This window comes from Ursus americanus, chromosome 24 (assembly GCF_024610735.1).
Source record: "Ursus americanus isolate L20-20 chromosome 24, mUrsAme1.1.p, whole genome shotgun sequence".
Taxonomy (NCBI): Eukaryota; Metazoa; Chordata; class Mammalia; order Carnivora; family Ursidae; genus Ursus; species Ursus americanus.
This window is the reverse complement of record NC_142150.1, coordinates 34,376,799-34,448,887: the sequence shown is the minus strand read 5'-3', so window position 1 is coordinate 34,448,887 and position 72,089 is coordinate 34,376,799. Positions and strand designations below refer to the sequence as shown.

General features: G+C 39.7%; 1 protein-coding gene across 1 annotated transcript; it reads right to left on the bottom strand.

Moving 5' to 3' along the window:
* Nucleotides 1–24,070: 24,070 nt before the first annotated feature.
* LOC123784971 (fatty acid desaturase 2-like protein FADS2B) lies at nt 24,071–59,159 on the bottom strand. Its single transcript, XM_087855242.1, has 12 exons — nt 58,839–59,159; nt 52,150–52,260; nt 48,664–48,861; nt 47,151–47,252; nt 42,524–42,649; nt 39,326–39,386; nt 34,629–34,705; nt 34,353–34,450; nt 33,273–33,372; nt 27,539–27,618; nt 25,919–26,044; nt 24,071–24,494 (listed from the first exon to the last, which is right to left on the bottom strand). Exons 1-12 carry the CDS (start codon nt 59,157–59,159, stop codon nt 24,443–24,445), a joined length of 1,452 nt encoding a protein of 483 aa, XP_087711368.1. The 3' UTR covers nt 24,071–24,442.
* Nucleotides 59,160–72,089: the final 12,930 nt, after the last annotated feature.

The window sequence follows — 72,089 nt, the reverse complement described above, 5'->3', positions numbered from 1 at the left end:
ATATTATAACACCTGCCATAGGGGAGGCTCTGCTCTAGGTACTGGGGTCACATAGGAAATAGGAACATATGGATATTACTCTCATGAAAGTTGCATCCTTGTGTGTGTGGAGAGCAGTGAAACACAGAGAAACCCATTAACAGGCAACACGATTTCCAACAAGGATACATGGTTTAAGGAAAATAAAATGCTGTGGAGTGATGGTGCCTGATAAGAGGTCCCACCTCAGTCTGGAGAGGCCTCCTTATAGAGATGGCACAGTGGGAAAAGCAAAGCCACCTGTGGGAAAAGATAGTGCACAATCTTTACGGTGGGAAGTGGAATGAGCTTGGTCTGTTGGTGTGTTCCAAGGACAAGAAAGTGGGCTGGAGGAACTGAAGGGGGACATGTTACACGTGGGGACAGAGACCTGGACAAATGCCTTATCACACAGAGCCTTCAGGAGTTTGAATGTGATTCTAGTGTGATAAGGAGTCATCGTAGTAGAGTCTCATTGTGGGAGAAGTGACATTAGGCATATCCTTGCATTGGGCAGATTATTAGACTTAGATGATAAGAGCAAGAACAGAAGTTGGAAGACCTTTAATGAGGCCCATGCTGTCTTTCTTTTGAAAGATAACAGGGGCTTGAATTAGAGTAGTATAAGGGATATGGAGACAATGATACTTAGTTGCACTGTTTTGAGAAGGTAGAGATTACGGGAAAATTGATTTTGGTTTGAATGTAGGAAGTGAAAAAGAGAGAGAAATCCCAGTTAAATAGCTACCTTCCTATCTCCCTCTCTAGCTTAATTTAGCACATGAGAAATCCAAGGCAGAGAGGTCAAAGCTCAGTAGGCATTTTTGCCAGTGCAGTGGGAAAGTCTTCTTGGTCCAATGCCTAAGCAGTACTTGACTCTGGAGATAGACATCCTGGGTTCAAGTTCTGCGTCCATTACCTACCTCCCATGTGACCTGGGGCAAGTGATCTTGGGCAAGTTACTTAACTTCTCTTTGCTTCTGTTTCCTCTCCTATAAAATGAGGATAATAGTATTAATTTTTTGGTGAGGATATGTGTAAGTGACTGACACAGCATAAGTACTAAATACATGTTAGCTGGTATTATAATAATTAATATTGCCTGAGCTTCCCAATAATTTGCAGCACAGTGCATGTGGGGGAGGACAGTGGGGACCGCTTTCCTTCCAGCTCAGCCATGGGCACAACAGCTTCTGGGCCCGGTAGCTGGGGCTGGTGGGGATGCCATTCTCCAGCAGGAAGTCATCCAAGTCCAGGTATGACCTTCCCTCAAATGGGAAGGTCATGTTCCTAGATGCGGGGGTGGGGGGGGCAGGGGGAGGGAGGCCGATTCTATTGCCTAGGCTTCATTTGCCTCCAGGTTTTCCAGCCCCTTTTCCCTGTGGAGGCCCTCCCGCGAGGGCTTCTGGAGTCTGGCAGCCCCTTCCCACACTGCTCACCGCCCAACACCCCTTTCCCCACCACTTCCTCCCTTCCTCCAGGGACCTTTTTTTCCCACATCGCCCCCTCCCCTGCTGTTGTCATTCATACCCCCTTCTCCTCGCTCCACCCACCTTACCCCCCTTGACTCCTCCCCCTGCATCCTGACAAAGGCAGCTCCTGCCTAGGTGCCCAGTGGCACCCCTGTACCCCACTTGCTCCTGTTATTTTTGACAGCCCTGGACTGTCTTAATTTCATGCCTCTTTTTAATTTATATCAATCTTGGCTTCTTTATAAAGTTGGCACAAAATCTGCCCTCCTTGAGGGCGGAACAATGGCATGCCCACATTGCACGTGACTGCAGTAAGCATTAACCACGGTACAGGGTCTCCACAGTTACTTGGCTTCTCTGAAGCGGACATCAGAGGTCCTCCTGCAAATATTACTGCCCTGGATGGTGCTGATGGCTTTGCCCTAGGAGATTCCAGCCAGACCCAGACCTCACACCTTCTTCAGGACCACTGGGAGATGTGGTTGATAGCTTGAGGAAGAAAAAAGCGGTCCCTCCAGAAGGAGTATCCATTGACCACCAGTTCTGGGCCTTGCACTGGTGCTAGAGATAGAACAGTAGACAAGTCTGCCAAAAATTACTGCTCTCAAGGAACTGATGTCATTTTCCCATTCTCCTTCCACTTTATAAATGACAAAGACACACAAATTCATTCATTCATTTAGGACACCTCTTCCAGGTTTCTGTATTAAAACCTATATGCCAGTGAGAGGAGGTGACCAACAAAGAAAATAATTTCAGGTGGCATAAATGTTATAAAGGAAAGAAAACAGGTTAGTGGTCAGGGAACGATAGGCAAAGGTGGTGGGGGAGGGCACATGGATTCTGTGCATGAATTGGAGTGGATAGAAGGTGACCGGAATGATAAATAGGTACCACTAGTGCAAATACCTGGGAAACTCTAGGTAGGTAGGACACCAAGCTCAAAGGTGCTGCTGAGAGAGAAGGAGGGGAAGCAAGGACAACAGTCAGGAAGCTAGTACCATGGCTCCTGAAAGGTGACCAGTGACAGGCCTGGTTCTGATACTTTAACATACTTTGTATTTTTAAAACCCAAAGACAATTATCATATGGTTTCTCTCATCTACGGAACATAAGAGCTAGGATGATCGGTAGGAGAAGAAAGGGATAAAGAAAGGGGGGTAATCAGAAGGGGGAATGAAGCATGTGAGACTATGGACTATGAGAAACAAACTGAGGGCTTCAGAGGGGAGGGGGGTGGGGGAATGGGATAGACTGGTGATGGGTAGTAAGGAGGGCACGTATTGCATGGTGCACTGGGTGTTATACGCAACTAATGAATCATTGAACTTTACATCAAAAAAATAAATAAAAATAAAAAATTAAAAAAAACCCAAATACATTGGTCATTTATGAATAAAGGTAATCTCTAGGAAGGGGCAAGCTCATGATCACATGGTTAATTAGTAGATGTGTAATTTTATTTTATTTTTTTAAAGATTTCACTTACTTATTTGAGAGAGAGTGAGAGATCAAGAGAACATGAGCACGGGAGCAGGGGACAGAGGGAGAAGGAGAAGCAGACTCCCCACTGAGCAGGACACCTGACTCATGGCTCAATCCTGTCCCATGACCCTGGGATCATGACCTGAGCTGAAGGCAGACACTCAATCAATGAGCCACCCAGGCGCCCTCTAGATGCGTAACGGTTAAGAGAACCTTCGGCTGGGGCTCTGGTCATTGAACCACTCTGGCTAGGAACTCCCCATTGTGGCTTAGAGAAGCCTCACTCCTTCTCTCTTCAGCTCTGCCTAGTCCTGCCCCCAATAAATCATGTGTCAGAACAAGAATTCTTTTAGCGTAAGTCAATGTTTGCATTTGTCCCAGTGAGCAAGGGAGCCAAATTGTTCTTGTGCAACCTTTTCCAGTTGTTTGAACAGAGTTCCAAGTTATAGGCTTTAATAATTCCAGCCACTTAGGCATTTTTTAGGTCATACTGAACAGGGAGCACTGGTATGGTATGACAGTTGGATTCTGGGCAGCAATGATCAGGAATGTTTGGAATGCTTGTCCTAAGCATAAAGATTATTGACTGTTCTCTTCACTAGGTAGTGACATTTTGTGGCTTCGATGGTTGTTCTCAATGGGTAGATTTTGTTGGTCATATTGAAATGGTCAAGTTCAACTCATCCGAAGCCTAGAGTTTAAATTTTATTTTGGATAGGATATTGTCTTTGGCAAATAAACTACTTCCTCAGTACACTGGAGAGGGCTTAAAAGGTATGGAAAATTACTACCCACTCACTCACTTACTCACTCACTCACCAGTTTCCGTTCTGGGACAAATGAGGGGGTGTGTCCTGGTAGAAGGGATGGGGCATCAAGGAAAGGGAATTGGTAGGATTTTGGGTAGAGAGTAGTGGCTATATACCAACTGACATGGGAGTGTCTCAATCTTTTAATGATACACTTGCAGAGGCTGTTTCCTATTTCTGTCTGCAGGACTAGTAGTGAAATCCAGACACGTCCCTTGAGGTGGTGTAGGACAGAACTTTCCAAGCCATGTGCAGATATGGGTTGGAAAGGTCCTGGTATGCTGGGACCTTGACCCCCCTCATCTCTCAGTTCGGCTGCACGGGGCCCGGGGCACAGAGCTTCCTGGTGGGTCCTCCTGCGCAATGAGCATTCTAGTCCATTTACCCTTGTGTTTCAGATGAACATTCTAATTTCGTGTCTGTGCCATTACAGAAAAATTTTTGGGTGGTACGCAAATATAAAATCCTTATCCATGTTTTTTATGAACGACAGCGAACTTGCAAACATTAGCTAAATCTTCCTTTTAGAATATAGCGCAACGTGTTTAGGGCACATCCTTCAGCCTGAATGTTTCATTTTTTCTTGAGATGAACTGAACTCAACTTTGCAAACTGAACAAACTTCAATGAAATGCAATGGGCTTTCCTTCCTGATGTCTTCTCTTGGTATTGGACTTGTTTCCCAGCTGCTCCTCTAGCCTTTCTTCTCTTCCACCTCCTGCCTCCGACATTCCCTTATATTTCTGGCCAGGACTCAGCTCTTGCCGTTTTTTTTTTTTTTTTTTTTGGCTGGTCCATTTTTCTCCCCCCAACTCAACTGAAAATATCTGTAAGAAGCTCTGTCAAAGCAAGTTTCCCCCTCTACTCTCTTTTTCAGTGACCCGTCTAGAGAGTGTGTCCAAGCTGGTATTTTTTGTCCTTACTTCCCTTCCAAGTTCTGCAAGGGCATTTTCTCCAGTTACCTGCTAGCCATCCCCACTTAGATTTTCTTTCAGTACCATAAGCTCACGATGTTTAGGAGCAATGCTTCACGTTTGCTCCATCTTCTACTTTTTACCCCTTGGTTAATGTCACCACCTACGACGCGAACTTTGGGTTGTCTAGGCTTCCCTAATGTTTAATTATGTGCCATGTTCCATGGCTCCAGCCTCTACAGCGTGTCTTATTTATTTTCCATTCCTTTCCATTTCATTACTTATCCCACCAGCCGAATTTGGGTTCTCATTATCTCTCACCCAGGTTGTTGAATTAGTCACCTCGCTGGTCTCTCCTCCTCTATGCCAGTCATCTTCCAATCTTCTCTTTATGTGGTTCCAGAACGGTCCTCCAGGAGCCCAGTTCCAATTACACTGCTCTCCAGCTCAAAGATTCCCTGTGGACCCATGTAGTCTACTAAACCAAACATAGATTTTCCAGCCTGGCATTTTAGATTTTTTTTTTCAATGTGAACTCTGTGTAACTTTCCAGGCTTATGTACCATAGCTCTAACTAACTAATTCATTAAAACTCTTACGGAGCACCCACTCAATGCCAAACGATGGGCTGGGTTGGTAATAAAATGATGAGTGACAACTCTTATGGCATTTTCAGTGTAGTGGGTATACAGGCCGGGATAAGTTGTATCAGTGAGTATACAGGGCACTGGAACTTATCAAGGGAGACTTAACCTGGTTAATTAAGTCTGAGATGTCCAAGAGAAAACCATGTTTGTACAAATAATAGAAAATTATGTTTGAATGCTGCTGAAAAGCCAAGGCAAAATAGACTCCTGAAGAAATGAAGTTGAAGTGAAAGTGAAGAGAGAACCGGACACACTATTCCACAGTCTCACAGGCTTCCTACTCTGTTCTTTGAACAGTAGCTTGTTCCTACCTCAGGGCCTTTGCACTTGCTTTTGCTGATCCTGCTCATCAGGATCTCATGGCAGGCTCCTTCACTTTCTTCTCACATTCACCTTCCTCTGACATCCTGTTTATCACTCTCTCATACAACACCCAGTTTATATTCATTGTTCATAATCATCTTGCTTTTTCTTCCATTTACTTGTTTATTGACTGTTTCCTCCAGTAGAATGTAAACTCCAAGAGACCAGGCTCCATCCATTCTTGTTTGCATCACCTGCCCAACACCTGACGAATGGTAGGTGCTTAATAACTTGCCAAATGAAAGAACATGATGAAGATAAATGTATGAGTAAGTGAAAAACAATGAAAGATAAATGTATGCCCAATGTTTATTCTGTTTTGACTTAATTTTGCAGAAAGTTAACAATGTTATTTTCTTTTATAGAAAAATTCCCTTAAAATTCCTTGTAAGAGGAAGCTGCTTCATAATTTTCACCAATTCTTTACTGAAGAAGAGAAATATACTTTGGTGGGTTGACTAATCTGAGGCTTATTTTTAAAAGTAAGCCTCTGGAGATTTACTTTGAAGCACATACAAATATCAAATGGAGTAATGGACAGATAGGTAGATGGAGAGGTGTGAAATGAATGAGTTTTCTAAAATGTTAAGTTTGAATTTAGGTGATGGCTACTCAGATGTTCACTGTAAAATTCTCTCATTATGGCTGTTTGCAAATTTCCGCAAATGATGCTGGGAAAGAAAAGGTCCCTGAGTATATTCCTGCCACCAAGAGGGTTTAATTTCAGTGTCCCATACCTTCTGCAACTTTCAGGTTGATGATTAGCATGGGAATAGTCAAGGGAGTCCTTTATAATATACTGATTAAGTAACAAATGGTACACTTACATTGGGTATGATTTCCAACAATGGGAGTTGTGCCTTCACATGGTTAACCAAGAGTTTCGATAAAGAACTTCTGGCTCTCTTCTATCCCACCAGTCTGAGATCTATGCTGGTCCCAGGGGATTTAATAGAGCTAGATGTGGAAGGTGACTCATGGGTGTTACTTGTTGCCACAGGAGAAATCATTTTCTCACTTGTGATTCATAAGCTTCTCATTGGGGAAAGGTGCCCCTGTCATTATTAAAATAATTAAGTGTCTTTCCATCCTGTGGGTCTCTGTGACTCTATGGTCTCTTGCTTTTGGTGGGTCTTGGATGGGAGGAATCTCATTATAACAAAACAACAATAATGAGCATCTGAATGGGTGTTTTTAGCTTATGAAACCATTGCCTTAGTCATTTGCCTTACTCATTTGTCCCAACCATGTTATGATGCACATAGACCAGGTAATAGTAGGCACCATGCCTATTTCACAGATTGAGGTATGAAAGGTATAAATGACCTGGCCAGTTTCATCGTAGGGTGTTAAGGAGCTGTAATTCGAATCTAGCTTCTGACTTCTATTCCAGTCACCCTTGCTTAATGCCCCACTGAAGGTGCATGCAAGTTCTTACTGCCTCATTTTACCAAGAGGAATGAAGCTTTAGAGGAAATAGGGTTTCAGGGAAGGCTACGTGAAAATAGCCACAGGGAGGATGAATTTTCGTTTGGCTGAATTCATGTTAAATCAGCACAAAACCTCAAACCCATTTCTTCATCCTGTCCCTATAAGTTAATGCAGTGCCTGTCATTTCTGAAAGCTTACTTCTTCAGCTTGACTACTCCCAAGTGAGATTTCTCTGAGCAGGCTTTCTCTGATCTGGGATGGTGCTGTCGCTGTCATATGCTCCTCTGGCCTTCCCTTCCCCGGGGTGCCTGTTCCTGCTGAGGTCAAAAGCTAACTACCTTAATGCTTACTCCATCTGCTCCTGCCAAGCTATTGGGGACATTCCAGAAATGCCAGCGTTCCATGCCTACTAATGTCACATAATTCTTTGCTTTGAATTTCTTAGCATGGAAATTAATGAGCATTGACTATGGAGTCAGATATCCCTCAGTTTGAAACTACTCCACCATTTCCAACCTGTGACATCAGGCAAGTTAGTTTGGCTTACCTAAGCCCCAAGTCTTTCATCTATAAAATGGGATTAATTATAGGACTTGCCCCATGGTGCTGTTATGAGGATTAAATGGGATAATGCCATGAAGGGTGTAGCTTAGTACTTATTGCTTGGTAGATGTTCTTAAATTTTGATAAGAATTTTAATAATTCAGAGTTAGAATATAGAAGTGCTTTTCATATGTTTGACAAAATTTACCTTTTGATCTAATTAGAAAGAATTACATCCATTTACTTCTCTTCTTTCCCCCCCCCTCCCTGCCTCCCTTTCTTCCACACATCTTTGTTGCCTAACACGTCAGGCAGTTCCTACTCTCATAAATATTGCAAGCGTCGGTAGAAGACAAACAAATTAAGGAATCACATGAAAGAATGTAAAATTTTACCTGTAGTAATGGCTACAGAGCATATCACAATAGGCCTTGACTTAGTGGGGAGGCTGCCCCGAGATCAGCAGGTGAGGGGCACATAACCAGATGAGAAGTGAGGGCAGGAGGGCGACAGAGATGTTCGGACACTGGGTTCAGGAGCAAAACCCCTGTGGCAGAAGGGAGTGTGATAACTAGAAGAAGTCATGGTGTCTGAAGTCTGAAGCAGAGGGAGCAAGGGCCGGAGTGGCATAAGTTGGGGCAGGGTGCTTGGGGAAGATCAATGTAGGCAAAGTCTTTTGGCCATCTTATTTCAAGAACAATGAGAATCCACTGAAGAGTTTTAGGTAGGGCTGTGACTTAATTCTCAGGATTGATTGATTGATTTATATTTCTTTCTTTCTTTTTCTTTTTTAAAATTTAAATTCAATTAACCAACAATAATACATCATTAGTTTCAGATGTAGAGTTCAATAATTCATCAGTTGCATATAGTACCCAGTGCTAATCACATCACGTGCCCTTCTTAATGTCCATCACTCAATTACCCCTTCCCCCCACCCCCCCTCCAGTGACCCTCAGTTTATTTCCTATAGTTAAGATTCTCTCATGGTTTTTCTCCCTCTCCGATGACTTCCCATTCAGTTTTCCTACCCTTGCCCTATGATCCTCTGTGCTGTTTCTTATATTTCACATATGAGTGAACCCATATGGTAATTGTCTTTCTCTGATTGACTTATTTCGCTCAGCATAATACTCTCCAGTTCCATCCACATAGATGTAAATGGTAAATATTCACCCTTTCTGATAGCTGAGTAATATTCCATTTTATATATGAACCACATCTTTTTTATCATTTGTCTGTTGATGGGCCTTTTCCACAGTTTGGGCTCTTTCCATATTTTGGCTATTGTGGGCATTGGTGCTATAAACATTGGGGTGCAGGTGCCCCTTTGGATCACTACATTTGTATCTTTGGGGTAAATACCCAGTAGTGCAATTGCTGGTCACGGGGAAGATCTATTTTTAACTTCTTGGGGAACCTCCATACTGTTTTCCAGAGTGGGGGGTACCAGCTTGCATTCCCATCAACAGTGTAAGAGGGTTCCTCTTTCTCTGCATCCTTGCCAACATTTGTTGTTTCCTGAGTTGTTAATTTTAGCCATTCTGACTGGTGTGATGTGGTATCTCATTGTGGTTTTGATTTGTATTTCTCTGATGCCAGGTGACGTGGAACATTTTTTCATGTGTCTGTTGGCCATTTGGATGTCTTCTTTGGAGAAGTGTCTGTTCATGTCTTCTGCCCATTTCTTGACTGGATTGTTTTTTAGGTATTGAGTTTGATAAGTTCTTTATAGATCTTTAATAGTAGGCCTTTATCTGGTATGTCATTTGCAAATATCTTCTCCCATTCTGTAGGTTGCCTTTTAGTTTTACTATTTCCTTTGCTGTAAAAAGTGTTTTATCTTGATGAAGTCCCAATAGTTCATTTTTGCCTGGTTTCCCTTGCCTTTGGAGACATGTCTAGCAAGAAATTGTTATGGCCGAGGTCGAAAAAGTTGCTGCCTGTGTTCTCCCCTAGGATTTTGATGGATTCCTGTCTCATATTTAGGTCTTTCATCCATTTTGAGTTTATCTCTGTGTGTGGTGTAAGAAAATGATCCAGTTTCATTCTTCTACATGTGGCTGTCCAATTTTCCCAGCACCATTTATTGAAGAGACTGTCCTTTTTCCATTGGATATTCTACCCTGCTTTGTCGAAGATTAGTTGACCATAGAGTCGAGGGTCCATTTCTGGATTCTCTATTCTGTTCTGTGATCTATGTGTCTGTTTTTGTGCCAGTACCATACTGTCTTGATGATTATAGCTTTGTCATAGAGCTTGAAGTCTGGCATTGTGATGCCACCAGCTTTGGTTTTCTTTTTCAACATTCCTCTGGCTATTTGGAGTCCTTCTGGCTCCATACAAATTTTAGGATTATTTGTTCCTGCTCTGTGAAAAATGTCGATGGCATTTTGATATGGATTGCATTGAATGTGCAGAATGCTCTGGGAAGCAAAGACATTTTAACAATTTTTGTTCTTCCAATCCATGAGTATGGAATGTTTTTCCATCTCTTTCTGACTTTCAGAAGTCTTCTGTATTTTCTAGAGTACAGATCCTTTGCCTCTTTGGTAGGTTTATTCCTAGGTATCTTATGGGTTTTGGTGCAATTGTAAATGGGATCGATTCCTTAATTTCTCTTTCTTCTGTCTACTTGTTAGGGTATAGAAATGTAGCTGATTTCTGTGCATTGATTTTGTATCCTGCTATGTTGCTGAATTCCTGTATGAGTTTTAGCAATTTTGGGGTGGAGTCCTTTGGGTTTTCCACATAAAGTGTCATGTCATCTGAGAAAAGAGAGAGTTTGACTTCTTCTTTGCCAATTTGAATGCCTTTTATTTCTTTTTGTTGTCTGATGGCTGAGGCTAGGACTTCTAGTACTATGTTGAACAGCAGCGGTAAGAATGGGCATCCCTGTCATGTTCCTGACGTTAGGGGGAAAGCTCTCACTTTTTCCCAGTTGCGAATATTTGCTGTGGGCTTTTTGTATATGGCTTTTATGATGTTGAGGTATGTTCCCTCTATCCCTACGCTGTGGAGAGTTTTCACCAAGAAAGGATGTTGTATCTGGCAGATGCTTTTTCTGCATCAATTGAGAAGATCATATGGTTTTTGTCCTTTATTTTATTAATGTAATGAATCATGTTGACTAATATGTGAATGCTGAACTACCCTTGCATCCCAGGAATACATCCCACTTGGTCATGGTTAATAATCCCTTCAATGTACAGTTGGATCCTACTTGCTAGCATCTTGGTGAGAATTTTTGCATCCATGTTTATCAGGCATATTGGTCTGTAATTCTCCTTTTCAGTGGTGTCTTTGGTTTTGGGATTAAGGTAATGTGGGCACATAGAACGAGTTTGGAAGTCTTCCTTCCATTTCTGTTTTTTGAAACAGCTTCTGAAGGAAAGGTATTAGTTACTTAAATGTTTGGAAGAATTCCCCTGGGAAGCCATCTAGCCCTGAACTCTTGTTTGTTGGGAGATTTTTGATTACTGCTTCAATTTCCTTTCTGGTTATGGGTTTGTTCAGATTTTCAATTTCTTCCTGTTTCATTTTGGTAGTTTATAATTTTCTAGGAATGTATCCATTTCTTCCAGATTGCCTAATTTGTTGGCATATAGTTGCTCATAATGTGATCTTATAATTGTATTTCCTTGGTGTTGGTGGTAATCTCTTTTCTTCCATTCATGCTTTTATTAATTTGGGTCCTTTCTCTTTTCTTTTTGATAAGTCTGGCTAGGGGTTTATCGATCTTACTAATTCTTTCAAAGAACCACCTACTAGTTTCATTGATATGTTCTACTGTTCTTTTGGTTTCTATTTAATTGATTTCTGCTCTAATCTTTATTATTTCTCTTCTCCTGCTTGGCTTAGGCTTTATTTGTTGTTCTTTCTCTAGCTCCTTTAGGTGTAAGGTTAGCTGGTGTATTTGAGACTTTTCTAATTTCTTGAGAAACGCTTGTATTGCTATGTACTTCCCTCTTAAGACCGCCTTTGCGGCATCCCAAGGGTTATGAATAGTTGGGTCTTCATTTTCATTTGTTTCCATGAATTTTTAAAATTCTTCTTTAATTTCCTGGTTGACCTATTCATTCTTTAGTAGGATGCTCTTTAACCTCCAAATATTTGAGTTCCTTCCTTATGATCGAGTTCAAGTTTCAATGTATTGTGGTCTGAAAATGTGCAGGGAATGATCTCAATCTTTTGGTACAAATTGAGACCTGATTTGTGACCCAGTATGTGATCTATACTGGAGAAATTTCCATGTGCACCTGACAAGAATGTGTATTCTGTTGCTTTAGGATGGAATGCTCTGTATATCTCTGTGAAGTCCATCTGGTCCAGTGCATCATTCAAAGCCCTTGTTTTCTTGTTGATCTTCTGCTATGATCTGTCTATTGCTGTGAGTGGGGTGTTAAAGTCCCCTACTATTATTGTATTATCATTGATGTGTTTCTTTAACTTTGTTATTAATTAGTTTATATAATTGGCTGCTCCCAAGTTTGGAGCATAAATATTTATAGTTGTTAGATCTTCTTGTTGGATAGCTCTTAAGTATATGTATTGTCCCTCTTCATCTCTTACTACAGTCTTTGGTTTAAAATCCAATTTGTCTGTTATAAAGATTGCTACACCAGCTTTCTTTTGATGTCCAATAGCATGATACATAATTCTCCACCCCCTCACTTTCAATCTGGAGGTGTCTTTGAGTCTAAAATGGGTCTCTTGTAGATAGCATATGAGTGGATCTTGCTTTTTTATCCAATATATTACCCTGTGTCTTTTGATTTGGGCATTTAGCCCATTTACAATTCAGAGTAACTATTGAAAGATATGAATTTGGTGTCATTGTATTACCTTTAATGTCCCTTGTGTTTCTCTTTGCTTACAGGATCCACTTTAATATTTCTTGCAGGGCTAGTTTAGTGATCATAAATTCTTTCAGTTTCTCTTTGTCCTGGAAGCTCTTTATCTTTCCTTCTATTCTGAATGGCAGCCTTGCTGGGTAACGTATTCTTGGCTGCAGTTTTTCTCATTTAATACCCTGAATATGTGATGCCAGCCCTTTCTGGCCTGCCTGGTCTCTGTGGATAGGTCTGTTGCCAGTCTAATATTCCTACCATTGTACGTTAAGGACCTCTTGTCTTGAGCTGCTTTCAGGATTTTCTCTTCATCTCTGAAATTTGCAAGCTTCACTATTTTATGAATATGTATAATATTGGGGTGTTGATCTATTTTTATTGATTTTGAGGGGGGTTCTCTGTGTCTCCTGGACTTCAATGACTGTTTCCTTCCTCAGATTAGGGAATTTCTCAGCTATGATTTGCTCAAATATACCTTCTGTCCCTCTCTCTCTTTTTTCTTCCTCTGGGACCCCAATAATTCGAATATGTTTTGCTTTATGGTATTGCTGATTTCTCAAAGCCTCCCCTCAGTGTATTAGTTGCTTTTCTCCCTTTTCCTCAGCTTCCGTCCGTTCCACCCTTGTGTCTTGTACATCACTGGCTCTCTTCTGCCTCATTTACCCTAGTTGTTATAGCATCCATTTTACACTGCAGCTCAGGTAAAGCATTTTAAATTTTGGCCTGATTAGAATTTATTTCTGCTACTATGAGATTCTCCAGTGTCTTTTGTGCTTTTTTTCAAGCCCAGCTAGTAACATTATAATCATTATTCTGCATTCTAGGTCTTATATTTTACTTATATCCATATTGATTAGTTCTATGGCACAGAGTATTACCTCTGGTTGTTTCTTTTGTTGTGAATTTCTCCTTCTAGTCATTTTGTTCAGAGAAGAATAGATGAATGAGAGAACAAAATAAAAATTATCAACTATGACCCTAGCAAAATACACAGTAGACAAATCTGAAGAGGTCAGAGACCAAAAAAAGAAAAGAGGAGGGAGGAGTTAAGATGGCGGAGGAGTAGGAGAAACCTTTTTCAGCCGGTCCCCCGAGTCTAGCTGGAAAGGTACCAGACCAGCCTAAACAACCACAGAACCAGCCTGAGACGCAGGAAGACGCATCTGGATCTCTACAAATGAACATCTCCAGCACTGAGTATTGAGGTACGAAGCGGGGAGCCATGAAACTGTGCACAGATATCGGAAGATAAACGGAAGGGGGAGGGAGCCGCCGTATTCGGGCGCCGGGAAGCGGTAGCCACTTGCACGGGGGAGCGGGCGGGGCTCGCGGTCGGCACCCGCAAAACAGCAGACTGAGACCGTGAGCCGGGTGCGCGCGCCACCAGGCATCTCGCAGATCACCGGAATCCCGGTGCGCTCACTGGATCCAGACTGAGACCGGGAGATCCGGAGCGCGCGCAGGGAGACTGGCGGCATTAGAAACACAAAGGACAGAGACTCGCCGGCCCTGGAGGTGAGGGCTGGGACGCCGGGTGTGGGGCGCACATCCCGGGACGCTGCAGGGTTGAGCAGCACCAACAGTAACAGAGTTAAAGTGGCCAGAACATTCGTAGAGAACGGGCCGCAATCCCTCTGTTCTGTGACAGAGGCTGAGATAAGGCCACTGCTGCTCTGACTCTCAGAAGAGGCACAGCAAACCGCCAGGGAAAGCTGCCAGGGAACAAAAGCCTGGAAATACCGGCTCAGAGAGTGCCCATCCCCATCCTCCCTCGCAGGGGACGCCGAGACTCTACCCAAACATGGCTGCCTGAGTATCGGCGCGGCAGGCCCCTCCCCCAGAACACAGAAGGCAGGCTGAAAAATCAGGAAGCCCACAACCCGGGCGCCTGGGTGGTGCAGTCATTGAGCGCCTGTCTTCAGCTCAGGGCGTGATCCCGGCGTTCCGGAAAGGAGTCCCTCTTCGGGCTCCTCCGCTGGGAGCCTGCTTCTTCCTCTCCCACTCCCCTGCTTCTGTTCCCTCTCTCGCTGGTTGGCTGCCACATAAATAAATAAATAAAATCTTTAAAGAAGAAGCCCACATCCCTAAGATCCCTATAAAACAAGGGGCACGGCCTGGGACCCAGTCAATAATTTGGGCTCTGGACAACCCTGCAACCTCTCCTCATCAGAATGACAAGAAGGAGAAGCCCCCCCCAGCAAAGAAAAGACAGTGAGTCTGTGGCCTCTGCCACAGAAATAATGGATATGGATGTAACCAAAGTATCAGAAATGGAATTCAGAGTAACGATGGTCAAAATGATGAGTAGACTTGAAAAAACTATTAACGAAAAGGTTACTGAGAATATAGAATCCCTAAGTACAGAAATGAGAGCGAATCTGACAGAAATTAAAAATTCTATGAGCCAAATGCAGGCAAAACTAGAGGCTCTGACGGCCAGGGTCACAGAAGCAGAGGAACAGGTTAGTGAATTGGAGGATGGGTTAATAGAGGAAAAAATGAAAATAGAAGATGGTCTTAAAAAAATCCACGCCCACGAATGTAGGTTACGGGGGATTACTGACTCAATGAAACGATCCAATGTTAGAATCATCGGCATCCCCGAGGGGGTGGAGAAAAACAGAGGTCTAGAAGAGATATTTGAACAAATTGTAGATGAAAGCTTCCCTAATCTAGCGAGGGAAACAATCATTCGTGTCCAAGAGGCAGAGAGGACCCCTCCCAAGCTCAACCACGACAAACCTACGCCACATCACGTCATAGTGCATTTTGCAAATATTAGATCCAAGGATACAGTATTGAAAGTGGCCAGGGCAAAGAAATTTCTCACGTACCAAGGCAAAGGCATCAGAATTACGTCAGACCTGTCTACACAGACCTGGAATGAGAGAAAGGGTTGGGGGAGCATATTTAAAGCTCTTTCAGAGAAAAACATGCAGCCAAGGATCCTTTATCCAGCAAGGCTGTCATTCAGAATTGATGGAGAAATAAAGACATTTCAAAATTGCCAGTCACTAACCAATTTCGTAACCACAAAACCAGCCCTACAGGAGATATTACGGGGGGTTCTATAAAAGTAAAAAGGCCCCAAGAGTGATACAGAACAGAAAGTCACAGCCAATACAAACAAAGACTTTACTGGCAACATGGCATCATTAAAATCATATCTCTCAGTACTCAGTCTTAATGTTAATGGCTTAAATTCTCCCATAAACGCCACAGGGTTGGGGCGCCTGGGTGGCACAGTGGTTAAGCGTCTGCCTCCGGCTCAGGGCGTGATCCTGGCGTTACAGGATCGAGTCCCACGTCAGGCTCCTCCACTATGAGCCTGCTTCTTCCTCTCCCACTCCCCCTGCTTGTGTTCCCTCTCTCGCTGGCTGTCTCTATCTCTGTCAAATAAATAAATAAAAAAAAAATCTTAAAAAAAAATGCCACAGGGTTGCAGATTGGATAAAAAGAAATGACCCATCCATTTGCTGTCTACAAGAGACTCATTTCGAACCCAAAGATGCACTCAGACTGAGAGTAAGGGGATGGAGTACCATCTTTCACGCAAATGGACCTCAAAAGAAAGCTGGGGTAGCAATTCTCATATCAGATAAATTGGATTTTAAACTACAGACTATAGTTAGAGACGCAGAAGGGCACTATATTATTCTTAAGGGAAGTATTCAACAAGTGTATATGACAATTATAAATATATATGCCCCCAACAGGGGAGCAGCAAGATACACAAGCCAACTCTTAACCAGAATAAAGAGACATATAAATAAAAATACATTAATAGTAGGGGACCTCAACACTCCACTATCAGAAATAGACAGAACACCCTGGCAAAAACTAAACAAAGAATCAAAGGCTTTGAATGCCATACTTGACGAGTTGGACCTCATAGATATATATAGAACACTACACCCCAAAACCAAAGAATACTCATTCTATTCTAATGCCCATGGAACATTCTCAAGAATAGACCATGTTCTGGGACACAAAACAGGTCTCAACCAATACCAAAAGACTGAAATTATCCCCTGCATATTCTCAGACCACAATGCTCTGAAATTGGAGCTCAACCACAAGGAAAAATTTGGAAGAAACTCAAACACTTGGAGACTAAGAACCATCCTGCTCAGGAATGACTCGATAAACCAGGAAATCAAAAATCAAATTAAACAATTTATGGAGACCAATGAGAATGAAAATACAACAGTCCAAAACCTATGGGATACTGCAAAGGCAGTCCTAAGGGGGAAATACATAGCCATCCAAGCCTCACTCAAAAGCATAGAAAAATCTAAAATACAGTTTTTATATTCTCACCTCAAGAAGCTGGAACAGCAACAGAGGGACAGGCCTAATCCATGCACGAGGGAGCAGTTGACCAAAATTAGAGCTGAAATCAATCAAGCAGAAACCAGAAGTACAGTAGAGCAGATCAACAGGACTAGAAGCTGGTTCTTTGAGAGAATCAATAAAATTGACAGACCACTGGCAACACTTATCCAAAAGAAAAGAGAAAGGACCCAGATTATTAAAATTATGAATGAAAAAGGAGAGGTCACGACGTACACCATTGAAATTGGAAGGATTATTAGAAATTTTTATCAACAGCTATATGCCAATAAACTAAGCAATCTGGAAGAGATGGAATCCTTCCTGGAAGAAATTGATTTCTTAAACAGGCCAATTAATTATGAAGAAATTGAGTCAGTGATAAACAACCTTCCAAATAACAAAACTCCAGGCCCGGATGGTTTTCCTGGGGAATTCTACCAAACATTCAAAGAAGAAATAATACCTATTCTCCTAAAGCTATTTCAAAAAATAGAAACAGAAGAAAAGCTACCAAACTCATCCTATGATGCCAATATTACCTTGATCCCCAAACCAGGCAAAGACCCCCTCAAAAAGGAGAATTACAGACCGATCTCGCTAATGAATATGGACGCCAAAATCCTCAACAAGATACTTGCTAATAGAATCCAACAGTACATTAAAAGGATTATCCATCACGATCAAGTGGGATTCATACCTGGGATGCAAGCGTGGTTCAGTATTTGCAAATCAATCAGCGTGATACATCATATCAACAAGAAAAGACTCAGGAACCATATGATCCTCTCAATCAATGCCGAAAAAGCATTTGACAAAATACAGCATCCTTTCCTGATTAAAACCCTTCAGAGTGTAGGAATAGAAGGTACATTTCTCAATCTCATTAAAGCCATCTATGAAAAGCCTACTGCAAATATTAATCTCAATGGGGAAAAGCTGGAAGCCTTTCCCTTAATATCAGGAACTCGACAAGGATGCCCACTCTCGCCACTATTATTCAACATAGTACTAGAAGTCCTTGCAACAGCAATCAGACGACAAAAAGGGATCAAAGGTATTCAAATCGGCAAAGAAGAAGTCAAAATGTCTCTCTTTGCAGATGACATGATACTGTATATGGAAAACCCAAAAGAAGCCACTCCCAAACTATTAGAAGTTATAGAGCAATTCAGTAACGTGGCGGGATACAAAATCAATGCTCGGAAATCAGTTGCATTTCTGTACACGAATAACGAGACCGAAGAAAGAGAAATTAGGGAATCCATCCCATTTACAATAGCACCAAAAAACATACGTTACCTTGGAATTATCTTATTTTTTTTTTAAAGATTTTATTTATTTATTTATTTGACAGAGATAGAGACAGCCAGCGAGAGAGGGAACACAAGCAGGGGGAGTGGGAGAGGAAGAAGCAGGCTCATAGCAGAAGAGCCTGATGTGGGGCTCAATCCCAGAACGCCGGGATCACACCCTGAGCCGAAGGCAGACGCTTAACCGCTGTGCCACCCAGGCACCCCACCTTGGAATTATCTTAACCAGAGACGTAAAGGACCTATATTCTAGAAACTATAAATCACTCTTGAAAGACATTGAGGAAGACATAAAAAGATGGAAAGATATTCCATGCTCATGGATTAGAAGAATTAACATAGTTAAAATGTCCATGCTACCCAGAGCAATCTACACTTTCAATGCTATCCCGATCAAAATACCGAGGACATTTTTCAAAGACTGGAACAAATAGTCCTTAAATTTGTATGGAAACAGAAAAGGCCCCGAATCTCCAAGGAACTGTTGAAAAGGAAAAACAAAGCTGGGGGCATCACAATGCCGGATTTTGAGCTGTACTACAAAGCTGTGATCACAAAGACAGCATGGTACTGGCACAAAAACAGACACATAGACCAATGGAACAGAATAGAGAGCCTAGAAATGGACCCTCGGCTCTTTGGGCAACTAATATTTGATAAAGCAGGAAAAAACATCCGGTGGGAAAAAGAAAGTCTCTTCAATAAATGGTGCTGGGAAAATTGGACAGCTACATGCAAAAGAATGAAACTTGACCACTATCTCACACCATACACAAAAATAAACTCCAAATGGATGAAAGACCTCGATGTGAGACAGGAATCCATCAAAATTCTAGAGGAGAACATAGGCAGCAACCTCTATGACATCGGCCAAAGCAACCTTTTTCATGATACATCCCCAAAGGCAAGAGAAACAAAAGATAAAATGAATTTATGGGACTTCATCAAGATAAAAAGTTTCTGCACAGCCAAGGAAACAGTCAGAAAAACTAAGAGGCAGCCCATGGAATGGGAGAAGATATTTGCAAATGACACTACAGATAAAGGACTGGTATCCAAGATCTACAAAGAACTTCTCAAACTCAATACATGAGAAACAAATAAACAAATCAAAAAATGGGCAGAAGATATGAACAGACACTTTTCCAATGAAGACATACAAATGGCTCACAGACACATGAAAAAATGTTCAAAATCATTAGCCATCAAGGAAATTCAAATCAAAACCACACTGAGATACCACCTTACGCCAGTTAGAATGGCAAAAATAGACAAGGCAAGAAACAACAATTGTTGGAGAGGATGTGGAGAAAGGGGATCCCTCCTACATTGTTGGTGGGAATGCAAGTTGGTACAGCCACTCTGGAAAACAGTGTGGAGGTCCCTTAAAAAGTTAAAAATTGAGCTACCGTATGATCCAGCCATTGCACTACTGGGTGTTTACCCCAAAGATACAGACGTAGTGAAGAGAAGGGCCATATGCACCCCAATGTTCATAACAGCAATGTCCACAATAGCTAAATCGTGGAAGGAGCCGAGATGCCCTGCAACAGATGACTGGATTAAGAAGTTGTGGTCCATATATACAATGGAATATTACTCAGCTATCAGAAAGAACGAGTTCTCAACATTTGCTACAACATAGACGGCACTGGAGGAGATAATGCTAAGTGAAATAAGTCAAGCAGAGAAAGACAACTATCATATGATTTCTCTCATCTATGGAACATAAGAACTAGGATGATGGGTAGGGGAAGAAAGGGGTAAAGAAAGGGGGGGGGTAATCAGAAGGGGGAATGAAACATGAGAGACTATGGACTATGAGAAACAAACTGAGGGCCTCAGAGGGGAGGGGTGTGGGGGAATGGGATAGCCCGGTGATGGGTAGTAAGGAGGGCACGTATTGCATGGTGCACTGGGTGTTATACACAACTAATGAATCATCGAGCCTTACATCGGAAACCGGGGATGTACTGTATGGTGACTAACATAATATAATAAAATAACAAAAGGAAAAAAAGAAAAGAAAAAAAAAAGGGAAAAAAGAGAAACTGTAATCTCCTAGGTGAACAAAACAGGGTGATCCACTTGGTCCTGGGTGTGTTTTGATCTGTTAGAAAACACTAAATCCCAAAGTTGTAAGGAAAGAAAAACATATACATACAAAAATAAAACTGAATACCATGATAGGAAGCCAATAATGAAGGATATATCTATAAAATGTAAATGTAAAAGTGAAAATTAAAAAGACTTAAAAACAAAGAGTTGGTAAAATAAGAAATTAGTTGAAAAGGAAAAAGAAGAAAACAGATACAGAAAAAGTAAATCTGAAACTGAAAGACTAAAGTCTCATGAGAAGAAAACCTCGAATTCTATATACTAGTTTCCCCTAGCTCAGGAGTTTTTCAGTTCTGTGTATTCCATAAACTTGGTATTCACCTGAGATCCTGCTGGTCTTCTGGGGGAGGAGCCTGTTGCAGTGGTTCTCAGGTGTCTTTGTCTGGGTGGAGTTGCACCACCCCTTGCCAGGCGGCAGGGCTCAGTGTAAGCGTCTTGTGGTTGCTTTATGTGGCTTTTGTTCCCTGAAGTCTTTTCCCACTGCTTTAGAGGATGAAGATAAAAGTAAAAATGGCAGGGCCCCAATCTCCAGCCCCAGAGCTGAATGATCTCTGCCTCCGTTCTTCAGTGCATCCTCAGGGAAAAGCAGTCAATCCCTTTTGTGTGTGCGCCAAACTCTGCAGACCCTTTTGGTGCACACCTGCACCAATCCTCCCAGGTGAGGGAAAGAGGGTCTCACCGCAGCCCTGCCACTTCCTGTGCCCCTGCTCAGGGAGCAGCCCTGCCACTTCCTGTGCCCCCTGCTCAGGGAGCCGTTGCCCCGTCTCACAGTGGTTGTCGCTTGCTGGGCCCCTGCTCGGAGAGCGGTTCATGGTTTATGGCAACACCTAGCTGAGAGGCCAGTCCAGGGCTTGCTAATTGTAGCTGGCTTCCCTGCTCCAATGCTTGGGAGCTCTGCCACCCTCAGGCACCCCTCTTCTTTCTGTGATTCTGGGCATCCTGAGATCCCCACCACACTGTCCCACATTGTCCCATCCCCACCATTCTGCCCCACTTTGCCACCTGAGCCCCTTTCAGGTAGGGACATCCCTCACTGAAGCAGGCCTCTAAAAGTCCTGATTTTGTGCTCTACTTCTAGATCATGCTCCCTTCCCTCTGCGGTTTATCTTCCAATTTATCCCTTCAGATTCACATCTCTGCACCTCCTACCTTGCAAAAAGTGGTGGCTTTTCTATTTGTAGAATTGCAGCAATTTTCCCCTTAAATCTCAGGTTGAATTCATAGGTGTTCAGAATGATTTGATAGCTATCTAGCTGAATTCAAGGGACCAGATGAAATGTGGGCCCCCTACTCCTCTGTCATTTTCCCTCCTCCTACTATATTTACTTATTTTGGGGGGGGGGAGAGGGAGCAAGAGTGTAGGAGGGGCAGAGGAAGAGAGCGTCTTAGCAGACTCTGCACTGAGTGTGGAGCCTGATGCAGGGCTTGATCTCAGGACCCTGAGATCATGACCTGAGCCTAAACTGATGCTCAGCTGATTGCTCCACCCAGGTGCCACTTTCAGGAGTCATTTAATTTAAAGAAGCAGAAGTCTGGCCCATCTTCATTCATGCAGCCATAGAGCGGAGCCCTATGCTCTGGAGAACAGAAATGAAATACCTTGAGTATTGACCATCTAGATTTTATTTATTTTATTTTATTTTTTTCACTTAAATAATTTTTATTTTGTTATATTAGTCACCATACAGTACATCCCCAGTTTTTGATGCAATGTTCCATGATTCATTACTTGTGTATAACACCCAGTGCACCATGCAATATGTGCCCTCCTTAATACCCATCACCGGCCTATCCCTGTCCACCCTCCTCCCCTCTGAAGCCCTCAGTTTGTTTCCCAGAGTCCACAGTCTCTCATGATTCATTCTCCCTTCTGTTTACCCCCCTTCATTCTTCCCTTCCTTCTCCTACTGGTTTTAACTTAGTGCTCAGTGGTCTGGGAAGCTGTGAACATGACAGGCCTTGGTTCTCCTTCTCTAGGAGGCTTGTTGTAGAAGTAATAAAGTAAAAGAAGTAATAAAATGCCTCATCAAGTACAAAAACCAGTCAGCACAATGTGAGGGAGAAGAATCAGTTGAGATAGTTCAGGAAAATGACTATTATGCTGACATGAGACCCACTAAGCAGGTTAAAATTTACTCCATCATAAATTTGTATTCTTTAGCAACTTTCTTGAACTGATTTCACATGTTTCCCCTACATAATGTGTCTCAATCTCCCAGATTTGTTCAGTCCCACAGTAACCAACTTCATTTGGGCAACTGCCAAGTGGGCTAGTGTCAACACTGAGGGAGAGATGACTTTGAGGTAGTGAGTCTGTCCAGAGAGAGGCCTGGTTGCTATTTCAAGTGACCAGGCGAAGAAACAGTGCTGGAGCATCTCTGGGAGTTGGGCCAGGTAAATCAGAGAACACCAACCACTGTACCCCACAACCATTTGCAACCCTGACTTCAGGCAGAAGAAATCATGTGTAGATCCACCAGCAGGTGGAATGTGGGTTCTTGCCACGTCCATTCAGGGCTTATATCATAAAGCATTATGAAGTCAACAAAGTCTTCCTTTCCATCCTCTGCCCAACTTCCCTGTTTGATACTATTAGCATTTCAATCTTTCCTCCTCCCAACCAGTTCTTGCTTTCTGAGAACTCCCCTGGACCTTTGAGTAACCTCACGTATTGTTCTTCAGTGTCCTTCTTGTAACACTCTGGCCTCTGGTCCCAATGATTTAGCAGCAGCAGCTTCTTTCAAGTTATCACACTCCCTTCTGGCATAGCATCTTGCCTCTGGAACCCAGGGACTTAATTAAGAAACAAAGAAAAAGAGTATTTTACAGGGTTTGGAGAAAGGGAATGAAATATTTCCTGGTAGCATTTCAGACAACAGATAACCCATAATGCTGACTTGCTTGGAGCTTCAGATGGAAATTTGTGCTGTTTGTTTTCTCTCCCCACAGCTAGGATCAGCTCTAACATGACCCCAGGAATAGATGAGCAAAGCACAGATGCTAGATATCAGTATGGTGCTGAGAGTGTCCACTAATCCTTCTAGCATTGAAACTCTCGTCTCAGCCCTTGCCTAATTCAATGCTAAGACTGAAAAATATCCTGACACAGCCCAATGTCTACATTACAGAAAACTAATCTTTTTACTCATCAGAGTTACTCAATAACAAGGTGTAATAATTCTGCTCTGGTGGGTAGGGATTAGAGAAATCAATCATATGCTCAGGGACAGTTTATACTTTAGCAGAAAACCAATAATTTTAAAACATAGAACCTTAACCTTCTTGATCAGTGGCTATTGGGCCTGGATATAGGGAACTCCTTTAAGAGATTTTATAATTTAAAAGCAAAATATATATACACACCAATTACCCATATGTAGGTACAATAATGAAAATCCAAAGTGAAGATTGAAACATTTAAGGAGGATTTAATGTTAATTAGACTCAATTTTTAGAGAAAAAGAGGCTCACACATTTAAGTAAGGAATAAGTAAAGATTTGTACTCCAGCAGAAATTTCCTAAATACACCATTCTCTTCTAAGAGCAACTGCAGTGTTTCCCGAAGTGCCCATTAGAGGTGTCTCCTTTGGCCCACTTTCTCCTATACCCACCTCATCAGTAAAACTTTTGTCTGGTTCCTGTGCTTATGCCCCAGTGATGGATATGATCCAATTAGGTCTATTGGTAGGACTAAGTTCAAGATTCTATTGAAGAAATAAAAGAATTTGTTTTTTTTAATAATAATTTTTTATTATGTTATGTTAGTCACTATTCAGTACATCCTTAGTTTTTGATGTAGAGTTCCATGATTCATTGTTTGCATATAACACCCAGTGCACCATGCAGTATGTGTCCTCCTTAATACCCATCACCAGCCTATCAGAGGGGAGGGGGGTGGGGGATTGGGAAATAAAAGAATTTGATTTCCATTTCCCTTTTGTCACCCTAATCACTTTGTGTTTCCATTGCTTTGCATTTGCAGAGAAAATCTTCAGGGAAGGGGTTGTCATGTATCCTCGGAATTCACCCTCCTGGCACCCTCAATTATGTCATTGGCACCAGCAGGTAAGCAGGAAAGATCTCTTGTACATCCGTTAGCCTCCTTCAGAGATGGAGCTACACGTGTGTTAAGGTTGATGCTCTGCTTCATGTTTCATAGTAAGCATCCCTCCAGAGGGCTGCAGATTTCTTTAAGGCCCTGCAGGAGAGGTAAACAAAATAATCAGTAGGTGAGACTTTAATGTAAAAGGAGCTGCTCCATATAACATGTGCTCTTTTACTTGATTCAGGACAGTGTTGTTATTTTCAGCTATATCTGATAGACTTTTTTTTTTTTTTTTTTTTTTTGCCCAGTGAAGGGAGTCAAATACACTGAATTGTCTTTTAGCAGATGAATTCACCTTTCCTATAGGAAGGAGATTGAGTTTTTATTTCATTTTATTCTCTTTGTACCCCGATTAATCAATTGTTCTTCTTTCTAGTATTAAAAAGTAAGTCTCTGAGTCTCTATAAGATAAAGCATATACCTCTATACGAACCCATCCTACATCTACCCACCCATCGTATTTTACAATGTGAAAGATATTTTTTAGGCTTTGGGGGTATAGCAATGAGTAGGAGAGACATGAGTCCCATCTACATGGAGTTCCTGGTCTAGGTTGGGAGACATATATTAAGTAATGTATTACCCACGATGTTATTTAATCATGATTATGATAAAGATCGCAAGTGAAGAGAAACAGGTGCTGCAAGAGTGGATGATGGATTTAGTTCTGGGGGTGAGGGGAGACTGAGATAAAGAAAAGGCATTTATGAGCCTTGGAAAGTGGATGGTGATTGAGAAGGTGATATGAGGGGAGGTGGTGGGCTGGAAGAACATTCTAGGCAAAAGAAAAGGTGGCAAAGGACAGGAAATGGTAAGGGGCAGGGAGTTCTGTAGCAACTGAAGAGAAGCCTGATATCTGGAAAGCAGAAGAGGGAAATGGGAGTGGTGGGGAGTCTGAACCTGGAGCACTCTCCAGGGGTCAGATCAGGCCAGGCCTGGCCTTGTTGGTTTCATTCAAGACACTGGTATTTTCTTCTTTTTCTAATTGTAAAAGAACTTATTACACCTAGATCATGGGTTGTTAATGTTTTATAGGGGTGTGTGAATACACTAAGATGAGTACAGATTTTCAGTTCCTGCAGGCTTCTCTGCTCTTGGTCAGTTACCACTCTCTGATCCACACATTTATGTCCCTGGACCCTGTAAGCATCTAAGTTTGTATCTCTGGGTGAGATGATCAGAGAGTCCCTCCCAGCACATAAATTCTAAAGCATGATAAGGCTCTGCAGGGGATACAAGGACATACGACACACAGCACTGGTTTTCAAAGCTTGACATTTAGTAGGGCAGCAAGGCATTTTCACTAAGAAGTATCTAGAAGGCAGTAGGTACGCGGTAAGAATTATTTCTTATCATTGCATTGTTGATGTTGTTCCCTGAAGAGTCTCATGTCCGTACTGGGTATACAGATGCCCTTTAATAATAGTTGCTGAGTAAATGATTCACAAGGCAGTGACAGTCTGGGGACGAGCAGGGAGGGGAAATAAGAGCTGTGAGTTGAAAGTCTCTGTAATTACCTGACAATATCTCCAAATGCTTCCAACGGGGGCTTAGTCACATACAGCAATCCATGCTTGGCACACAGTGACCTCACCAGGGGTGCCACCTTGTGATAATTATGGCGTGGCATTGTGGGAAACAGACTAGGGAAACAGAGACAGGAAATACAAAACTTAGATCAAAAGAGCAACCTGAAGGGGTTTTCTTTCCCCTATTACTAGATAAAACTCTATTAGCAATGCAGACCCAACCTCAACATTGTACAGTACTTCTGTTCTAAGAAGTTCAAGAACTCTTGTCAAAACGCTCTACTCTTATCTCTTAATGCTCTGCAAGCCCTGTGGGTGGCAAATGTTTGGGAAGACCTAAGAGAATTACCTCTATCAAATATATTTATTTTTGGCCAGGTCAAATGAAAATAGAGGGTTTTCTACCATTTTGAATTACCTAGAGAGCTGGAGATAACCACCTCCCCCACCACGTTTCTGTCTCGCTGTATATACATTAAATTCCTGCAAAATGAGTATGTTGAGTATTCAGTAAGTTTTAGTCAAGGTATGTGGGGGAAAGTTCTAGGATAGGAATAAGAAGTGAGGAGAGATGGGTTTTACCCAAGGCTTTCACTCATCAGCCAGATGAACTTCTTGGCCTTTAACCTTCTCTTTGATAAAATATGAATAATAATCTTCACTGTTCTGCTGAAATTTTAAAGATTTTATTTATTTATTTATTTATTTATTTATTTATTTATTTATTTATTTATATATTAATTTATTTTAGATAAATAGGCCATGGAGGGGAGAGAGAGAGAGAGAGAAAGAGAGAATCTCCAGCTGACTCTGGGCTGAGCGCAGAGCCCAGCGTGACACTTGATCCCACACTGCTGAGATCATGACCTGAGCCCAAATCAAATCAGATGTCTAACCGACTGAGCCACCCAGGTGGCCCCTGCTGAGATTTTAAAGGACTAACAGGAAAAAAAGGATGAGAAAATCCCATAAGTAGTTATAAGATCTTTTTCCTTTTCTGACTATCACAGATATGGCTTAGACAAAAAGGATGTGGAAAGTCTCTTCCCTGAATATTCTGGAGAGGCTGACTTTCAAAGTACTATCATTTTCTCTTTCTTTAGTGCATGTCCACCTAACTGCCCATTGGTAAAGTATTTTCAGGTATCATTTGGAAATTGCAGCAGGAACTGGATTTCATTGTTGATTATTTCATAACCTTGGCTCTAAAGATACAGATTGATATTAATATTAAATCTTAATTAAATTTCAACACAAGTACTATGATTTTTCTTGGGTTTTGCCAACAAACCACATGCAAAAAAAAAACCAAAAAGAAAAAAACAAAAAAACACCACCACCAACAACAAAAAACCCAATCACCAATTCCTAAGTCTTTGGGAATCTAGAAACCAAGTCATTGATATATTTTTCAAGATTCGCTCCATTTACTCACAATTGTTACGCCTTTTTTTCTTTCTTCCCTTCCTTACCATTAATGTTTATAGAAAGATAGCAGCCTTTAAAGAATTCTGGTTCATTTTTTCCCTCTAAAATCTTGAGTGTAGGGCTTTGCTCTGGACTGTATGGGGGAGTTTGCCTTTTACCATGGACTGTTTTTTTACTCACTGGTGCTCGATTTGGAAGTTCTGGTGCCCAGTGAACCAGTCATTAAAAAAGGACTGTTCAATATTACACGTGGCCAAGACCTGCAAAGAAAAAGCTTATATTAGATGTAAATGAGTTGAAGTGTCAATCAAAGAAATGTTTATTTATTCCTTTAATAATTCAATTGTTCAACAAGTACCTATTTTATGTAAGAAACTATGAGGGATAAAAAAGATACACAGTGCAAGATCTCAAGGAGCTTATGATTTAAAAAGGTAATAAGACATTTTGCTAAGAAGTTTATACAAGACAATAGATATGAAGAAGTATATGGGACCTTAGGGGGCTAAATCACCATCAGCCTTCGGATACAGAGGGCTAAGTTGTCATGAATGAGGACTCTGGAAGAGGGAAGTGGGATCGTAGGATTTTAGATTGTAGAGGTTAGAATACCATTTCCATAGAGTACACTGGAAGGACTTCTAGAGGGGAAGTAAGGCGTTCAATTGTTCCAGCCACACGTTCTGGGCATAGAAGTGTATTTCAGTGTAAGTGGTTTCCTTTGTAATCTAACATATTTTATTTGATGAATTTAAAACCCTTGCCCTAGGGAGGGGTTCACGGGCTTCTCCAGACTACCAAGATCAAGAACTCGCAGGAGTGTCATTTTAGTCGATGCCTTTCTACGGTTTAATTCTAGTCGGGGTTGTTGCCATTTCGAATGTTGTTTTTGTGGTGGTTCTATTGTCAGTGCTTCTCAAAGTGTGCTTCAGCATAACTTTGGGTTCTCTACGATCCTTTCAGGAGATCTGCGAGGTCAAAACTATTTCCAGAATACTTCTAAGATAGAATTTGCCTTTTTCATTTTCAATCTCTCATGCTTGTACAGCGGATTTTTTTCCCCCCAGAGGCTTCTAAACATAGGATGGCATCATCAGTCTGATGTTTAACGTGTATTAATTTTTTTTTGTTATTTAAGGTTAATTGATAAATAAAGGTTTTAAAATTCTGTTTTAATTTCAAATGTAGTAATTGTCAGTGGATATAACCTACATAAACAAAAGCTCTTTGAGGTTCTCAGTAACTTCTGAGAATAAAAGGGGGTTCTGTGGCCAAAAAGTTTGAGAACTAATACTCCATGCTCTAATTGAAGGTCCACTGAATTTGGGAATGAGCTTAGAGAACAAAGTGATATAATGACAGGATTCTCCAGTTAATCATGGCACTGCTAGTGGAAAGCTTAGGAGGCTGGGGTATTCTGTGCTGATCAGAACTCTGTCAATCATTAACAGGATGCTCAGGGAACATGCCATGTCTCCTCTCTGGGCCTTTCTATCTTTACAAAGAAATGAAGTAAATTCCAGGGTCCTTCTAGATGTAAAATTCATTTGGTAATTCTAGGAACTCAGATTCACTTGAAAGGCTGTGTTGTGTGGGGGATGGGTCAGCAAACTTTTTCTATAACGTGCAAGGCAATAAATATTTAATTCTCTGTCATAGTTACTCAGTTTTGCCGTTGTAGCATGAAGGCAGGCGTAGATAATATGTAAATGTACAAGCATCGCTGTATCCTAATAAAATTTTATTTATGTAAATAGGCAAAGGGCTGAATTTGGCCCTTGGACTATAGTTTACTGACCCTTAGTTTAGAGCAAAGACTTTGAAATCAGATTGCCTATGTTTAAAACCTGCTTTCATTGCTGGTGGGAACGCAAAATGGTGCAGTCACTTTGGAGGACAGTTTGACAGATTCTTACAAAGCTTAACATAGTCTGAAGATATGATCCAGAAATCCTTGGTATTTACCCAAAAGAGTTGAAGACTTCTGTGTGTTCAAAACCTGTATACTAGTGTTTATAGCAGCTTTATCCATAGTTGGGAAAAGCTGGAAGCAACTAAGATGTCCTTTAAGAGGGGAATGGATAAACAGAGGTTCACCGATACAATGGAATATTATCCAGTGATGAAAATAAATTAGTTGTCAAATTGAGGAATGTACCCTCTATCCCTACACTCTGAAGTGTTTTAATCAGGAAAGGATGCTGTATTTTGTCAAATGCTTTTTCTGCATCAATTGAGAGGATCATATGGTTCTTGACCCTTTTCTTGTTGTTATGATCTATCACACGGATCGATTTGCGAATGTTGAACCACCCTTGCATCCCAGGGATGAATCCCACTTGGTCATGATGGATAATCCTTTTAATGTACTGTTGAATCCTATTAGCTAGGATCTTGTTGAGAATTTTGGCGTCCATATTCATCAGGGATATTGGTCTGTAATTCTCCTTTTTGATGGCATCTTTGCCTGGTTTGGGGATCAAGGTAATACTGGCCTCATAAAATGAGTTTGGTAGTTTTCCTTCTGTTTCTATTTTTTGAAACAGTTTCAGGAGAATAGGTATTATTTCTTCTTTGAATGTTTGGCAGAATTCCTTGGGGAATCCATCAGGCCCTGGACTCTTGTTTTTTGGGAAGTTTTTGATCACTGCTTCAATCTCTTCATAATTAATCGGTCTGTTTAAAAAATCAATTTCTTCCTGTTTCAGTCTTGGTAGTTTATAGGTTTCCAGGAAGGCATCCATTTCTTCCAGGTTGGCATAAAGCTGTTGATAAAAGTTTCTAATGATCCTTCTTATTTCATTGGTGTTGGTTGTAACCTCTCCCCTTTCATTCGTAATTTTATTAATTTGGGTCCTTTCTCTATTCTTTTGAATAAGTCTTGCCGGTGGCTTATCGATCTTATTTATTCTTTCAAAGAACCAGCTTCTAGTTCTGTTGATCTGCTCCACTGTGCTCCTGGTTTCTAATTCATTGATCTCCGCTCTAATCTTGATCAACTGCTTTCTCGTGCATGGGTTAGGCCTGTTCTTCTGTTCCAGCTCCAGCTTCTTGAGGTGAGAATATAAAAACTGCATTTTAGATTTTTCTATTCTTTTGAGTGAGGCTTGGATGGCTATGTATTTTCCCCTTAGGACTGCCTTTGCAGTGTCCCATAGGCTTTGGACCATTGTGTTTTCATTGTCGTTGGTCTCCATAAATTGTTTAAATTGATTTTTAATTTCCTGGTTTACCCAATCATTCTTGAGCAGGATGGTTCTTAGTCTCCAAGTGTTTGAGTTTCTTCCAAATTTTTCCTTGTGATTGAGTTCCAATTTCAAAGCATTGTGGCCTGAGAAAACCATCTATGAAAAGCCTACAGCAAATATCATTCTCAATGGGGAAAATCTGGAAGCCTTTCCCTTAAGATCAGGAACATGACAAGGATGCCCACTCTCGCCATTATTATTGAACATAGTACTAAAAGTCCTTGCAACAGCAATCAGACAAAAAGGGATCAAAGGTATTCAAATTGGCAAAGAAGAAGTCAAAATGTCTATCTTCACAGATGACGATACTCTATATGGAAAACCCAAAAGACTCCACCCCCAAATTACTAGAACTCATAGAGCAATTCAATAATGTGGCAGGATACAAAATCAATGCTCAGAAATCAGTTGCATTTCTATACACGAACAATGAGACTGAAGAAAGAGAAATTAGGGAATCCATTGCATTTACAATAGCACCAAAAATCATATGTTATCTTGGAATTAACTTAACCAGAGATGTAAAGGATCTATAGTCTGGAAACTACAAATCACTCTTGAAAGACATTGAAGAAGACACAAAAAGATGGAAAAATACTCCATGCTCATGGATCGGAAGAATTAACATAGTTAAAATGTCCGTGCTACCCAGAGCAATCTCCATTTTCAATGCCATCCCAATCAAAATACCAATGACATTTTTCAAAGAACTGGAACAAATAGTCCTTAAATTTGTATGGAACCAGAAAAGGCCCCAAATCACCAAGGAATTGTTGAAAAGGAAAAACAAAGCTGGGGGCATCACGTTGCCGGATTTCAAGCTATACTACAAAGCTGTGATCACAAAGACAGCATGGTACTGGCACAAAAACAGACACATAGACCAGTGGAACAGAATAGAGAACCCAGAAATGGACCCTTGGCTCTTTGGGCAACTGATCTTTGACAAAACAGGAAAAAACATCCAGCGGAAAAAAGACAGTCTCTTCAATAAATGGTGCTGGGAAAATTGGACAGCTACATGCAAAAGAATGAAACTTAACCACTCTCTCACACCATACACAAAGATAAACTCCAAATGGATGAAAGACCTCGATGTGAGACAGGAATCCATCAAAATCATGGAGGAGAACATAGGCTGCAACCTCTTTGACATTGGCCACAGCAACTTTTTTCATGACACGTCTCCAAAGGCAAGAGAAACAAAAGAAAAAATGAACTTGTGGGACTTCATCAAGATAAAAATCTTCTGCACAGCCAAGAAAACAGTCAAAAAAACTAAGAGGCAGCCCACGGAATGGGAGAAGATATTTGCAAATGACACTACAGATAAAAGACTGGTATCCAAGATCTACAAAGAACTTCTCAAACTCAATACATGAGAAACAAATAATCAAATAAAAAAATGGGCGGAAGATATGAAGAGATACTTTTCTAACGAAGACATACAAACGGCTAACAGACACATGAAAAAATGTTCAAAATCATTAGCCATCAGGGAAATTCAAATCAAAACCACATTGAGATACCACCTTACGCCAGTTAGAATGGCAAAAATGGACAAGGCAGGAAACAACAAATGTTGGAAAGGATGTGGAGAAAGAGGATCCCTCCTACATTGTTGGTGGGAATGCAAGTTGGACAGCCACTTTGGAAAACAGTGTGGAGTCCCTTGAAAAGTTAAAAATTGTGCTACCCTATGATCCAGCAATTGCACTACTGGGTATTTACCCCAAAGATACAGACGTAGTGAAGAGAAGGGCCATATGCACCCCAATGTTCATAGCAGCATTGTCCATAGTAGCTAAATCGTGGAAGGAGAGGAGATGCCCTTCAACAGATGAATGGATTAGAAGATGTGGTCATATATACAATGGAATATTACTCAGCCATCAAAAGAACGATTTCTCAACATTTGCAGCAACATGGATGGGACTGGAGGAGATAATGCTAAGCGAAATAAGTGAAGCAGAGAAAGACAATTATCATATGGTTTCATCATTTATGGAACATAAGAGGTAGGAGGATTGGTAGGAGAAGAAAGGGAAGAAGAAAGAGGGGGTAAACAGAAGGGGAAATGAACCATGAGAGACTATGGACTCTGGGAAATAAACTGAGGGCTTCAGAGGGGCGGGGAGTGGGGGAATGGGTTAGGCTGGTGATGGGTAGTAAGGAGGGCACATATTGCATAGTGCACTGGGTGTTATACGGAACTAATGAATCATCGAACTTTACATCAAAAACTAGGGATGTACTGTATGGTGACTAACATAATAAAAAATTATTATAAAAATATAAAATAAATTAGTTGTCAAGTCATGAAAGGACATGGAAGAAACATAAATTATTTTTTTTGTTAATATTGCCAATAATATTGCTAAGTGAATAAAGTCAGTTGTAAAATGTAAAGAAAAATAAAAATAAAAAATAAAACCTGCTTTCTACCACTGACTAGCTGTGTGATCTTACACAAGTTACTCAACTTCTTCATGTCTTCCGTGAAGTGGTAATAATCATAGCACATGTATCATGTGGTTACATGCAAAACAGTGGACAGTGCCTGGCCCCTAGTAAGCATTCCATAAGTATAAAGTATTATTATTTGAGGTAACCAGACTCTAAATCAGTAGGGTCTCAAGGATCTTCTCCTAGGATCTCCACTTTACCTGGGTGCTGAACCAGTCCTTCTTCTCCTCCTCTGTGCTCATTTTCATTGGTATATGGCTCATTTGGACAATATATGTCATCCAGGGACTTTCAAGAAACCTTTCAGAGAATAAAAGGAGAAAGTGAGGACTCCTTGGGGTGTTTCAGTTCCTGTCACCGGGCTTTACAACTTCTGGCAGATCTGGCTGAGCATTGGAAGAAATGGAAGGGAATCAAAGATTCCAGTAAAATGGTGGTCCTTTGTTTTCCTCTTCGGGGGCCCTTTATATATAGAGTGATGACACGCTAGACTTTGGTACATGACCAATCTTGCAGCCTAATGTATGGTAGCAGTGACCCCAAAGTTCACTGCAGCATTGGCCCAAGGATCAAAAGATACCCAGGACATAAGCAAAGTGGTTGACAACTTTGGCTTTGTCATCAGGATAGAACTGGATTCAAGTTCTGATTTGGCACTGCCACTGGCCCTTACTTGCTCTATAACCTTGACAAACAACTTAATCTCTCTGAGCTTCAGCTCTCTTAGCAGAAAAATGAAGATGATGCTATCTACATCACAGGAATGTGCAAGATAATGCAGATAAATCCTTTATCCAAGTGCCTGATGCATAGTAGCTGTAAATATCCTTATTATTATGTAGGGTTTAGAGTAATAATGTGAAAGAATGGGTGAGGAATAAATTGAAGAGTTGAAGAGAACTCTTTAGTCATTTTGGTTTTGGGAAAATCTGTAGTCATAAAGTAACCATTAAAAATTCCTGTCCTTCCGTTACTTTTGGCAAGGATTATGGTGTCCAGCTGGATTACAATTCTAAAGAACTTGGGGATCAGATGGAATTCTGCAATTGGGAATTAAACATGTGGAAAGAAAATGACAAGATCGGGCAAATTCTTTTTCCAAGGAACTTTTCTTATTCAACTATTTCAACTTCTTTTAAAAAATATGTTCATGGAAATGTCTCAGTTACAGAGAATGGGGCCTGCTGTTCCAATCTTCTGCTAATCACAAACAGCTCAGATAAGGAAGGTAAGAGGATCATTTAGGTCATGCAGATAAAAGAATATTCTTGCTTTCTTACTTGACCATGAATATGAGCAATATGGTTCCAAAGATTCCATAAAAAGGGCCTAACATGATGAAATGGCGGATGTAAAAGCTGCTGACCCAAGCAATGTCCTGCAGAGAGAATGATTGACAGTTAAATGCCCTGGACACAATTTCATTTTCCCTTCATTAGGCTAGGGCTAAGTCTTATGCCTTATTAGTCAAGGAAGCTACATCTGGAAGGGACTAAACATTTTCATGTCCCCTTTTCTATCTGATCTACCTTCAGAGGATGAGTCAAGTTACTCACCTCCCAAAATCTTCGGATGTACATCGATCGCATGGATTTCAGGTTGACAAGTAGAGGCCCAAAGAGGGGCATCATAACTGAAAAAGAACAACAGTAAAAAAAATATGGTGAGTAAATGAGTAGAATGTGACCCCAGTGTAAATAAGCAGGAGTCTACCTCCTTAACATGTCACTCCTGGAATGTTGCCCCTGAGAAGCGATGCAAAGTGGAGATCCACAGCCATATCCTAGACTCCATGGGGCTCTTTGAGTCTCTGAGGCTGAAACAAGAATTTGGTTCAAGTTCCCTCAAGAAAACTAAGGAAGCTTTGAAAATTTGAGTCATTCTTGATAGAGGCATTCTAGAAAAGCTTCTGCTCTGAACTTTCATGCTTTCTCAAGGTTCATGGAATCCTTCAGTCCATGACAATCCTTAGGATTGGGCCCTGTCACAATATGTCAAGGTAGCAGAAATACAGAAGCAATACTCATTTTCTGACCAGATGGTTATTTACCTGCTTCTCCCCCAGGACCAGTGGGGAGAAGGAAAAGGACACAGTGAAACAGCTCCCAAGGACAGAGAGTTTTGTGAGATGGGCATTCTGCAGTGGATCCACTCCATCCATTTATTTCTCATGAGCTAAGGTCATATTGCAGCACTATAGACAGGGAAGAAGGCTCAGAAAAGAAATTCCAACAGCTCTTTTTCTTATGGGAACACACCTCTGTTTAGGTTCAAGATCAGCTACCTTTCAAAATGGGGCACTGATGTCCTCACTCCTCTTTTTGCTCATGCAGGGGAAGGAGAGCGTGACTATCATGGGATGGGGCTGCAGAATTCCAGCAGTGGAAGGGGCAGCAGTGGGAATTGGCCCTCATATCTCAAAAAATGGGATCACAGGCCATCCTGGTCAGGCATGTTACAGATGACTACTGGTGCCTAACATTCGGGCAAATCAGATAATCTGCAAGAGTTTCTCAATCTGGCATTTTGGGCCAGGTAATACCTTATTGTTAAGGGCTATCCTGTGTATTGTAGGATGTTTAACAGAACCACTGGCTTCTACCTACTAGGTGCCAGTTCCATCCCTGTCTCTAGACATTTTTGTCTATGTCCCATTGGGATAACATTACTTCTGGTAGAGAACCACTGATCTACAGGAAATGTTTGGGACCTTCCCTGATTTTGTCTTATTTCTCAAATGTGTAAGCATTTTTTAGATGAGCATATTTTGGGGTTCCATGAAAACTTTCTTTGTGAGCTGACATGAGTTTGATTTTGGTTAAGAACAAAGCATTTTTAATTCTTTCAAAGAACAAGCTCCTAGTTTTGTTGCTCTGTTCTACTGTTTTTTGTTTTTTGATTTCTATATCATTGATTTCTGCTCTAATCTTTATTATTTCTCTTCTCCTGCTGGATTTAGGCTTTATTTGATGTTCTTTTTCCAGCTCCTTCAGGTGTAAGGTTAGGTTGTGTATTTGAGAACTTTCTTGTTTGTAGAGGAAGTCCTATATTGCTACACTTGCCTGTTAGGACCACCTTTGCTGTATCCCAAAGATTCTGAACTGTTGTGTTTTCCTTTTCGTTTGTTTCCATGTACTTTTAAAATTCATCTTTAATTTCCTTGTTGACCCATTCATTCTTTAGTAAGATGCTCTTTAACCTCCGCATATTTGTATTCCTTCCAAATCTTTTCTTGTGATTGAAATCAAGAATGAATCCCATTTACAGTTGCATCAAAACCCATAAGATACCTAGGAACAAACCTAACCAAAGAGGCAAAGGATCTGTACTCTGAAAACTATAGAACACTTAAGAAAGAAATTGAGGAAGATACAAAGAAATGGAAAAACATTCCATGCTCATGGATTGGAAGAACAAATACTGTTAAAATGTTTATGCTACCCAGAACAATCTTCACATTCAACGCAATCTGTATCAAAATGCCATCGACATTGTTCACAGAGCAGGAACAAATAATCCTAAAATTTGTGTGGAGCCAGAAGAGACCCCGAATAGCCAGAGGAATGTTGAAAAAGAATACCAAAGCTGGTGGCATCACAATGCCAGACTTCAAGCTCTATGACAAAGCTATAATCATCAAGACAGTATGGTACTGGCACAAAAACAGACACATAGATCACAGAACAGAATAGAGAGTCCAGAAATGGACCCTCGACTCTATGGTCAACTAATTTTTGACAAAGCAGGGTAGAATATCCAATGGAAAAAGGACAGTCTCTTCAATAAATGGTGCTGGGAAAATTGGACAGCCACATGTAGAAGAATGAAATTGGATCATTTTTTTACACCATACACAGAGATAAACTCAAAATGGATGAAAGACCTAAATATGAGACAGGAATCCATCAAAATCCTAGGGGAGAACACAGGCAGCAACTTTTTCGACCTCGGCCATAACAGTTTCTTGCTAGACATGTCTCCAAAGGCAAGGGAAACTAGGCAAAAATGAACTATTGGGACTTCATCAAGATAAAACACTTTTTACAGCAAAGGAAATAGTAAAACTAAAAGGCAACCTACAGAATGGGAGAAGATATTTGCAAATGACATACCAGATAAAGGCCTACTATTAAAGATCTATAAAGAACTTATCAAACTCAATACCTAAAAAACAATCCAGTCAAGAAATGGGCAGAAGACATGAACAGACACTTCTCCAAAGAAGACATCCAAATGGCCAACAGACACATGAAAAAATGTTCCACATCACTTGGCATCAGAGAAATACAAATCAAAACCACAATGAGATACCACATCACACAAGTCAGAATGGCTAAAATTAACAACTCAGGAAACAACAAATGTTGGCAAGGATGCAGAGAAAGAGGAACCCTCTTACACTGTTGATGGGAATGCAAGCTGGTACCCCCCCACTCTGGAAAACAGTATGGAGGTTCCCCAAGAAGTTAAAAATAGATCTTCTCTGTGACCAGCAATTGCACTACTGGGTATTTACACCAAAGAGACAAATGTAGTGATCCGAAGGGGCACCTGCACCCCAATGTTTTTAGCAGCAATGTCCATAATAGCCAAACTATGGAAAGAGCCCAGATGTCCAGTGACAGATGAATGGATAAAGAAGATATGATATACACAGAGACACACAGAGACACACCAATGGAATATTACTCAGCCATCAAAAAGAATGAACTCTTATAATTTGCCATGACATGGATGGAACTAGAGGTATTATGCTAAGTTAAATAAGTCATAGAAAGACAAATACTATGTGATTTCACTCATATGTCTAATTTAAGAAACAAAATGGATGAACATAGGTGAAGTGAAGAAAAAATACAATAAGATGAAAATTGGAAGGGAGGAAAACCATAAAAGACACAGAACTCTAGGAAACAAACTGAAGTTTGTTAGAGGACAGGTCATGGGGGGAAGGGGTATTTGGGTGAGGGCATTAAGGAGGGCACTTGATAAAATGAGCACTGTGTGTTATATGCAATTGACGAATCACTAAATTCTACCTCTGAAACTAAAAAAAAACCCAAAAAACAAACAAACAAAAAAAACCCAACCCAAAGCATTTTTGCTTATGATATTTTTTATCAGTATCAGAATTATTTAGCTCCCCTATTGTCTTTCAAGCCTGAACCCACGTTCAGATCTGTTATATATACATTTGTACATACATGTGATTTTCACTTATATTGGGAGAAAATGTCATAAAGGATTTCCAGTGACTTGTGTTTATGAAGTGGGAGTTTAAGCATTTGCAGGATTATTGAACTTCAAAAGTTGAATAGAAATGCCAGCTGGCACGTATTGCATGGTGCACTGGGTGTTATACGCAACTAATGAATCATCGAGCCTTACATCGGAAACCGGGGATGTACTGTATGGTGACTAACATAATATAATAAAAAATCATTAAAAAAAATGCCAGCTGTTCTCCACTGAGAAACTGAACAAAGTTCTATGTCTTAACAGTTACTATGCTCTTTTTGAAAGCTTCTCGATGTCAATGATACCAGCTTAGAAATAAAAAACCTTTTATCTTAAAAAATGCACTTTGAATGATGGAAGGTTTCCTTTGTGTTTTAAAGCATCTCTATAGTTGATTGTTCAAATATTGGCTTTCTGTAAAAAAATTATAATAATTTTAGGCCGTTTGTAGTAGAATATCAATAAATTTTGTCACTTGGACCATTTTAATTACTACCTTAAAAGTAAAATATATACTGACATATATCTACATGTCTCTGTCCACCGAAATATCTTCTGCAGCTTATGTAGGCCATGGGAGTAGCCATCTCTCTTTCACCCAGAAGCTTTACAGGTGCCTTTTATCCCTGAGACTCTACATTTCTGACTTTACATTGTTAATCCTTTGGCATTCTTTTCCTATCTCTTTTTCTTCCCTAACCAAATACCACTATTCCTTTCTTCTTGAAAGGTGTTTAGTCTTTCAAGGACGAGATTCGCAGATGCAAGATTCCTTGATTGGCACCCCGACTTCAATCTCTCTTGAAGCTTCTCATGAGATGCACATTAAAAATGTTTATTTGCTTTTCCTTTTACGAGTTGTGCCCCAGGGCCTGAAATAAGATCTGCTTTTCCCAGTCACAAGAAGACATGGGCTGATGGCTCTGTGAGAGCACTGCAGTCATGCCGTCTGCCTTGACAATGGCTTGCTTCAAAGACAGGGGATGATAAAGAAAGTGGCTCCAAGGAGACTCACCCAAGTAGAAATACAGGTGCTGCTTTTCATAGTCGATGTATTTGATTTTCTTCTTGCCATACTGAATGGAGAGAGAATAAAACTCAAATAAGAGACAAGACCTCTGGTCATTACATTCAAGGGCAATGCTGTGTGTGTGTGTGTGTGTGTGTGTGTGTGTGTGTGCATGTCTAAAATCTCTTATAGAAAGAGCCAACTGGTCAGAGTTTGTTGGCTGTCAAACTTAGGCACTAGAAGAGCTAGAACTGCAATCAGAGGAAATATTGAGGCATCTTTTTGTTTTAATCAAATGTGGGCAATTCCTGCATTTGACTATGGGGATTGTGATTAAAAGAAATTTCCTATGGAAGCCATTTTGAAACTTTTTGTCCTTATATGGAGTAGAGTGGTGATTGAAAAGGATATTTCTGATGAGTTTTTCTAGCTCATCTTAACTGTGGTGTTTAGAATTCTGCTTGAAACCCAGTCTTCATCTCCATCCATTCATCCGACAGATATTTATCAAATGGTCATGGGATAAAAGATATAGGCATGGCCCCTCTTATCTGTCCCATCTTTCCACCTTTATGTTCTCATCATGGCTCTCACACTGTGGTTTACTATTTCTAAGGCATAATGACATTACGTATATCTTTTTTGGAGGAGGGAGGGACAGTGAGAGGGAGAGGGAGAATCTTGAGCAGGTTCCATGCCCAGTACAGAGCCTGGAGTGGGGCTTGATCTCACAACCCTGAGATCATGATCCAAAATCAAGAGTCGGACGCTTAACTGATTGAGCTACGCAGGCGCCCCTACATATAATCTTAATACTGGAAATTTGATTCATTTTCTAGGAGTCTTCTTAGTTAATTTAGTCTGTGCTCAGCACACAAGGACAGCAAATACCCCGAGGGGAGGCATAAAGGTAATGGTTATATCTCCAGTACCTAGTAAACATGCAATAAATCACTATAATACAATAAATCTCTTTCTTTGAAAGAAAGAATGAATGAATGAAAATTTACATCTCTATATTTTTACTATAGTTCATTTGGTCACAAGACTATAGGCAGCATTTGATTTCTGCTCTCCCGCATTCTGTTGATATCTTCCCTCCTACATATAGGCTTCTTTTCCTATTTGTATAGTAGGGTTGACTCTTTCTTCTCTTACTGTCATAGATAAGAGGAAATATCATGGTGATGATGTTATAAGAGCTATTTGCAGTTACTCCCAAACCTCCAGATATTTAAGTAGTGGGAAACATGGAAACAAGAACAGGTGGAAAATTCCTGGGAGATGGCACACCTAGATGGAGGACTGATTTTGAGTATCACTCCAAAGGAGGGCTCTACATCTTCCAAACATGAGTATAGGTAGAAAAGTTGGCAGTAAAACGAGAAGGAAGGGAAAGTGGAGGGCTCTTCAGAAGTATTTTTTATGTAAAATAACTGAGTTTTAGAGTTTAAATAATTTTAAGCAATGACTTGGACAGTAGCTGTGAAATCATACCACATAGAACACTAAGGTCTAGGGACATGTCCCAAAAGCAGCTGTAAAACTTGGAGAGGTGACCTCCATCATTTGTAAAAAGGTAGCATGCGTATTGAACATAGCCCCACAGAGGGCAATTCTGGAGAGGGTCAGCCTGCCTTGTAAAATTCAGTAAGACAAATCCTTGCTCTATGCGGATGATTAGAGAAATCAGCGTCACACTTTTGGTGATGAGTATAGGAATCCACAACCATCAGAGAGGTCCAACTTGATTGTGGAGCCGTTGTCAAAAGCAACCGATTGAGGATCACAGCCAGAGACTTTTTTTTTTTTTTTTTTTTTAATCTAGTCAAGAGACTGGTTCTTAATTCGGCTGCAGAAGGTTGGGGCTTCCAAAGCTGGGAGAACTTACTTTCAAAAAGTTGCCCAATTTTTGTTTTATGTAGTGCCAAGTGCAGGCAGCAACTGACAGAGCGATACCCTTTTATTTTTAATAAAACTCCTATGGGGCGCCTGGGTGGCTCAGTCATTAAGCGTCTGCCTTCGGCTCAGGGCGTGATCCTGGAATCCTGGGTTCGAGCACCACATCAGGCTCCTCTGCTGGGAGCCTGCTTCTTCTTCTCCCACTCCCCCTGCTCGTATTCCCTCTCTCGCTGGCTTTCTCTCTTTGTCAAATAAATAAATAAAATCTTTAAACAAAACAAAACAAAAAACTCCTAAATTCTTTTAGGAAATAGCAGCCTCTAAGTACCTGACTTCCAGGTTCTATCATTTCCCTTGGAAGAGAAATACGTTTCTGTGATTATCCTTGTATCTCTTTGTTGAAGTAAGACTTTCTCCTAAAAAATTTGGTAAAAGTCCTTCACATGATGATTTTTAAGTTGAGGTTAAAAAAACAAATGGGGGGGGAATGGGATAGGCCGGTGATGAGTAGTAAGGAGGGCACGTATTGCATGGTGCACTGGGTGTTATACACAAGTAATAAATCATGGAACTTAAAAAAAAATAAATTAAAAAAAAAGAATAAATGGAAAAAAATAAAAACAAACAAACAAACAGCAACTGAGCAATTCTGGAATTGACTTTTCCCCTCCTTTTTCTATTGTTTAAGAAGTCCAAATTAGAGGTGAGATCTCTCAGTGTCTTATAAAAGCATTTGGGCTGTGGTTCATGTACAAATGAATCAAATAAACATGAACTAAAAATACCAGCATAGCTTTTTAAACTGAGCTAGAATTAGTTGAGATAACTAGTTTTTCAGATATTTGTGATTTAATGCTTACTGACTGTACTGACATGTTTTCTCTGAATGAATGTCTCCATATCCTCATTAAAGTTTGGAGAGTCATTGTCAACCTTAGTCATCTGGTTTCACTATTTAACATTATCTTGTGTTTCCTCAGAGGTAGTGATGGCCTGGGCAGGGATCTGTCTGTCACCAGGATTGCTCAAGCAGGGTGATATGGGTCATCATATTTCCTGTTGTAGGAGGTTGGCTGGATGTCCTTGAAGGTCATAGAATCACATGCTTTACATCTCCTTCTATTCATACAACCCCAGATTTGGTTATTTCACATCTGTGTCCTAGACTTAAAATAAGGGGATATGCTCTGAGAATGTGCTTGAAGTGGACCTCCTGCTTGATTTTTCCTGGACAAGACCATAGATGTTTCCAGAAACCACTTTCAGGAACATTTCTCACGTGCTTGGGAATTCTAAACATACCTTGACAGGTTGTATATCTCCAACCAGGAAAAGTGGGCCCACATTAATATCTGGGTCTTTGGGGTAGATGTTTGTTTTCACATGATGTTGGAAGTGTTCGTGATTCCACCATTTTGTTGATAGGCCCTAAGGAGAAGAGAGGTTTCATTAGAGGTGAGATTTCTCTCCTGAAATGTCCTCTTTCAGAGTTTTCTATATGCATCTCTAAAGTCAAAGTAAGATACCTGAGCTTCTTGAACTTGCCCCTGGGCCACAGACTGACTCATTGGACAAAGGCTTTCAAAACCAACAAACAAATAATTATGTGATCCGGGAACACAAATTCAGACTAAGGCAATTCCTGATCATGAAATTTCATAAAAACCTGCTGCAATGAAATGTTTTTCCATCCCTCTTTCTTTAGGGGGCGGGTCCTCATTTAAAAAAATTCTAAAGGTGGGTAGGGTGAGAGTATTCTTATTATACAAATAAAGAAAACTCAGCTCTTAAATTTTAATTAGCTCTGGGGGAACAATGGTGCTAGGAATCCTGCTTTAATGAGTATTTCAAAGAATCATGGATCTGAAATGATTTCTTAGGAGGACTTGGCTCAGATCATTGCATGTTCAGGCTTCAGTGCTCTCACATTAAAATAAATTAGAATAAAAATATTTGAATTGATGCCAAGCTCAAATCACCTCTGATTAGGTTGTTTGTGATTTTCTCTCTCTCAATGACAATCTGAAGGTCTTAATAGAGCTAAGATTTGAAAGTACATTGATGTGGTTTCATATCCTGGACGTACAAATACTGTTGTGTGGTTTGGGTAAATTTCACACTCTTTGAGGTTCTATTCTGTCTTCAGTAAATGTAATATAATGACATTTACCTCTATGAGTTGTTTGGGGAGACATGAGATGATGTATGTAGAATGTTGGCGTATTGAGATATTCAATTTCTCCTCTTTTCCCCTACTACATTAATTGCTACAGAAGAATAAAGAACATTTGTTTTTCATTGCATATTTGACCTCTCTCAGCAACTGGCCTATACGTGTTTCAGATCTTCACTGTTCAATACAGTAGCCATGAGCCACATGCTGGTTGTTGAGCACTTGAAGTATGAGCAGTCAAATTAAGATGGGCTGTATGTGTACAATATTAGATTTTGAGACTCAGGATGAAAAAAGGAGTGAAAATACCACATTAATGATTTTTCTATTGATTACATGTTGAAATGATAATATTTTGAATATGTATATGGGGTAATAAAGGTACCTTCTAAAATCTGGCTATTAGAAAATTTAAAATGATTAATGTCATTTTAATGTAGCTTGCATTATATTTATGTTGGACTATGCTGGTCTAGACACGGACATCCTCCGTAAAGGGGGATGGGCATGTTTGAAAATCTGCAAGTGTTAACATTGTCTTTCCATGGTCCTTGTTGCGGAGTCCTCTCTTAGCCAACTCCTCCTGACCCCATCCATCAGGAGAGATATTCTCTTCACCTCTAACACTCCCTACCATCCTTACAGTGAAATCTCTCTTCCTCCATCCCAGATCTCTCCCCTGAATCTCATGCTTGAAAGGGCAGTCACTTTCTAAACATTTCATTTTGGATGGCTCATAATATGTCAAACTCAATGTGTACTCATCAATTTTTATTCTCCCTTCTAGGGCTCCACTGCTCTCTGCACTTCTTCCATCAAACTGAGCTCACTCTTACAGCTGTGCATTGTCCTATTATTGATGCATTCATTATTTGTTTTGAAGTACATCCCACGCATCAGACACTGAGCCAAGCATTCGGAATATAAAGTCAGACATGATAAAATGGGGTTCCCACACTTATGAAACATACCATCTTAATGGGAGCAGTAAGCACACAAGGACACTGTGAATAGCAACGATTCACTTTGTTAATTAAATCTTTTGAGAGCCAACATTTTGGCCTCTTCCACCAGCTGGCTGTACCTTTGCAATCAATAACTATCTGTGGAAACTGGTAATAGGAGAGACAAGTCTTGATTCATGGTAGGTCGTGGAGCAGATCTTGACAGTTCAAGGTTCTGGAGCTTCGAACAGTGGTCAGAGAAATTATGGGTGTGATCTAAAGCAGCTGGCTCTACCTTCAGCCCTGGGTCTGGATGCCACAGTTACTGGAGCCAAGGGATAGACTGTTCCATGGGGAAGTGAAGATAATCAGCTGCATGCAAATAGGCTGCCCCATACCAAATGCCATCTAGAAACTACCCTGTCATTTCTCATTTCCAAGTGAGGTCCTTGCTTGGTGCAGTATAAGGAATCCAAGCCTTGGCCTGAAGCCATTTTTTGGCTTGAATTCAAATCCCTGCTCCCGGATGTGTGTGGCCTTGGGCAAAATCCTCATCTGTGAAATAGATAAGAAGAGGATTACAGGAAATAACATGCTTGACACTCCTACCCCCAAATTATTTTCAGATGTAGTCATGGAAACAGGATAGGCCAGATTTTCAAGGTAGGTCTTAGTATCAAATACTTTGTCCTTTTGTCCCTATAATATACTTGATTCTTACAGTTTTCAAACTGTGCATCCTGGGTGTTGGGGGAGGGGATTTGAAAGATATGTTACAGGGAGTCCATTTGGATTTTGGCTTGGCACAGAAGTCCAAAATGTGTGCAGATATTTGGCAGTGTGCTTTCAGAAGGGCTCTTTTATTGCAAAAACACTATGAAGACCAGACAGACAAATTTACTTAGTGCAGTGAGTGAAAAAAAATTTCAAAGAGAATCCCAATATCTGTGCTTTTCCAGGGGGAGGGTAAATTGACATGAGATCAAGTTTTGAAATTTAAAATTGTGATGTAAGTAAATGGTGAAAGGGTTGCTGCTTATATTATAGTTTTCTTTGTTACCTCCCTCCTGCCTGCCTTTCCTTCCCACAGACGGTTTTCTCTCCTGCACAGAGTGAAGCCTATATTCATTTTCCTCACGAATCACTGGTTTTGCTGCAAAAAGGCACAGTACACTTGATTTGCTTTTAGAGAGTTTCCCATTTACTTACTCCGTTCATGAGTCGTCAAGGTTATATTCATTTCAACTAGAGCAAAATTATTTCTGGCAACACAATTTACAGAGAGAGAGTGGTGTAAGAATTTGGGCCAATGGGAAAGCAGTGACTTTTTAAAAGCACCAACAAGGGTGGAGCTTGAAATATTACATATACTGGCACCAAGTCAACTGGCAATTATCTCCAGGGCACAAGTCCCCCTCTTCCCCTGACTTCCTCAAAACACAGAGAGTTGGAGACCTCGTTACCTAATTCTTACAAGGGCAGAAGAAACTGTCTTTGCTTTTATTCTGTGGTAAAGATTTCTGAGTGAATAAATACTTTTTCAAGTTAAATGAGACTGGTCACATAAAATGCCAATATATTATTCATTCTAACCATTCTGAGTAACAGACATAATTCTAATACAAATCTAGATCCGACTCTGTGTTATTTACTCTACTTAAACTTCGTTTGCTCAGCTGGAAAGAGGGTTGATAAGACTGTGATTTTAAGTATCTTCCAGTTCAACATGAAAACTTTGTTAAGGCAAAACAAATAGGCTCTGAGTCAGTGCTTATGAGTTTTTCCTAAAGTGACCTGGCTCAAATGCAAGATTTGGCTTAGTGGAAGGCTCAGAGGCACTTCGCCGCTTCTGGGCAAGAGTACATAAATAAATAGAGTCAATAAATCCTAGAATGTTGTAGAATAGCAGAGATGCAGTTTAAGTCCTAATACTAGAGATGAGAATACTGAGAGCCAGAGATAGACTATGACTCAGTCAAGATCACACAGGGAGTCTTATCTGAGCCAGGCTAGAACCCAGTCCTAGCAGTCCTGTACTGTTACCTCGGTTCACACATCCATCCATCCAGCCAGCCAGTCACTCAACAAATGCTACTGAAGGCCTATTATGCGCCAGGAACTCTGCTAGGTGCTGCATTGCGGTGGCACATAGGACAATGTGCCTGCCCTCCTGGAGATTATGTTTAGGTTGGGAGGGGAGACAAGATCAACTACCATCATCACCACTGCTTTTTCCAGCAGTCTGGGGTTTGCAATCCTTGACTTGAATGGTGCCATCTGACCTTTCTTGTCCATTCTCTTTCTCTTCACTTTTATCTATTCTATAGCCGTTCCTTTATTTCTTCATAGCTTATCCTTCCAAGACTAATCAGGCTTGCTGGATTCCTGTAGCTTCCCAGCACTAAATGTTCAGACGCCTTATATGAACACGTCCATTCATGATTTTACAGGGAACACCTTCGTTTATAAAAGCATGATCCTTCTCCGGTGAGGTGGTTTCTTAATGGGGTGCCAGGGATTGGGCCAAAGAGTTTATTAGGGTAAGAAAAGGTGTTGGAACTTCCTAAATAAAAATAAACCTTTCCTCATAAAAATTTAACTTCCTAATTTTAGCATCTATGTAGATATATATGTATGATGTCATATACATATTAGCTTATATATAGTATCTACATTGTTAGTATATTTACATTTATTTGCAAATCTATTTGTGCACACACATTTTTTACTGACATAAGTGCACAAACTTGGAAAGCACTGTATTAGGAAGTGATGTTTGAGAATCCCATCACACTCCCCGAACGTCCTGTACCTTGAGATGACTCATCAGAAATTTCTGCATCAAGTGGTTCCACTTGGGATTCGTAAACATGGAACAGTGTCCCGCGTCATGCTGCAGAAATGCACTCTGCATCTAGAAGAGAGAAGTTGTTGTTAGAGAAGTCGTGGGCAAGGTCAAGAAGAAATTAATAAATAAGCCTGCTTGTAGACTCAGGAGCCCTTTGGAGAGGAACGGTGGGAGATATCATCTGACCTCAAGCCACGGTCACTTTCTATTTGCCACATATTGCATTCTTTCCCACTTGTGTGCCTTTGTCCATGGGGTTTTTACAGCCTAGAACATTTTCTTTGCCACCATCAAAATCTTCCAGTGAGAAGTAGAAAGAGTATGGCCTTTGGAGTCAGGCAGATTTGGGGTCTCAACTCTTCTTCACCCACGTATGTGTTGCATGGATCTTGGCAAGATACTCAGTACCTCTGAACCTCAGCTTTTCATCTGATAGGAAGGGATAGTAATACCTTACTCATGGACCATTGGATAACTTAAATACCTACAAAGTGCCTGGCTTATGCTAAGCACCAAAAAAAATGTTTGTTTCCTTTCCAGTTTCCAAAAGAATTGCTTTTCAATGAAAGCAAGTTGACTTTTCATGAAAAGAAATTAACATAAAATTCTGGAATCCACACTGAAACCTTCCCCAGATATTCCAATGAGAATTAAATGCCTCTTTCTGCTCCAACAGCACACGCTTGCTCCTCTCCTTGGCATTAATGTCATTCTGTCATGTAGTATGTTTAGCAATTTGAATATCAATTCCCTACACTTGAAGACACTTTTCCCAAAGGCAGGAACCAGAAGCATTTCCTTTCATGTCTACAACACAGTGCTGCGCTCACAGAAGGCCACATTCGGAGATTCATACTTCACTCAACAAAGATTTATCGAGTGTTCTGCTATGTGCCAGTGTTATCATTTATGGTGGAATCCATACTTTTTTAAAAAAAATTAAATTCCAGTTAGTTAACATACAGTATAATATTAGTTTCGTGTGTACAATGTAGTGATTCAACACTTGCATGCAACCCCATAGTCCTTAGTCCCCGTGACCTATTTCACCTATTCCCTCAGCCCCTCCCCTCTGGTAACTGTCAGTGTGTTCTCTGTAGTTGAGAGTCTGTTCCTTGGCTTGCCTCTCTCTCTTTGTTGGTTGGAAGATGAATACAAGATAAAGGTGAGTGTCACATGGCTGAGAAAGGACTTCAGTTACTGAACTGGTATGGAGAGAATCGGATGAAAAGTAGCATGTGTCATAAATTGAATATTTCCTATGTGCCAGTCATGGTGCTAGGCATTTCACACATTAACTTGTTTAGTCCAGAATATTTCCATAAACAATTATTATCCCACTTTTACAGAAAAAAGAACTGGGGTCTGGCAAGATGTATCCAACACTGATGAGTAGCTTGGTACCAGTCTAAAGAGAGAAGGAAACATTTTAAGCCTTCCCTCTAAGCCCCTGCCTGAGCTTAGGCTACCTGCTTACCTGGGAAATTGTGAGAAGAAAGGAAATGAATATTGTCACAAGCCAGCCGTTGCCAAAATGCCACACTATTAGCCAAGCCAGGGTCTCCAAAATCAAGATATGAGCCAAGTGAAGGAAGAAGAACACCCAGTTGGCCTTGAACATGTTCATGGCCTCTAATGTTCTCCGCAATTCTTGGAAATCTTCCACCAACTGGGACTGAGAAATAAATATTCAGGGAAGGAATTAGTTCCCTCAGGAAACACAAATGAACACAATGAATAATCTATTTAATTAGCTTATTAATACCTTAATTTTAATGAATAGAAATTTATTGATATTAGCATGTTTAATTGGGCAAAATTAAAAACATAGAACCATGAACAAACAAAACCTTTTAAACCTTTTATGCGATAATATCTATACATATATATATTTTTTTCCTGGAAAAGAGAAAGATGAGTAGAGTTTTGTAAACTGTCCTCAAACTGTTTTGGAACTCAGAATTGGGTTTGTTTTGGGTGTGGGGGTGGTTATTGTGTCTAATAGTTGTCATTTATTTATTTATTTATTTATTTATTCCTTTATTTTTTTTTAAAGATTTTATTTATTTATTTGAGAGAGAGAGAGTGAGCGAGCACGAGCAGGGGGAGCAGCAGAGAGAGAGGGAGAAGCAAATTCCCCGCTGAGTAGGGAGCCCAGTGTAGGGCTTGATCCTGATCTAGGGACTTCAGGATCATGACGTGAGCTGAAGGCAGACGCTTAACTGACTGAGCCACCCAGGCGTCCCTAAAAGTTACCTTTTAAACCATCAGTATTGTTTCAGGTGTTGATTGATCTCTGATTATGCTGCAGAAAACTACATGGTCTGTATGGATACCCCGTACTTAGGGGTTTTACACAGCATTTTCTATGTCATCAGCAGTTTAATATGTGTGAAGGGCTCTTTCATTAAAGATGATGAACAGAAAGATACAGTTCACTTAGATTAGCTCAAAGGATGACTTTCCTGTGAGCTGCCTTGTTGGAGCCCCAGAAACAAAGCAGGATCTCTGGTGGCATTAGTGTGTGTCTGCTGCCATGTGTGGGGGTCCTGGTTCTGTGTCTGTGTAACAGGTGTACATGCATGCTTGTGTGTACAAGGCTAGTATTGGTTTACCAGCTTGCCAATCAGACCGGAGAATCAGTGCAAGGGCTAGGAAGAGGTATCTCTTAGCCTAGTAACTAATGGGGTTGAAACCAGGGCAGCTGACATAGTGACCAGTGTATAAGAAAGAAAGCAGGATTGTTCAGATACACAAAAGGAGAGACATCTGCATTATCAAACGAAAGAGCTATGAACAAAATTAAATTCACTGATTCAACTTTTAAAAGATCTGCTGCCTGGGTTCACCTCTCAAGCCGCCATCAATTTCGGAATTGGTAGCCATGTATAACCTTAAGAGGCCATCTCTTAGAATGCCTTCCAGTCCGGTCATCTTTTCCAAGCCATTTATTGTACAGAGTAGGGGGTCAGCAAGCCAAGAAGAGCAACTGCTCTGAAATCATCAGCAAGGCAGTGACAGATGCAAGACTTCAACCTATGCTACGTGACTCAAGTGTTGTGCTCACACTAATTGTCTTTATGCATATATCTGAGTATATATGTGTTATTTTACACACACACACACGAATATGTATATCTTTGCATCCATATAAATGTACTAAAGATATTTACAGCAGATCTTTCCCCCCAGAGACCAATACTCTTTTAGGTAATGAATGATTGTCTACAGCTCTCAACCATTAGTGGACTTGCTTTTCCTTCGAAAAAATTTTAGGAAAAACAAGCTTTGCATCACCTTCTGTTTTTAAACCGAGAGCCTCCTCTCTAAGTGATGGGGACATATCTGGAGGTTTGTCAATTGCTGGTGTCATCACTGAGTTCATGATAATGATAGTAGGAGAAGAAAGGGAAGAAGAAAGGGGGGTTAGACAGAAGGGGGAATGAACCATGAGAGACTGTGGACTCTGGGAAACAAACTGAGGGCTTCAGAGGGGAGGAGGGTGGGGGGATGGGATAGGCCGGTGATGGGTAGTAAGGAGGGCACGTATTGCATGGTGCACTGGGTGTTAATACGCAACTAATGAATCATCGAACTTTGCATCAGAAACCAGGGATGTACTGTATGGTGACTAACATAATATAATAAAAAATTATTATAAAAAAAATAAAATTTATCAAGCATTTGCTACGTTCCAGACACTGTGCTAACTTGAAATGCCTTTAACTCTTTCCATAATCCCCCAATATCTCCTAGGAGGTTGGTGCTACTGTTGTTGCTATTTTAAGAGAGGGAGACTGAGTCATGGAGAGGCTTGGTAACTGGCCTGAACCCATACAACCTATGACAGGGCTGGGCTGCGAGTCCAAGTGTGCTGCCACAGAGCCCTTGCTGCCACATGAGGGCTGTGTGTCCTGACACATAGCTGTGCAGAATGCACGTGGACCTGAGGGGTGATCGTAAGTGTTCGTCTGAGGTCTGCCCCAAACCAGTTCTGTGTCCTCAGATTCTGCCTCTTTCCTGGCGGGTTTGTGTCCTCATTTCTTAAAGCAGAAACATAATCCTTATTCTATCCTCTTCACAGTGACATATGGATCAGCACTTGGTACAAATTATTTCTGAAGAATTACACAGAATTATTTCTGAAGAAGAGTTTGTTTTAACAAAACAAATTATAAAAAAAGAAAAAAAAAAGAAATGCTCAATATTAGGTAAATCCCTTGAAGCTTTATGTAAAATCATCCTAGTGAATGTTTAATCTTACAGAGACCCTGTCCTTTGGAAGACAGTATTTCAGGTAGCCAAAGTATTAGAGAAAGAAAAGAGTGGCACCCTTCCTCGGGAATACCTAAGGGACGGGAACCAGAAAGAAGTGACTTGGAGTCCCGGTTCTTTGACCACAAACCGTGGGACTTCCAGAAAATAATTTTTTCTCCCTGGACTATAATTTCACCAAATTAAAAGTAGCTGTTGTTAGGATATATTCACATCTTTCATTCAAGAACTATTTATGGAGTCCCTACCACATGTCTGATCCTGTGTAGGTGGGTTCTTGAGGACACAGGGATAAGCAAAAAACACATATTCCCCACTCTCATGGAACTTACTTTAGCAGGAAACATTGCTACAGACATCACACAGTTACAAGCAGCCACTGGAAAAAAAATTGTGTGTGTACATTGCCTGCATGAAGTAGGTACTTTGAGACATGGAATTACTGTTTGTTGCAGGACCAAACATTTCATTCCTTTCTTACACAGATGTTTGAAGGTTCTGAGGGTCTAAGGAGGATGACATTGTTTCGAAATATGCAGAATCTACTCATTCATGCTATAGCAGGCTCACCTAGGCGTGACAGCTGGTCTCACAGAAAATGATCATTTCTTGGTTATATCAAGAAAGAGTCAACTGGCTCTTGTCCCCATCCCTCCACATGCTCCCTGGGTCCTGAGACCTCACTCACATTTTTGTTTCTCTCCTGGCTGGGCTCTTCCGGGGCAAGCTCTCCGATGAGCAGTGGATTAAGGTACAATTTTACAGTGTCAAGCTTCAGGTGCATGGCTCTGAAGACATCCTGTAAATCAGAGAGAATTGTTGACGCTTACGAGACACACACCTGCCCACAGAATAGTCCTATTCCTTACCTCATTCTGCGCCCATCTTGGGAATCAGTAGACTCTGTTACAGAGGATTTCTTCTAACTCCAGGAGGATGTTTCAAGTCGAATAATCAAAACTGCCCTTGGAAATCCCCTATGAAAGCCTCACGCTGGAGATCCATGTACTTAATGCACTGTTTCATGAGGCAAGCCCAACACAGCCAGGACATTCCTAAGCACTGAAAGAGATCACTATTTTGTTGAGCACCAGAAGTAGTTGGCTTGAGTTAATGAACCATGGTGAGTCTTTAGAGCCCAACATCAAGCTTGGTGGAGTTGCTCACATTATCTGAGGCATGGAATAACCGCGACTAGTTATGAAAATCCCATCTCCCATCAAATCTCCCTCTTGGTTCTTGGCCAAAGCCAGGAGGAATGAGGCCTTTGAACTGCATTATTTCTAAATAAGGACAGGTTAAAGTTGACAATGGTAGTGTAGGTCAAGTGCACAAGAGAGCGTGGGAACACAGCTCTGAGGTCTGGGTTGTCTAAAGTAGTACACCCTCGGCAGAGATCGGCACTGAGGGGGTCTCATCACTTTTTCTAAAAAAATGTTAAGACAATCTCTGCAAGGGCTTGTGACAGCCAGGCACAGAACAGAGGTGACCAGCTGTGTTTTTTCTCATCTCAGCTCCATGTTAATAGCACCTCATAGAGGCTGTGAGCAGCAGTGGTAGTTCTTATATCCTGCTTATATTTGGAAGTAAGCAATGTTCTCTTCCATCCCAGGGATTTAAACAGTCTTGGGGGAAGGAAAATTCTCCAAGAGGTAGATGTTAGACTTTCTGCTATTGTGGCTTTGGGGACAAGTGTGATTAAAAATGAGGAAATATAACCAAGATCGTAACTCGAATACATGGAAGCCTTACACATAACTCTAAAGCACTGGTGTTCCAGAGTATTCTCTAAGAAAGTGGACCCCGGAGTGGCATTCCTACATCTAAATTCTGGTTTCTACTTACTATCCGTGTAATTGTGGACAAGTCTCTTCACCTGTCTTTATTTCGATTTTCTCTGACATAAGTGTGATGATAATACCCCACCAATTCATAAAGTTATTGTAGGGAGTAAACGAATCAACTAGAATCCAATTGGCATATCGTAAATTCTCAATACAAATTAGCCATCTTTCTTGTATGTATGCTTCTAGTGCTAAGAACTTACTACCTACCTTCTCTTCAATACAGCAATTCATAGATTTTCTTTATATATTCCAATGCCTAATGTGGTATGAGCTCTGGCTCATTATAAATAAATGTATTATTTAAATACATACAAGCCTAATTATTAGAAGGCATTTATATAATGAATGACATTAATTAGAAGGGTATAATATCAACTCTTTAGACTTCCTTCACCTAAGGGTCTCTAGATTCAATGATGTAGAAAGGGCTTTGTGTTTGCTAGAACCAGTCCAGGCTCTACTGTCCATTCTGTTTCTGCATACTTCCTTTGACCCCCTTGGGAAATGCTACACTGTATGATTTCAAACGTGTTTCTTTCTTTCTTTTTTTTTCCCAAAGATTTTATTTATTTATTTATTTGACAGAGAGAGACAGCCAGCGAGAGAGGGAACACAAGCAGGGGGAGTGGGAGAGGAAGAAGCAGGCTCATAGCGGAGGAGCCTGATGTGGGGCTCGATCCCAGAATGCTGGGATCATGCCCTGAGCCGAAGGCAGACACTTAACGACTGCGCTACCCAGGCGCCCCTCAAACGTGTTTCATAACTGTCACATTCTTCAAGTCTAAAACTTAGTTCCCCCAAAGAGGAAGAGAGCTATTCAATGATTAAGAAGGTGATTAAAGTATTTTAAGATTGTCCGTAGTGAAAAATCATATTCTACGTGTGTAGGAGCAGATTAGGATAGAAAACATTCTGATGGATCAAGGTAAGAGTGTAGAAGAAAGGTAAGCCATTGACATTTCATTTTACTTTGAGCAGTCATGCAGAGTCCTGGAACAGTGTGCTGATAATAATGTTCTTCTGCGTTCATTGTTTTTTTTCTGATTCCCAGCAAGATTTGCAGGTAATACTGTGATAATAGATCCTGAAAACCTACGGAGTTTTCCAGAATAGTAGGCATTGTCCTGCTATGTGGAAGTCTTTTTGTTGTACTGATGAGCAGTAAAACAAAGGAGTTTAGGTAGTCTTAGAATATTCAATTTAAAAGAATTTCTTAATAGAGGCTGGATATTGTGTAAGTCATGAAATCATATTTTTGAAAGATCTGTAAAAATAGGCTATGTTATTAACACTCTTGGGCAAGTATAATCCTGCTAAAGGATATAAGGGTAATAATATAATCCCGCTAAAGGAGAGCAGGTAAAAGGAAGGGGAGACGGGATAGTGCCAACGTCTGTTGAATGTATCCTGTGTACAAGGCACTCTATGGGCCAACTCATAATCAACATCTTAGTTCCGTGAGGCTCCCTCTCTTCTGATGTAAAATTAAAGACACCAAGTCTCAGAGGAGAGAAGCATCTTGTCCACAATGCCACAATAAATAGGTAAGTGGTAGAGCCGGGATTTGCACTAAAGGCTTCGTGACTTTAAAGCCATGAAGCTGTAAAGATTTATTCCAGCCTTAACATGCATAATTCTTTTTCTGAAAGGCCTCTCAAGAGAGAAATGATGCCAGATTGTTTTGGGATGATACTAAAAATCAGTATGTATCTGCTGAGCAGAGAGTAATGATGTCTTTCCACATTAGGTTTTAATCCCCTGAATCACTTTGCTTCTGGCTCCGACCTACCTCTCCAGGCTTACCGTTCACCATTACTCCTCATGAACCATCTTGCCCACCAGACCTCTCCCCATTCAATACACATTTAACACTTCTATGTTGTTCTGAAGCTTTGCACATTGGTTGCTTTGCCTTGACTGCCTTCCTCCATTTTCTTCCCATAAGAACTCCTCACCCTTCCATTCAGATTATATTGTCTCTCCTAACTCACTCAGGAAAGTTATTTATGATCTCCTCTGGGCTGCCATAGCTCCTATAGCTTTTCAAATTATATTGTAAAGAAACTGTGTATTTGTTCCTTCTTTAGCGGTCTTTGTGTTTTTCTTTTTTTTTTTTAATTGAAGTATACTAGATATATAACATTATATTAGTTATAAGTGTACAACAGAATGATTTGATATTTGTATCACAATGATCACCACAATAAGTCTAGTTAACACCTGTCACCTTACATAGTTCCCCAATTTTTTTCTTGTGATAATAACTTTTAAGATTTAATCTTAGCAATTTTCAAATATACAATACAGTATTATTAACTACAGTCACCCTGCTGTACATTACATCCCCATGATTTATTTATTGCAACTGGAAGTTTGTACTTTTGAAACCCTTCACCTTTTCTCCCACCTCATACTTCCCATCTCTGGTAACCACCAATCTACTTTCTGTATCTATGAGCTTGATTTTTTGTTTTCTTTTTTAGATTCCACGTATAAGTGAGATCATATGGTATTTGTCTTTGTCTGACATATTTCACTTAGAAGAGGAGGAAGAGACATGGCTCCGCACTCAAGACCCTTTCTCTTCCTCTCCTTTCTCTTTTCTCTTTCTCTATCTTTTCTTTCCATCCTCTCCTCCTCATGTCATGATAGTCACTGATGTTAGCTGAGCACACACTATGTGCCAATATTGTGCTGAGCAAAGGAAGTGGATACATTGGAATGCCCCTTCTGGCTGGGTGCTTAGTCTTGATGTCAATCCTATTTTCGCTCCACCTCTATGCACATCCTCTCCTCCTCCTGCCCTCGCCTCACCTCCCTTGGCGCCATACCACCTTTTTGGAGTTGCATACAATGCTCCTGTCTTCCACGTGGTTGTCCTCTAAATAGCTGAAATGGACTTTTCCATATTTCCTCTAAGTTTTTGTCATCCCTTCTCTGTCAAATTCACCTTTGACCCGCACCCGAAAGAACTCGAGTTTCTCAGCATCCTTCTTAGAGTGTGGCTGTCCAGAGATAAGGAGGATACTTAACTTGCTTTCTTTGTCCTGGATCTGCTGCTCATGTGCATGCATCACAAGATTGCACTTGATCCTTTCCTACCATTGCCTTACATAGAACTTGTGGCCAAGTAGTGTTTCATGTCCTGCCCTCAAATGCTTTGTAAGCCTCATTTCCGTAATTGCCAAATAGCCCATCATATAGATATATTGTTAATTATATAATCAATCCTACTTGGACATTTTCCCTGTGACTTCTTCTCAGGTAAGACGAGGCCTAGACTGTAATTATTTGCACCATGTCATTAGTTTTTAAAAAAATTTTTTTTAAAGATTTATTTATCCATTTTGGGTGGTGGGGAAGGGCACAGGGAGAGGAAAAGAGAGTCCTAAGCAGACTCCTCGCTGAGTGTGGAGCTGGATGCGGGGCTCGATCCTGTGATCCTGAGATCACAACCTGAGCCAAAACCAAGAGTCGGATGCTCAACGGACTGTACCAACTAGGTGCCCCATCGTGTCATTAGTACGAAATCATATAGTTTGAAAACACTAAGATCACTCATGTGCAATAAGAGGAGCTGATGTACCCATTTTGTTTTATGGACTTACTTGTCTTGTCTTTTCTTTGGAGAAGATTACAACCCATCTCAGGAGAACTAAGTAATAAGAAAGCACAAGAACTGCCATTTTTTCAGTATTTAATCTGTGCCAAGCACCACAGGCATTATTGACTTTCGCAAGGCTAAGATGAAGATTATTATCCTCACTTTCTAGATAAAGAGCCGAGGTTCCAAGAACTTCAGCAGCCTCCCCTCAAGACATTCTTAGTAAGTGGGAGAGCTCAGATGCAAGCCGGGCCTGTTTTGTTCCCAAACCTGCACTCAATCATTAGGCTGGACTCTTAACAAGGGTTTTAGAATGGCTGACTGCATGAATGAATGAATGAATCATCCTACAGAGAAGACTATCATTATTTACCTTTTATGAGGAGGATAGAAGCTTGGAGAAGTGTTTCTATGTAAATAAAAGAAAAGTGTCTCCCTGTGGGCACCTTTGGGTCCAGGGCCAGCACACAGAGATTATACTTTCTTTGGTCCACAGTTGCCTTTCAGGGCACAACCTGCAAATACCTCTTAGTTTTAGAGTAAGCATTTGACTGCAGGTCCTGTACGTTCTGCTCACCTTCACTAGAGAGCATGAAAATTCTCCACCATGGGCCCCCTCTTTTCCCAATCAGATGACGCCAAATATAATCAGAATTTTTGAGCTGGTGGTAAACAGGAAATAATAATTACACCTCTGAGGCTAGGGATGTCAGTGAGATAAATAAAATAGGTACAATTTAATGAAACTTTCTTAAGTGTCTGGCATTGAGCTAAACACTTTCCAAGCATTAGTCCCATTTACCATAAACCCGTCAGATGGGTAAGGTCATTCCCATTTTGCAAATCGTGAAGTAGAGGCTGGGAGAATTTCAATAACTTTCCCATGTTCACACAACCAGTTCCAAAGTTTAGGGTCCCCGTGTTCGGAGTAGCTATGGAATATTACATTTGTCAGAATTCTTCTGGAGCCTCGCATTCTTCTCGAACCATATTCCTTTGGAAGAATCTTTTCTCTGAATATTTTTGGATTTTTTTTTACCTAAAGTCTAAGGTACATGGCTGACCAATCATGCTCAGGATTTTCATTCTTTATGTATGAATTCTTAGGTGGCATGGGTGTTTTCCCCTAAAGTTCTGATGGTTTCTATTTTATTACTCAGTCTCTCCTTGTAGGCTAGAATTGGATGCAGAATCATGGTCTTTTCCTAATTTCTGGGAGATAAACATCATCAGCAAATTACAGATTTATCAGCCCAGCTGTCTCAAGCCAAGTGAGTTTATCAGTTATTTCTAAGGCAGTTGAAGGCTCACATCTTTGCCAACACATCGTCTGATCGGATTCTGTGACTTGGGTTAGAAAAGCACCATCCATAATTGTAGGTTTGCATTATTGTTATTAGCATTTTGATACCTAGCAGATGAACTGCTGTCTGTCTTTTACACACCCCATTTATAGGGGTGTGAGAAATTTCTCTTTGGGCACAGACATTTTTTCCAGATTTTACTCGCTCTTTTAAGAAGAAAAAGACAGTGACATATGGTAGGCACACTTTTGGTGAGCATAGCATAATATATAGAGTTGTTGAACAACTATGTTGTACACCTGAAACTAATGTTAACTCTGTGTCAACCATTCTCCAAAAACAAAACAAAATAGTGATTTTAATGAAAAACAAAGCAAAACACCAAGAACAAAACAAAATCCAAAATATGCGAACACTGTCTACTGTCAACATCTGAGCTCATCCCAAAGTAGGAGTTGGGCCCTGAGGCTTAATTTGCTGGATAGGAATCCTGAAAAATTGGTTTGGGGGGAGATGAGCAATTGTGGAGTTTGAGGACATACTCAAAATACTCTTGGAAAGAGAGCCTCATCCCAACTACCCAGCAGCTGGAAGAGAGAGGGCAGAGCACTGAGTTCCTTACCGTGGCATCTTCGCCAGCGTAGTGGTTGAGGACCCGATGCCCACCTGGATGCCTCTTGGCCCAGCCAGTAACATCGTAGACCTTGCGATGAATCACCAGCCACTGATCGTCCTTCTGATTGTGTCTCTGGATCTCCTGCCAGCTGTACCTGTTGAGGCTTTTTCTGGCCGTGTCGCATTTCCCATTTGACTCCTCCTTTACAGAATCCTCACCTCTCCCATTTGTTACTGGTTTCTCATTTGCTCCATGCTTCTCGCCTAGATACTGCTGACTCTTTCCTACAAGGCTCTCATTACCTGCATGCTTGTCGTCAAGCTTCATTGTCACTGCACCCCTGAGATTTCTGGGTTGACTCCTGAAATTTCTAATCCTTGCCTCTGATGGGATCATAAAATGGCTCTTTTCCTTCCTTCTTATTCCACTGCGATGTGATACCTGCCCAGAAAACTTCTTTGGAGCCTCATTACTGCTTCACAAAACTGACAGTGAGCACACCCCAGCTTCTCACTTGTCAGTCCTGAATCTTCTGCACGGATAGAGGCTGGATCACATTTTTGTCTTGGGAGGTGAGACCAACTTTCTCTCCTTACTTCTCCTATCTCTGCTGGCAGGCATCCCCCTTCAGCATTAAATGCCCCTAGGAAAGAGCTTGAGCCAATCCTAGTCGGTCTGAAAGTCGCGGCACGCCCCAGGGTGGTGGGGCAAGGCTCAGGTCACAGGGCTGCCTACGCTGCTCCCCCGTGGGCTTGGGTTCACTAGGTCTCTGGCCTGCCTGTGGATGGAGACATTTAGGTTTGTTAATTTCACATGGGAGCAAAACCTTTCAAAATCTCCAGGTCGACATGAATGCTTGGTGGACTTGGAAAGTATTCTTTGTGATAGCTGTTACTTCTCCCTAGGGTTCTCAATTTTTTAAAGAACATTTTTAAAAGAATGGTTTAGGTTTACCAAAAAAGCCAATGAGCAGAAAACTAGCTTTTCTCCTTTATCTTTGAAAGCTGTCTAAATCTGTCGCACTCCTAAAGAGAACAGCAGCTGACGTTTGCCAGAATGAACAAGAGTTTACAAAGCCCTTGTCACATGCTATATCTGATTTAATCCTCACATCAATCTTTTGAGAGACGTATTCTTAGTGTCCCATTTTTCAGATGAGAAAACATGAGCTGAAGACCTCAGGTAACATGCAAGAATCACTTCAGTGACAAGTAAATTGGTGCAGAAATTCAGACTGTCTGATTCCAGATCCCCAACTTTTCCTCCATGTGTTCCTCAAACCCAGGGTCTAGACATTATATGATAATAAATTGACTCCGTGGTTTAGAAATGAGGCAGAAGAAGAGCTTCTGGGGTAGTGTAGTTGTGGTGGGGAGGAAGGGTCTTAATTTCAAGAAAAGAAGCAGCATGAAATAATAGGAAACACCCCTTTTTATATTTGGGAATCAGTCCTAAGTAAATCATCAGTAATTCAGCCTAAGATTTATATACTAAGGGTTTTATTCTAGTACTGTTTATAATTGCTAAAAATCAGGGATGGCCTAATTATCCAGCAATAGGAAGAAGGCTGATGAACTATGTGTATGTCGAATATTATACAGATATTTTAAAAAGAAGTTTTTATAGAATTTTTAAATTCATAAACTCATGTATACAATATAATGAAAAAATCAGTTGATGAATTCTATTTACTGAATAATATATGATTGGAAGGGAAAATGTTAAAAACTAATGTTGCCATTAGTTTGGATTATAGTGTTATTGAAGCATTTTTCCATCTTTATTTTTGATAGTATTTCCCAGATTTTGTACAAATGAATCATGTTACTTTTATAATTTAGAAAAGGCAGTTTTTGTTTTTTAAATAAGGATCTAAGAAAAAATATATAAAACATGAATTTTGGAGCTGGATGAACCTGGGGTCAGATTTCTGTTTACCATTTATTAGCTGTAGAGGATCACGCAAATCACCTTACTTCTCTGGGCTTCAGTTTTCCCGTCTGTAAAATGAAAGAAGCACTATTCTCAGTATTCCATTGAATTAACATAAACGCCGTGGTATTTACAGAAATGCTCAGTAGTTTCCATGACTTCTGTATGGAAGTTTCATGAGTCCCACATATACACACTTGGTATTTGTAGGCTATACACATACACTAAGGCTACCTGCAGGATTTCAGCATAATTGAGGTTTGAGGGCAACAGTCTGGTTGGAAATTTGTCAGGGGCAGGTAAATGGCTTGCCCAGGGGAAGTTGGCTGGCTCTTTCTGTAATCTCGGGATAAGGTCATTTTGATCGACTCCAGAACACAAATGCACTGAGGGGAAGTGGGGGTGTGTGTCCGGAGAGATAATCAAAGACTCTCTCATCCCTCTATTGGTGTTGCATTGCAACCACTTGGCACACAGCAGGACTTTTGTAATTGTTAATTTCTTGTCTGTACTCGCATGGATATCGAGTCTAGCTTCTCAGGCCTTTGGAGCTTTTGTACTTGTTTGCTTTGGAGGCAGGGAGGCTGCTTATACCACTGGAAATAAACTCTGGATTCAGAAATACCGAAGCTGAGTATTAATACTTGCTCAAGATTCTTATGATCTCTGTGTGTAGATTTTCTTTTTCTTTTTTTTTTTTTAAGATTTTATTTATTTATTTGACAGAGATAGAGACAGCCAGTGAGAGAGGGAACACAAGCAGGGGGAGTGGGAGAGGAAGAAGCAGGTTCATAGCGGAGGAGCCTGATGTGGGGCTCGATCCCACAACGCCGGGATCACGCCCTGAGCCGAAGGCAGACGCTTAACCGCTGTGCCACCCAGGCGCCCCTCTGTGTGTAGATTTTCTTATTCTACAAAGTGGAGTGAACGAAAACCATACTTATGAATTTATAAAGCAGATTAAATTATATGATGTATTGGAAGAAACTAGTTTCATGCCTAACACCTGGACATACTCAATAAATGCAGCAGTTGCTATTACTGCTATTGTATGTTTTATTTTTGCTTTGGAGTGTAGTTGCCTGTGTTTGGGGCCTTACTTCATATTATTATTATTATTATTATTATTATTATTATTATTTTTAATGTTGTCATTAAAATGACCATCATTATTAGGGTCCAGGAGAAGAGACCAAAGGTGTTTGACTATGGAAGGTGAGGCTCTCTGGCTTCTACCTCTTTCTACTCAAAAGGCTCTCCAACATCTGGGACTTTCTAGGCTGGGAATTCTGTTCTATCTTCTTTTAGGAGAGACTGGCATCCAGTGGACTCCATTTTTGTTTTACTCAATTCTGTGGAAGAAAGAGAAAGAGAGAGGGAAAGTGAGAGCGGGGAGAGAAGGAAAGTGACAGAAGAAATGATAACTGTGAATGAAACGAGAACAAAACCCCAGAGGAGGTAGAAAAGAAAGAAGTGGTATGGAGAAGAGAGATGAAGTACGTCCGACAGTGGTGACTGGGATGCCAGTCCCAGCTTTGTCCCCGACTACTGCAAGCCTGGTCCCTTCACCGGGACTGTTTCTTCATTTGTAACGTGAGATGTTCAAACTGATGGCCGCCAGCAGCCCCTCAAATTTAACAGTGTACAAAAAGAGAGACAAAGCATTCTTCATTTCATGGCAAAGTGTAACGATTGACTTCTGAGTATTCGTGCATCGGTAGTGCTAGGATTGTTGCTGGCCCCCTCCAGACGGACCTCTTTGTGGTTCAGGGGACAGTTTAGAATGATTTCTCACACTGACCTTGTCACAGAGGGAGAGCACATGAGCCTTGGCCAGCTGCGGATCAGAACCTCTTTAAAAAAGGTATTTGGGCATGGCTTCGTTCCTGCTTTATGTGCAAGGTGTCTAGAAGGCTCAGAAAGTATTGGTAATGGAGTTTTTCCTGATTACAAACAAGTGTGTTTATTCCAAAATTTCCTTGAAGGATATGATTCTGAGATGTCAATTCCACAACGGGCTTTTTGAAAAACTAGCATCTCTTACCAGGGGAGGGTGAATCACTCAAGTATTTACAGATCCAACCCCTGAGCCTGTATTGAGGAGACTTTATGGGCTGGAATTGTGCCTCCAGGCCTCTCTGGCATCTTTAAAAACAATGAGTCTTCTTGACATCACTACTCCATAGGAGGTCAGAGTAGGGGGTTACAATGACTCAAGTGTATTCATTCATTGAATACAGAGTCCTGGGTCAGGCAGGTTAGACCAATACAAGACCTTCTGTATCCAGGTGCCCCCACCTCTCAGCCTGGAACTTGTCAGAAGTTTATGGAAGTTCTTGCCTAGAGGACAGAGCAGGGAATTAAATTCTAAGGTCCGGGGGGCTGGGCTTTTACCTATTTGATTCTCATCATCCTATTTGTGGAGTCCAGCCTAGTATTAGGTCCTCACCAAATATTTGTTCAGCACACGAGTAAAAGCATGAATGAATGGTCAGGAGAATGCACTGAGTTTCAGGATTGCCAGGGGCCTTTATCTGGCCTCCTAGCTATGTCGTTTGTAGAGAGAACACATGGCTAAAAGAGACGTTTGTTAAGCCTTTGCATGGGTCCATCATATTTACCTCCCTCATTTTACCTACTTCTTACCAGAGTGGCATGAGAAGTGCTATTAGCTCTATTTCTCAGGCAGGAGAAAGCTGATTCAGAGAGATTGAGTATATTCAATACTGGCCAGGGTTACAAGGCTCAAAAGTGGTAGAGATGGAGGTGGTTTGCATCTACTTTCTAACATTAAAAAAAAAAAAAATGTGTCCCCTGGTGTTTATGCTTCAGGTGGCTCACGTCACTGGTCACCGCCATGTTGTTTTAACAGTTCCTGGACTTTCCTTCCTGCTCAGTAATAGCCAATGCAGACACTGTAAGTTTACCATGTGGTTTCATGAGGCCCTTGTTGAACCTTGTGTGAGGCCTTTTGGCCTCCAGGAGGCAGATGTCACCTTTGCAAGTACTTACACACCGTTCCTACATACCTGCCGCGCATGGGTGGGGTCGAGTTTGTGGGAGGATGTGATTCTAACATGCCGGTTTATTAAAACAGATGCCATCCCACAGCTGATGACTTCTTCTTCTTCTTCTTTTTTTAAAGATTTTATTTATTTACTTGACAGAGAGAGAGAGTGAGAGAAAGAACACAAGTAGGCAGAGAGGCAGGCAGAGGGAGAAGGAGAAGCAGGCTTCCCACTGAGCAGAGAGCCTGAAGTGGGACTCAGTCCCTGTACCCTGAGATCATGACCTAAGCCTAAGGCAGATGCTTAACCAACTGAGTCACCCAGGTGCCCCTACAGTTGATGTCTTGGTGTTTCTTCTCTCCTTTTCCCTTTCTCCACCCTGGGCTAGTCTCTTCTTTTCCTCCTTCTCTCTCTTTTCTCTAATCTCCTTTCTTCTTCCTTTCTGTGGACCTTTCAGAGATTCATAAAGTATGTCTCTTCAGGTGAAGAGAAAACTAACATTGTGTTTCACCAAGATCTTGATGGTACTTCTCCTAAGTCCATGTGTATGATGTGTGTGTGTGTGTGTGTGTGCGCGCACGCGCACATGTATGTGTAAATCACAGTGAAGAAGGAAGATTTGACCAGCCAGAGCAAGTTGTTCTGGGGGCAAAATCTAGACAGGTCTTCATGCATGGACACAGGAATCCACTATGGTGATTCATGTGATATGTGAATAGAGGAGGCTCTGGAGGTGTTTTGAAAACATATATTAAAATAATTATATTGGTTTTCTTGAATTCAAACATTTCCCCCCTTATTTTCAGCACCGCTATTATATAAGTCTTGAACACAGCATTAGGGACTTACTAGGAGAGATACATACTATGCTGCACATCAGAATAATTTACATTTTATAAGAATTAAGGTGGCAAAATTTAGCATTCTGACGACATGGGACATGATGGCTATCTACATGAAAAAGTTAACTAAATTTCAAAAATAATGTAGATGAAGGGGTAATCAGAAGGGGGAATGAAGCCTGAGAGACTATGGACTCCGAGAAACAAACTGAGGGCTTCAGAGGGGAGGGGGATGGGGGACTGGGATAGGCCAGTGATGGGTAGTAAGGAGGGCACGTATTGCATGGTGCACTGGGTGCTATACGCAAGTAATGGATCATGGAACTTTACATCAAAAACCAGGGATGTACTGTATGGTGACTAACATAATATAATAAAAAAATATTATTATAATAAAAAAAATAATGTGGGTGATTAGGGTGGGATTTTATTGATCAGTGATTATTGAATCGCTTGGTTTTATTTTTTTATTATTTTTTTAATAATTTTTTTTATTATGTTAGTCACCATACAGTACATCCCTGGCTTTTTTTTATAATTTTTTATTTTTATTTATTTATTTTTTTGATGTAAAGTTCGATGATTCATTAGTTGCGTATAACACCCAGTGCACCATGCAATACGTGCCCTCCTTACTACCCATCACCAGCCTATCCCATTCCCCCACCCCCTCCCCTCTGAAGCCCTCAGTTTGTTTCGCAGAGGCCATAGTCTCTCATGCTTCATTCCCCCTTCTGATTTTAAAAAGAGATGAAATCTTATTTTCAGAGAGATTTTGAAGCCCATAGTTGATAATCATTTAAGAACAAAGTCACTTGGTTCAATTCCTCCCTCAAATTTGTATTTTTAGAAATCTGAAACCTACATAAAACTAGCAAAAGTAGAAAAATGAATACTCATATACCTATTATCTCGATGCACCAACTGTCTGAATTTTACCACCTTTGCTTCATCTCTTTCATGGATGTGTAAGGACTCTATCATCTATCTATCTATCATCTATCTATCTATCATCTATCATCTATTTATCTATCTATCTATCTATCATCTATCTATCATCTATCTATCTATCTATCTATCATCTATCTATCTATCTATCTATCATCTATCTATCTATCATCTATCATCTATCTATCTATCATCTATCTATCTATCATCTATCTATCTATCATCTATCTATCTATCATCTATCTATCATCTATCTATCATCTATCTATCATCTATCTATCTATCTATCTATCTATCTATCTATCTATCTATCTATCTATCATCTATCTATCTATCATCTATCTATCTATCTATCAATCATCTATCTATCTATCTATCTATCTATCTATCTATCTATCATCTATCTATCTATCTATCTATCTATCTATCTATCTATCTATCTATCATCTATCATCTATCTATCATCTATCTATTATCTATCTATCTATCTATCTATCTATCTATCTATCTATCTATCATCTATCTATCATCTATCTATCTATTATCTATCTATCTATCTATCTATCTATCTATCATCTATCTATCTATCATCTATCTATCTATCTATCAATTATCTATCTATCTATCTATCTATCTATCTATCTATCTATCTATCATCTATCATCTATCTATCTATCTATCTATCTATCTATCTATCTATCTATCATCTATCATCTATCTATCATCTATCTATCATCTATCTATCTATCTATCTATCTATCTATCTATCTATCTATCATCTATCTATTATCTATCTATCTATCTATCTATCTATCTATCATCTATCTATCTATCATCTATCATCTATCTATCTATCATCTATCTATCATCTATCTATCTATCATCTATCTATCATCTATCTATCTATCTATCTATCTATCTATCTATCTATCTATCTATCATCTATCTATCTATCATCTATCTATCTATCTATCTATCTATCTATCTATCTATCTATCATCTATCTATCTATCATCTATCTATCTATCATCTATCTATCATCTATCTATCTATCATCTATCTATCATCTATCTATCTATCTATCTATCTATCTATCTATCTATCATCTATCATCTATCTATCATCTATCTATCATCTATCTATCTATCTATCTATCTATCTATCTATCTATCTATCATCTATCTATCATCTATCTATCTATTATCTATCTATCTATCTATCTATCTATCATCTATCTATCTATCATCTATCATCTATCTATCTATCATCTATCTATCATCTATCTATCTATCATCTATCTATCATCTATCTATCTATCTATCTATCATCTATCTATCTATCATCTATCTATCATCTATCTATCTATCTATCTATCTATCTATCTATCTATCTATCTATCATCTATCTATCTATCATCTATCTATCTATCAATCATCTATCTATCTATCTATCTATCTATCTATCTATCTATCTATCATCTATCTATCATCTATCTATCTATCTATCTATCTATCTATCTATCTATCTATCATCTATCATCTATCTATCATCTATCTATCATCTATCTATCTATCTATCTATCTATCTATCTATCTATCATCTATCATCTATCTATCATCTATCATCTATCTATCTATCTATCTATCTATCTATCTATCTATCTATCATCTATCATCTATCTATCATCTATCTATCTATCTATCTATCTATCTATTATCTATCTATCTATCTATCTATCTATCTATCTATCATCTATCTATCTATCATCTATCTATCTATCTATCAATCATCTATCTATCTATCTATCTATCTATCTATCTATCTATCTATCATCATCTATCTATCTATCTATCTATCTATCTATCATCTATCTATCATCTATCTATCTATCTATCTATCTATCTATCTATCATCTATCTATCTATCTATCTATCTATCTATCTATCTATCATCTATCTATCATCTATCTATCTATCTATTATCTATCTATCTATCTATCTATCTATCTATCTATCTATCTATCTATCATCTATCTATCTATCATCTATCATCTATCTATCTATCATCTATCTATCATCTATCTATCTATCTATCTATCTATCATCTATCTATCATCTATCTATCATCTATCTATCTATCTATCTATCTATCTATCTATCTATCTATCTATCAATCATCTATCTATCTATCTATCTATCATCTATCATCTATCTATCATCTATCTATCATCTATCTATCTATTATCTATCTATCTATCTATCTATCTATCTATCTATCATCTATCTATCATCTATCTATCTATCTATTATCTATCTATCTATCTATCTATCTATCTATCTATCTATCATCTATCTATCTATCATCTATCATCTATCATCTATCTATCATCTATCTATCTATCTATTATCTATCTATCTATCTATCTATCTATCTATCTATCATCTATCTATCTATCATCTATCATCTATCTATCATCTATCTATCATCTATCTATCTATCATCTAGCTATCATCTATCATCTATCTATCTATCTATCTATCTATCTATCTATCTATCTATCATCTATCTATCATCTATCTATCTATCTATCTATCTATCTATCTATCTATCATCTATCTATCTATCATCTATCTATCTATCTATCTATCTATCTATCTACCATCTATCTATCTATCATCTATCTATCTATCATCTATCTATCATCTATCTATCTATCATCTATCTATCATCTATCTATCTATCTATCTATCTATCTATCTATCATCTATCATCTATCTATCATCTATCTATCATCTATCTATCTATCTATCTATCTATCTATCTATCTATCTATCTATCTATCATCTATCTATCATCTATCTATCTATTATCTATCTATCTATCTATCTATCTATCTATCTATCTATCTATCATCTATCTATCTATCATCTATCATCTATCTATCTATCATCTATCTATCATCTATCTATCTATCATCTATCTATCATCTATCTATCTATCTATCATCTATCTATCTATCATCTATCTATCTATCTATCTATCTATCTATCTATCTATCTATCATCTATCTATCATCTATCTATCTATCATCTATCTATCATCTATCTATCTATCATCTATCTATCATCTATCTATCTATCTATCTATCTATCTATCTATCTATCTATCTATCATCTATCTATCTATCATCTATCTATCTATCAATCATCTATCTATCTATCTATCTATCTATCTATCTATCTATCATCTATCTATCATCTATCTATCATCTATCTATCTATCTATCATCTATCATCTATCATCTATCTATCATCTATCTATCATCTATCTATCTATCTATCTATCTATCTATCATCTATCATCTATCTATCATCTATCTATCTATCTATCTATTATCTATCTATCTATCTATCTATCATCTATCTATCTATCATCTATCTATCTATCTATCTATCAATCATCTATCTATCTATCTATCTATCTATCTATCTATCTATCTATCATCTATCTATCTATCTATCTATCTATCTATCTATCATCTATCTATCATCTATCTATCTATCTATCTATCTATCTATCTATCTATCTATCATCTATCTATCATCTATCTATCTATCTATTATCTATCTATCTATCTATCTATCTATCTATCTATCTATCATCTATCTATCTATCATCTATCATCTATCTATCATCTATCTATCATCTATCTATCTATCTATTATCTATCTATCTATCTATCTATCTATCTATCATCTATCTATCTATCATCTATCATCTATCTATCATCTATCTATCATCTATCTATCTATCATCTAGCTATCATCTATCTATCATCTATCATCTATCTATCTATCTATCTATCTATCTATCTATCTATCTATCATCTATCTATCTATCTATCATCTATCTATCATCTATCTATCTATCTATCTATCTATCTATCTATCTATCATCTATCTATCATCTATCTATCTATTATCTATCTATCTATCTATCTATCTATCTATCTATCTATCTATCATCTATCTATCTATCATCTATCATCTATCTATCATCTATCTATCATCTATCTATCTATCTATCATCTATCTATCTATCAATCATCTATCTATCTATCTATCTATCTATCTATCTATCTATCTATCATCTATCTATCTATCTATCTATCATCTATCTATCATCTATCTATCTATCTATCTATCTATCTATCTATCTATCTATCATCTATCTATCATCTATCTATCTATCTATTATCTATCTATCTATCTATCTATCTATCTATCTATCTATCATCTATCTATCTATCATCTATCATCTATCTATCATCTATCTATCATCTATCTATCTATCTATTATCTATCTATCTATCTATCTATCTATCATCTATCTATCTATCATCTATCATCTATCTATCATCTATCTATCATCTATCTATCTATCATCTAGCTATCATCTATCTATCATCTATCATCTATCTATCTATCTATCTATCTATCTATCTATCATCTATCTATCTATCTATCATCTATCTATCATCTATCTATCTATCTATCTATCATCTATCTATCATCTATCTATCTATTATCTATCTATCTATCTATCTATCTATCTATCTATCTATCTATCTATCATCTATCTATCTATCATCTATCATCTATCTATCATCTATCTATCATCTATCTATCTATCTATTATCTATCTATCTATCTATCTATCATCTATCTATCTATCATCTATCATCTATCTATCATCTATCTATCATCTATCTATCTATAATCTAGCTATCATCTATCTATCATCTATCATCTATCTATCTATCTATCTATCTATCTATCTATCTATCTATCATCTATCTATCATCTATCTATCTATCTATCTATCATCTATCTATCATCTATCTATCTATCTATTATCTATCTATCTATCTATCTATCTATCATCTATCTATCTATCATCTATCATCTATCTATCATCTATCTATCATCTATCTATCTATCTATTATCTATCTATCTATCTATGTATCTATCATCTATCTATCTATCATCTATCATCTATCTATCATCTATCTATCATCTATCTATCTATCATCTAGCTATCATCTATCTATCATCTATCATCTATCTATCTATCTATCTATCTATCTATCTATCTATCTATCATCTATCTATCTATCTATCATCTATCTATCATCTATCTATCTATCTATCTATCTATCTATCTATCTATCTATCTATCATCTATCTATCATCTATCTATCTATCTATCTATCTATTATCTATCTATCTATCTATCTATCTATCTATCTATCATCTACCTATCTATATCTATCTATCATCTATCATCTATCTCTCTATCCATCCATCATCTATCTATCTATCTATCATCTATCTATCCATTTATCTTTATCTATTTATATTAATAAGTATTCATGAATTATTTTCAGATTAATGGACTTTAACCCATTCCTACCATTATTCATTTACCAATTTTACCAATTGTGGCTAAAGAAAGCTGACTTCTTGCCCTATTGATATATTCCCATTCCCAACTTTTGATGGGAATCTTTACTTCCTGGCACACAAAGATATGCCAGTCTTATTTTTCCCACCCCAGCCACGGAAGCAGGTACTTGGTTCATGTTAAGAAGACACTGTATTCAGAAACTAAGATCTTGGGGTGATCAGGAAGTCTCTGAGAATTTGAATGTGTCTGTGTATCCAGAGACTTTATCGTGGTCCCAACATGTCTGGAGAAGATCACAGCATGCTGAACAAGAAATAAAGTTACTTTCAGCCAGTAAATGATGCTAAATACATGGTCAGTTCAGAAAAATAAGACCAATTTATAGAATGGAATCCATCCGCCTCCTTTATTACAGTCTCTTGTTTGGGATTTTTGTATGTAGTAAAGAAGGAGAAAAATCAAATGTCAGAGTTCAGATTTCATCTTGCTTTATAAGAGAATGCTGATTATCAGAGAAGGCACGTGACGACTCCTGTTACACAACAAGCATTTGAGAAATGGAGGTACTGACTACCTTTCTTAAGGGGTTGCTAAGAGGAGTAAGAAAATGCATTTTGCTCAATGCATTGCCCAGTGGAAGAATCAATAAATGCTGCCTGCTAAAAATAGTTTTGTGTAGCAGAATGATCAGCAGTATTGAGGGCAATTGCTACACATGAGGAAGAGGCATCTTCTATCATTTTATTTCCCTCAGTACCAAGTAAACCCCGAGGCTCTTGTACCGCAAGGGGCAAGGGATAGCACTAACAATGCTTGATTTGAGGCATTCTTGCTATAATTTGGGGTCTGGAACTAGACTCAATATGAGTTAAAAAAAAATAAAGAATATGTTCAGTTAGGCTGGTGGTGGAAGGTGAAATTTTCTCAGCATTTAGAATAAAAAGATCTGGGAGCGGCTGAGGGATCCAGAAGATGGGGGATCAAGACAGAAGAGGGGTGTTTCAGAGAGTTATTGCAAACAATTCAAGAAACCCAAGTAAAGAACTTGAATTAAATCACA

Excerpts from the sequence above, each read along its gene's own strand:
- LOC123784971 (XM_087855242.1), bottom strand. The coding sequence starts at position 59,159 with ATGAAGCTTGACGACAAGCATGCAGGTAATGAGAGCCTTGTAGGAAAG. Across the intron at positions 39,387-42,523 it reads GAGATATACAACCTGTCAAG|TATGGCAAGAAGAAAATCAA; the intron begins GTATGTTTAGAA and ends CTCTCCATTCAG. Across the intron at positions 34,706-39,325 it reads GCACCTGTATTTCTACTTGG|TTATGATGCCCCTCTTTGGG; the intron begins GTGAGTCTCCTT and ends GTTCTTTTTCAG.